At 38.0% G+C, this 72,089-nt stretch overlaps 2 protein-coding genes across 6 annotated transcripts; both read right to left on the bottom strand.

The window, feature by feature from the left end:
• Window positions 1-893: 893 nt before the first annotated feature.
• On the bottom strand, window positions 894-24,590 carry LOC148847902 (glyoxylate/hydroxypyruvate reductase HPR3-like). Of its 5 annotated transcripts, none has more exons than XM_088948338.1 (3): window positions 23,630-24,590; window positions 1,801-2,361; window positions 894-1,389 (listed from the first exon to the last, which is right to left on the bottom strand). In XM_088948338.1, exons 1-2 carry the CDS (start codon window positions 24,086-24,088, stop codon window positions 1,837-1,839), a joined length of 984 nt encoding a protein of 327 aa, XP_088804464.1. In that variant the 5' UTR covers window positions 24,089-24,590; the 3' UTR covers window positions 894-1,389; window positions 1,801-1,836. The 5 variants fall into 5 exon arrangements, with proteins under 5 accessions (XP_088804464.1, XP_088804462.1, XP_088804463.1 ...); XM_088948336.1 differs by lacking the exon at window positions 23,630-24,590 and adding an exon at window positions 22,624-23,379; XM_088948337.1 differs by lacking the exon at window positions 894-1,389 and adding an exon at window positions 1,478-1,515.
• A 4,310-nt stretch (window positions 24,591-28,900) lies between these two features.
• Window positions 28,901-60,132, bottom strand: LOC148847901 (Nucleotidyltransferase family protein). The gene is made up of 6 exons (XM_088950641.1): window positions 58,506-60,132; window positions 36,781-37,152; window positions 32,985-33,208; window positions 32,809-32,872; window positions 29,942-30,138; window positions 28,901-29,292 (listed from the first exon to the last, which is right to left on the bottom strand). Exons 1-6 carry the CDS (start codon window positions 59,823-59,825, stop codon window positions 29,079-29,081), a joined length of 2,391 nt encoding a protein of 796 aa, XP_088806767.1. The 5' UTR covers window positions 59,826-60,132; the 3' UTR covers window positions 28,901-29,078.
• Between the last annotated feature and the right edge of the window lie 11,957 nt (window positions 60,133-72,089).

Genomic DNA, 72,089 nt, shown 5'->3' with positions numbered 1-72,089 from the left:
AAGAAAAACAAAAAATACAAATATTTTTTCAACTAATTTCATCATATATATGGGAAAATCTATGATGCGGAAAAGATATGATATGAGAAGAGTTTTGACCAATCAAAACCCACCCATGAATTTTGATAAATAACACCTGATTGGCTACCACATTTATAGTCCCAGTTAACCAGTCATAAGTTTTTCAAATATTATATCTTTTCCATATCATAGTGGAACCCCATATATATACATGTTTCTTATAAAAAATTAAATAATATAAAAAATTTACAAAAATACAATAATATATTTCCTTTCAGATCATATAGGGGTGATCCTAATTCGATCAAATTTTTAATAAAATCCGATTATCCGATCAGATCCAAAAATCCAAAATTAAGATATCAAAATCCAACAAAATAGAATCCGATCCATTAGCAACCCTAAAAAAAATTCTGCACCCTAACCCCAATTCCAAGTCCAATACATCCATCCTATTGCCCAATGCCCATTCCCCAGGACACAAACAACTACCAAAATTGGGACATCTGGCACTTTGGGGGTTGGTTCAGCGCGCAGCCTACCTGAAAGCCCAGACTACAGAGATGAATTACTCAGACTTGTACATAGGGGGTTGGTTCCACCCAAGGTAGATCTTGTAAAAGGGTCCATGTTCACAAGCTTCACTTATTTTTGTTTATTCATGTTGACAAGATATAAGGTAGATCTAAATTTGATTTGTTTATTTTTATTTTGAATCAAATTTTATCTATTGAATTTACATCAGATTTGAATCAAATTCAAATTGCAATCGGATATCGAATAGCACTGATAAAGTAAACTAAAAAATTGTTCAAAATATTATACAATATTAATAAAATGAACTAAAAATGATTCTAACATTGAACAAAATATATTGAAAACAAATTTTATAAAACTTGGGTTGAAAGAATTACACAATATGGAGATAGTTCATCCTCCAATCCATAACCCCCCAATTCAGGTGCAAGCAGGATTTGATTTCAAGTCTCCGTTACGACTAACAGGAGACCTTACCAACCAGTTGACTGGCTTGAACCAATTCAAACCTACTTATATAGATAGAATACAAATTTTAATTATATAAAAACATATACATTATATAGGCATATACATTTAAATCTATTCAGATAGAGGTGGGTCCACATTTGATCCAAATATAAACAGATCAAATTTAGATCTCTTAACCGGATTGGATTCGATTTTCGACAAGTGGGTACCATTTGCGGCCCTATCCCCACTGAAGACCACCAGGAAAGAGCTGAACAGGAAGGCCAAAGTGGGGAGGAAGTCACTAGAGACCAACCGACCATCCAATGGAATACCAATCCTTGTGAATTTAACAAGTTGAATGTATGGAAGAGATGCCACCTGGCAAGAAAGGAGCAAGCAGTCACAAGCAATCACTGAAGGTTGTATATTAAAGCCGTGCCACCTGAAAATTTAGGTATGCTGTCGCTAAACTGTAAACATGTCCCGTAGTAATATAATTATGGCCTGCATAAATGTTCTTCCACCAAATTAGTTTAAAAAAAAAAAAATCCTTCAACCTAACAAGAACGAAGAACCAACCAAGAACAGTAGCGAGTTTCTGTTTTTCGGATGACTTGGGCATGATATTGAAAAATTTACTGGAAAGAAAAGGTGAACACACCATTAAAATGTGTCTGGCTCTGCCTAACTAGTTTAAAATGCTCCCAGTTCCACCTAACAAAGACCAAACTAAGAATGCTAGCCAGTTTTTGTGTTTTTGGATGACTTAGGCATGATATTGATGCCAACCTTAGAAACTTTTATTGGAAAGAAAAGATGAACACGTCATTCATCCTTGACTGGGGAGAGCAAGGGTTTATTAGAGAAAAAAGCCTCCAAGTTGCCTATAACCAGTTCTTGCAGGGCATCGAAGGACTGTGGTGTCAGCACAGCTCTATGAGGAGATAAAACAACATTATCCAATGTAAAAAGCTCCTTTGGCACATCGGGCTCCTTCTCAAAGACATCCAAACCAGCACCTCCTATCTCTCCTTGCACCAAACATCGAACCAGTTCCTTCTCATCAATAAGAGCCCCACGCCCGACGTTAATGATAATTCCTTCCTTTCCCAGTGCAGAAAGAACATCCTTGTTAACCATGTGATACGTTTCCTCAGTCAATGCGCAAGAAAGGATAAGCACATCACTGTCAGCTGCTAGATCATAGACATTTGAATAATAAGGAAATGAAACTGATGGCTTCTTCCTCCTTGAGTTGTAAGAGATACTGCAGCCAAAAGCCTCTAGTCTTTTTGCAATTTCAGAACCAATACTTCCCAGCCCAACAATCCCCACTCGCTTGCCTCCTAACTGCAACAATAACCACATCGTTAATAAAGGAAGATCAGTTGGAGAACCAGTAAATGAATCTATGCTTTGACATGTGGTTTAGAAGCATGCATGGATGGTAATATAGTAGGAAATGGAACCTAAGATTGATAATACTCAATCGACTTTACATCTAGTTCACCAAAATTTGAATTTCCTCAGAATCTTCAGATCTACCTGCCAGTGTCCCAATGCAATTGTCAAATATCAACATGAACAACAAAGATATTGTACAGAATACATTAATGTAGGGGTTGCCACGAGTCGAGCTTCTCACAAGCTATTTGAGCTCAGCTCGGCTCGGTTTAAACCGAGCTTTGAGACGAGCTCGAACCTGATATATAGGCTCATTTGTTAATCAAGCCGAGCTCGAGCCTAATGAAGCTCGGCTTGTGAGGCTCGCGAGCCTAGTATAATAAATAAATATTTTTTTTATTACATACATATATTTATTATATAAATATATATAATAAATAACTTTTATTTTATATAATAATATTTTTGTTTTTATGTATAATAGTAAATAAATTTTATAATTCTTATTTTTTTGTATGTAAAATAAAAACAATTTTTATATGTATATTTTTTATTTTTTATATGTATAATAATAAATAATTTTTATAATTCTTAATTTTTTGTATGTAAAATAAAAAATATTTTTATATGTATGTTTTTTATTTTTATTTTTTAAATTGGCTTGCAATTGAGCTCAAGCCGAGCCAAGCTCAAACTTGCGAGCTTTGAACCGAGTCGAGCTCAAACTCAAATTTCTAGCTCGAATTGATCTCGAGCTCGAGCCTAATACGGTTTCAGTGAGCCGAACTCAAATAGCCAGGTATTCGGCTCGGCTCAGCTCGAATCCACCCCTACATTTATGCCTGATTACATTTTTTCATGGATGCCGGTTCATCAACAGTATACAGGCTTGAACAGAGGGGAGTTACAAAGAAGTTAGCAGCAGATCCTGCTTACTTCTCCTACTCCTAACGCAGCAGCTCTACTTCCCCCCAGGAGGGAGTGTGAGTACTTGTTGCAGTTTGATGGCAGCTTATGAAGGTCGCTTGTTCCTCCCTCAGCATCTGGAATAGGGGACATTTTTAGGAATTCAAACGGGTACATATTGTGGGTATTTAGTGGCACGGTTCCAGCTGCAGATGGTTCAGAAGCAGAGACCTGCTCCTTCCTTGAAGGCTTAAGGACAGCTAAAAGGCTCAACTTCAGCCCTTTAGCTGTTGAAGGGGACTCAAGGATCACCATCAAGTGGGCTAAAGACTTGGATGAGGGGCCGTGGACGACAGCTCACCGCCTGTCAGAAATTCATGAGCTGTCATCATTGCTGAACTGCTCTTTTAGATGGATACCCCCGAGAATTTAGTCAAACAGCTGATGTTTTAGCAAAGTACGGCTTGGGAAGGGACTTTTTGTATAGTGTTGCCCCATTGCCTTGTTAACAGTTCCAGGCCTTTTTTGCATTTGTGGCCTCTCGTATATTCCTCCCCCTTTTTTCTGAATACAAGTTACCATTTTCAAAAAGATGTAAACCAGTCCTCAAAATAGGTGTAGACTTAAAAATTAGAGAGAAAAAGGAGGAAGAAAAGTAAGAGCAACAGTACGAGAGGAAGATGGAGAAAAGAGGAGGAAGAAGAAGAAAATGTTCGAATAATCCTTCCCTCCCTTATCTAATCCTTTTTACTAAAAATTAATGTTAAAATAATTACAAGTATGCCCTTGGACGGCCAGCTAGGCAACATAAAGAAATCAAACAAAAAGAAATAACAGGCCTATTACCTAATAGGAAAATAGAAAAAATATTACAAGAGAAGATACTAGGACCCATTCAGCCTAATCTCTTTACACTCCCCCTCAAGCTGAGCATAGATGTCAATCATGCCAAACTTGCTTATATATAGTTTCATTTTCCCTCTCGGAACTCCCTTGGTCAAGATATCAACCAATTGTTATTCTAATGTGATGAATGGCAAATAAGCTTCTCCTAAGGAAATTCTTTCCCTTATAAAATGTCTATCAACCTCAATGTGCTTAGTTCTGTCATGTTGAACAAGATTATGTGCAATATTGATAGTTGCTTGGTTGTCACAGTAGAGCAGCATTGGCTTCTCATAGTGAACCCCCAATTCTTCTAAAAGGGATCGTAGCCACAATAATTCTGACACACCATGTGCCATTGCCTTGTATTTTGCTTCAGTTGAGAATCTAGCAACTACAGATTGTTTCTTACTCCTCCATGACACAATGTTCCCAACGACCAGAGCACAATAACCTGAGGTGGATCTCCTATTATCAATACATCATGCCCAATCAGCATCAGTGAAAGTTTTCAACTTCTTCATATATCCATGTTTGGCAAATAGAATACATTTCCCTAGAGCACCTTTCAAGTAACTCAAAACCCTTGCTACAGGAGCAAATCAAAAGTAGCAGCTAGAGATAACAAAACCCGGGCTAAGGTCATCTTAGCTACAGGAGCAAATGTCTCAAAATAGTCAATACCCTACATTTGAGTGTAGCCTTCAGCAACTAGCCTAGTCTTAAACCTCTCAATAGATCCATCAGAGTGATATTTAATGGTAAACACCCATTGACAATCCACCGGTTCCTTCCCTTCAGGTAAGTCAACAATATCCCAGGTATGTTTCTTATGCAAAGCATCCAGTTCAGCCATCATAGCATCCCTCCATTCAGGTTTAGATAAAGCTTCCGGTATAGACTTAGGTATCACATGGGAAGAAACAGAAGCAAGAAAAGAGTAGTAGGAATGAAATAGAAGGCTGTAAGACAGGTGTTTGGAGATACAATGGGTTGTACACTTCCGCTTGCCCTTGCGGAGAGCAATAGGAAGGTCAAGGTCTAGGAAAGATGTAGATGGGTCAGAAGAAGGCTGACCTGTTACCTCAGTAATGATGGAAGGAGCAAGAGGCTCTTCTGTAGGAGTGGAAACAACTTGCCCATGCCTGAATCTGTGCCTTTGGTACCACCTTTGGAGAATAGGATGAGGAGGAATTACAGGACAATGAGGTGGAGGAGGAGGAACAGGAATATTAGAGGTAGGTCAAGTGGGAGAAGTGGAGACCTAATGAGAGGACTTAAGAAGAATGGGAAGAGGAACAACACATAGCAAAGGGTTCTTCAGATTTCTCCCCCTCAGGAGAAATACTAAAGAAATGAGTTAACTCAGCAAATGTGACATCCCGAGATACAAAGTGGGTGCCACTAACTGGATCAAAACAGCAATATCCCTTCTGTGTGAAGGCATATCCTAGAAAAACACATTTGCGAGCCTTAGGTTCAAATTTGTGCCTTTGATGGCTGTGAACATGCACATAGCAAGTGCACCCAAAAACACAGAGAGGAAGAGAAAACAGATCCTCATCCGGGAAGAGAAGGCTAAAGGGGGTTTTGAAGTTAAGAACCCGGGAGGGCATACGGTTGATCAAAAAGGTAGCACTAAGAACAATATCTCCCCAAAATTTTATAGGAACATGGGATGCAAACAGGAGGGATCTGGCAACTTCAACCACATGTCGATTCTTCCTTTCCGCCACTCCGTTCTGTTGTGGAGTGTAGGAACAAGAACTTTGATGAATAACCCCAAAAGTTTCAAGATAAGCGGAGAGGGTTTTCTCAAAATACTCCTTAGCAATATCAGAATGGAATATTTTGATCCGAGTATTAAACTAGGTGATGATGAATTCATGAAATTCTTGCACAATAGCTGGTATTTCATCCCTGGATTTCATGAGATAAATTCAAGTGTAACGAGAGTAGTCATCAATAAAAAGGATAAAGTACCTGTAACCCCCCATAGTTGGCAAATGATATGGCCCCCACACATTAGAGCGAACAATATGAAAAGGAGAAAGAGATCTTTTAGTGCTTACTGAATAAGAATGTCTATAATGCTTTGCCAGTTCACACGACTCACAATGAAGACTCGATAAAAACACTCCCTTAAACATATCTGGAAACAAATGACTCAAAGCAGAAAAAGACAAATGACCAAACTGAAAGTGATATAACAAGACTTTGTCAATGGACTCTAACAAGACTGACTCTAAGGCAACTTCATGAGGTGATCCAAAAGCTCTATCCAGTGTATCCAGCAAGTATATTCAGTTCGCCTCATGGCCACTCCTAATCATCATCTGAGATTGTAGGTCCTGAAAAACACAATGAGTGGAAAAAAAGGTTATGCTACAATTCATGGATTTAGTTAAGCTGCTAACAGATAAAAGGTTTGTATTAAGTTTAGGGACATGAAGGACAGGGGATAAATAAAGGGTGTTAGAGGTCTTTATATCCCCTTTACCAGAAATGAGAGCAAGAGACCCATCAGTAAGGGATATTTTCTCTTTACCAGAGAGAATGTGGTATGAGCATAAGAGATTAGGCAGGCTGGTCATATGGTCTGATGCACCGGAATCAATAATCCAAGGGATTTTATGATTACTTGAATCTGAAGCATGGTTTGCAGAAGCATAAATACCTTAGTGAAAAAAAGCCGATGATGATGATGATGTGTTGCTGGAAGAGTGAGATGAAGAAACAGTAGCTTCCAAGTGATTTAGCAGCCTCCCATTGTTTTCAAAATCTGCCTTCATTACTGCCAACTGCTCAATGGTTGATTTTTCTTCACTCTCCTTATTTCCTCCTTCAGGTACTGTAGCAACATTAGTTGTCTTAAGTTTTCTTGCCTGACTGCCCTTCTTAGAACTGTTGTTATACTTAAACATGTCAGGAAGAAGCTCAGGATGAAGTTTCTAGCAAGTATCCTTTGTATGCCTCGGTTTCTTGCAATATTCACATATCTGATCCTTTTTCTCAGTAGGACCCTTTGGCTTTATTCCAACATGTGCATAGTGTTCTATAGGTGGACTCTATAACTAAATCCGCCACATACTCTCCTCACTGCTTATCATAGCATATGCTTTGGAAAGAGTAACCTCATCTTTGGCCAGGATATTTTGCCTAATGATGTCAAACTCAGGGTTGAGTCCAATAAGAAATTCAAACACCCTATTTCTCTCCACCAACTTCCTATGCATTTCAGCATCATTCTTACTCTCCCATACAACTGTCTCCATAACATCAATTTCTTGCCATAGGGATTTCAATATAGAATAGTAGATTGCTACACTCTTCTCCCCCTATCTTAGGTTTTTCACGTCACTTTTCAACTTGTAGACTCTGGCTATATTCAACTTCTGTGAATATGTCTCAGTAACACTGTCCCATATCTCCTTGGCCGAAGACATCCAGAGATAATGCTGACTTATATGAGGTTGCATAGAGTTGACCAACCATACAATGACTGTATAGTTCTCTTGCATCCATTCTCAAATTCAAGGTCTGTCTCTTCGGGTTTTACTTTACTACCTGTGAGATACCCGAGTTTTCCTCTACTATAGACATAAGCTCTTATGGACTGTGCCCAAGCAAGATAATTTGTCCCATTTGGCTTGATTGTGGTCACACCAGTCAAAACTGAATCTACTGAGCCGAGGCCGAAAACCGAGACTTGCTTGAACTCACTTTCGTATGGCTCCATTAATCAAATGAAAATAAAAAACCAGAAATTTGGTCTATATAAACTTACTTGAAGTCAAACCAGAACCCAGATGCTTGAAAACTAGGGTTTTACTCCGTCCAACTATTAGGGGGGGAAGAGAGAAGATGCAACCGCTCCCAGCTTCCCAATCTCTTCCAAACCTGAACTGCCCTCTTTTAGGAGTCAAAAGACACCTCCCGAGCACAGAGCATCACACCCAAAGCTTCACTTTTACCTATACTTTCGAAAATATCTAGTCGGCTAGGGTTTTGGGCAGCAACAGAACAACACCACTTGGCAATATCCAGCCAGATCTAAACTCTCCAAACCCTCTACCAACTAGGCCAGAGGTCCTCTGAGCTATAGAGAACCTATCTCTCCATACACTCTCTTAATCGAATGGTGTATGGGAAAAGAGGAAGAAGAAAAGAAGGAAGGAAGAAACCTGCTCTGATACCAAGATGTAAACCAGTCATCAAGATAGATGTAAACTTAAAAATTAGAGAGAAAAAGGAGGAAGAAAAGTAAGAGCTACAAGAGAAGAAGATGGAGAAAAGAGGAGTAAGAAGAAGAAAAATGTTCAAATAATCCTTCCCTCCCTTCTCTAATCCTTTTTACTAAAAATTAATGTTAAAATAATTATAAGTATGCCCTTAAGTGGGCGGCCAGCTAGGCAGTAGCATAAAGAGATCAAACAAAAAGAAATAACAAGCCCATTAGCTAACAAGAAAATAAAAATAATATTACAAGAAAAGATACTAGGACCCATTCGGCCCAATCTCTTTACAAGTAAAAAAAAACAAAAAGTTATGCCTGGTTCGAGTAATAATATGAATTTCATTTACAGCTACCTACAAGGGTCCACAATACCTGCTAAAGCTCTACCAGCGTACAGATAAGCTGGAAGCATGCTAGAATACCAAGAAAATTTGTGGTTAAGATTGTTTCCTGAAGTCTGTTATATTTATACTTAAAAATCGAAATTTGAATATGATAGATCATACATGATTGTACACATTTCATTTTACAAGTAAATAACTAGACAAGTAAAACGGCCCATCCAATACTAGATTTATGATCTTCTTATTGTTAGCATAGCGGTCAAACCAATTAACTTGATTAGATTTTCTATGTTTTGTTATTGTTCATTTTATTTTATTCATTTATTTTTTTGAGAGAGAAAAGGTAAGGTATTGGTCACATTTATTTACTGCAATTCTTTACAAACATCTATATGCATGTACAGTGAATCACTATACAAAAAAGTATAAGCAGGTCATATCCAACCTGCACTGAGAAGCAAAAAGTCAAAATAGTTTTGATGGGGAATACTACACAACAAATCTGATACACTTTAACCACGAACTAGCCCCATTCACCCATCTAATCACCTCATCTGCTGAATGGCTGGAAGACTCAAAAATTTTAGTTTTTTCAATGCATCTTCCAAGTTTTTTCCCATGAAAGTTGTAATGCTTAGTTCTATTCTTTCTAAATTTTCCATCCATGCATCTCTTATTTCTTTTTTATCATTTTGTTTAAATAATGTCTTGCCTGAGCTAAGTCTGCACCTCGCTTTGCATGCAGCAAGAAGCCCTATTGCCTTGGCCATTCTTTTGCTTTAACCACACTGGATGAAATATCAACTTACAACTTTTCCTTCGTTTACGTACACTCTCACTCTTAAAATATCCGAGGCCAGGAACTCTCCCTTTCCCTTCTTATTTTCTGTCAAACCAAACATAGCCTAAATCTAAATCCCTTCCAAGTATCTCTCCTACAAATTAGGAGAAAAACTTCTCACTTCCCTTCTCTTAAGCTATCAGTTATCAATTAGGTAAAGACCCAGCCCCATGTCTCTCCATATCCTTTCCAAATGGAAATTGAAGCATCCAATTGAATCCTTCTAAGTCATTCACAAATGCTTTCCCAAATTTTACTCCCATTTGCATTATTCTTTTCCCTTCTGTGATATCTGTCTCTAATTTTTTTTTATCCTTCTCTTTTGTTGTAATAGATAAATGCTTTCATGTAGTTCTTGCAAGCCAGCACAGAGATTTAAACAGCCCATGTCATTCAGATCTTCACCATAGATTACAAATTGGAATGATAAAATGTTCTAGCTCATTTTTTCCCTCCCTTTCTAAATATGAGGTATTTCTAGTACCAGCCCATGCATTGCACAGGTATTTGATAGTAGCATAGCTAAATTTTGGTTGTTCTTGTGACAACTTACCCACTGTAATGATCTGTTTGGTTTAGCTCCACATAATTTATTGAAGGAAGACTTCGTAAAAAAAATGTTACTCAAGGTAGTGTTTTCAATTGACCATTGACCCAGCCGGTCAGACCTGTGACCTGGTCAAAATCCCAGTCGAGTAAACCTCTAACTTGCTATGTTACAAAAACCCATTGACTGGATAGTTCAACTGTTGACCACCCGACTCATTCAGTGGGTTACCAGTTTTCTTTCTTTTTTTTGGGTAAATTACAAAGACCCCCCCTGTACTATGGGGTCTGTGACAAAGACCCCCCTGTACTTTGTTTTGCGACAAAGACCCTCCCTGTACTATGACCGTGAGACAAAGACCCCCTTCCGTTAGCTTTCCGTTGAAATCCACTGTTAAAGTATTTTTTAATCCCCATACTACCCTTGTAATAACTATTAAATTGGAGAAAACACTGTTCATCTTCCCTAACCTTAGGATACATGAACAGCAGCGGTGGTAGCTGTTGCAGCGGTGACGAACTTCTGTTGAAGTCCTCCCAGTCTCTCTCTCCCTCTCTCTTTCTCTCTCCCCCGATCTCTCTTCTTCCCCTTCCCCTTTCTCTCCTCCCCTTTCTTCTTTCCGATTTTCTCTGTTTTCCGTTCCTTGCAGATGAAGAACAGACAGCTTACAATTTGATTATTGACTAATTGCCTAGACCACCCTACTATATATGTATTCTGCTTGCTTTTCCTTGTTTTGGATTTCAGGGTCCGGACATGGCAGCCATATTGAAAAGGCTTTCACATTCCAGAAACCAATACCCCTGAAACCTGGGACCAACCACATACAATTGTTAGGAATGACAGTCGGATTCCCGGTAATATACATATTCTGCAATGTTCAATTTCCTTTCTTTCTTATCTTAAACAAGGAACTTAAGTAAGGATCTCTCTCTCTCTCTCTGATTGAAGGATAGTGGAGCCTACTTGAACATTAGGGTTGCTTGTGTTCATCGTGTAGCTGTCCCAAGGTTTGAACACCGGAACACTTATCTATCGGCCAATGGATGGGGACATCAGGTAATCATGCATCAACTTTCTAAGCTTAAACTGCACCGTATATCTCAGTCCATGAGCAGCAGCTACCCAATGGATTAAGCTTGGCGCATGCCACATGTTGGAGTGGATGGAGAAAAAAACCAAATCTTTGCTTCGGAGGGAACAGAGAAGGTATCGTGGAAAGAGGCTAAGCGGGGTGGACATGCTCTTACATGGTACAAGGTATCATTGTGGGAAACCACTACTACTGGAATCTGATCAGTGATCAGACCGAATTTGGTGTGGTGTTTTTGCTTTTTCTTTTATTACAACTTATATCTAGCTACGAATGGTAATAGATAAGATGAAAATTTCTCATTGCAGACTTACTTCGATGCTCCCGAAGGAAACAACCCAGTCGCTCTCAATCTAACAAGTAACAAGTATGGGCAAGGGAATGGTCTGGGTTAATGGCAAAAGCATTGGTCATTACTCGGTAAACTATAAGTCTCCTCTGGGAAGCCCACTCAGTCCGAGTATGTTTCCCATGATAGCAGCATCGTCGGCGACAGCTATAGAGGCGAGATTGAAGACGGAGAAGAGAAGAAAGGGAAGATGAGAAATGGGCTTCCTCCATCCTTTCATTTCAAAGAGTTGGGAAAGAGAAAGAATGAGAGGGGACGGTGAGGGAGGGGAAAGGAAGACAAGAAAGTGAAAACAATAGGTTAAATAGGTTTTAAGAGAAAAAGGGCAAAAAAAGAAAATAGAAAAAGTTTAGTGGGGTATTTTGGTAATTTAATGCATTCCGTCATCCGACTTAACAGTTGTTGAGTTGGGCCTAGTTGTTTTTTATTCTTATTTTAAGCTATTTAGTTAGGAAGTTGTTGGGCTTTAGGCCCATTAGTTTATGTTTTTAAGTTGTGGTTGTTCAGCTACATTAGTAGCCGCCCTACTAAGGGCAACCTTGTAATATCTCACCCTTTAAGTTAAGTACAAATATAATGAGGGTTTGGCAGCTAGGGTTAATTCAGGAATCCTGGTTGACTTCCCATTCTTTTCTCCCTTTCTTTTCTTCTCTACTACTGAAGTCTTTATCTTCCTCCCCTTTTTCTATCACAAGAAATTCAACTAAATCTACAATCAGTGATTGCCAAAGGTTCCTTGAGTTGTTTCCTCATGTAGCCCTAGATCGGTCGACTGCATGATGATTTAAGAGGCGGATCGAAGCTCTCAGGTAAGCCCAGTTCTGGATTTTTTGGTGGACCTGTGTGGCCTGTAGCTGGTCTAGGGTTTCTCATCAAAATCAGGAAAAACTGAAGAAAGGGGAAGAGTCTTGTTTCTATTGGACTCTTCAATTTTGACCTAGGAAGTGGTGCCCTAATTTTTTAGGGTTCCTTGGAGTTTTCTGTAAGGGGCGGTTCAAGTCCTGCTTGATTTGGAGGCTTCTAGAGAGAGCGGCTGCCTCTTCTCTCTCCTCTCATCCCACAGAAAAGGAATCTTTTGTGGAAAGACAGTCTAGGACACCAGAAAGGTGTTGTTGGTTCCAGAAGTGTTTCGTTTGATCTTGTTACAAATTTCAGTTATTTTCTTTACATTTTTTTCGAAGCATGGAGGGTCACAGAGTTGAAAATAAGCCCAGGAGTGAAATGGGACCAGTAGGAGGAGGTGCTAGAGACCTTTTCGGGACTAAGACCATTACTACAGTTAGATTGGATGGTGCAAATTACTTAGAATGGTCACAATCTGCAAAGATGGCCATTGGTGCTCGTGGGAAATTAGGGTATATCACTGGTGAGGAAGTGAAACCCGAAACTAGCAACTTCTGGTGGGTACAAGAGAATTATATGGTGATGACTTGGTTGTGTAATTCCATGTTGCTCCATATAGGTAAAAATTTTGATGGGTAAATACGACTAAGGAAATATGGGATGGGGTTGCAGAAACCTATTCACAGAGGGAGAATGTTGCTAGGGCTTATCAGTTGAGAAATCAGATTATTTCTACAAGGCAGGGAGATAGACCTGTTGTAGCCTATTTTTCAGCTCTTAAAACCTTGTGGCAGGAGATTGACCATTTAGAGACATTTGCTTGGGAAACCACTAAGGATGCAACTACCTATCAGAAACATCTAGAGAAGTATAGGGTGTTTGAATTTCTTGTTGGCCCTTAATCCTGAGTATGATATTGCAAGACAACATCTTCTTTCCAGGGACAGTGTTACCCTCTCCCAGGCATATGCCTTTGTGTCAGGGGAGGAAAGCAGGAGAGATGTAATGATGAAAAATCATGTCTCTGATCAGTCTGCCAGGGTGAGTACTGTGAAACCTAAACAAAGTGGAGATCGGGGTGGAAGTGAAATCAAGAAGGAAGATAAAAGAGATTTGATCTGTGACTACTGTAAAAAGCCTAAACACACAAGAGATGCTTGTTGGAAGCTTCACTAACATCTTGTGCCGACTAGACTGAAAAATAAGAAGGGAAATGCACACATGGCAATTACTGGTGACATTCCGGCCCCTCCTACTACAGCTGCTTTGGAGTCTGTTGCAGCTGTTGCAGTAAGGGTCAAACTTGAGAGGTATGGGCAACTTTTGAACCAACGAGACACAGTCAGTTCCAGTTCAGCAACAAGCGGACAACAAGGTACAGGTGGCACTGGTGGAGTCCACTCTACTGCCTTGCTCACACAGGTAGTTCACACGTCACTGCAAATTATGTTTCTACTTCAGGTAAGGAGGGACCTCCTTGGATTATAGATTCTGGAGCCTCAGAGCGCATGACCCATAGCTCTACTATTTTTTCTTCTTACCAGCTCTGTTTTGGCAGAAATAGGGTCTCCACAGCTGATGGATCCCATGTTCCTATTGCTGGGAAGGGATCTGTCAAGATTAGTGATTCTATTTCTCTACCCTCAGTCCTTCATGTTCCTAGATTGAACACTAATTTGTTATCTGTTAGTAGTTTTATTAAGAACCTAAACTGCTCAGTAATTTTTTCTCCTAGTCATTGTATTTTGCAGGATCTGGATTCAAAGAGGACAATTGGGAGTGGTCATGAAGTGAATGGGATCTACCTCCTGGATGTTCTTCCTCCTCATCAAAGTCATCATGTCAGCAGGGATAGTGAGTCAGGGTCTGTGGGTCAAATTATGCTTTGGAATAATCGTTTGGTCCATTTACCTTTTTCTTCTTTGAGCCTTTTGTTTCCAAAACTTTTTGAGTCTGTTAGTTTGTCGAGTCTGGAGTGTGAAGGTTGTCAACTTGGAAAGCATTGTAGGCATTCATTTAAACCTAGTAATAAAAGGTGTTCTTCTTTTGATGTTATTCATTCGGATGTGTGGGGACCTTACCATGTTCCTTCTATGGGAGGCTATCGATATTTTCTCTTATTTGTGGATGATTTCTCACGATACTCTTGGATTTACCTGATGAGATCCTATGATGAAGTACCATCATTGGTGAGGCAATTTCATCAGATGGTGTTAACACAGTTTGGAACAAGAATAAAGGTGTTCAGATCAGACAATGCCACGGAATATTTTGAAAAACACCTTGCTTCATATCTGTTAGAATATGGTGTTGTCCATCAGAGAAGTTGTCCCTACAGTCCACAACAGAATGGTGTTGCAGAAAGGAAGAACAAACACATTGTTGAGATTGCAAGAAGCATGATGAGCACATCTATAGTTCAAGTTCGGTTTTGGGGTGATGCAGTTCTCACAACAATATATCTGATTAACAGGGTGCCCTCTCGTATATTTGGATTCAACACCCCATTCAGTTTCCTTTTTCTTGAGGAGGAGATGTTTCATATTCCTCTCAGGGTGTTTAGGTGTGTCTACTTTGCACATGTCCTTGGTCCTCGGCGCTCAAAGCTTGATCCCAAGGCAAAGAAGTGTGTCTTCCTTGGATATGCAGAAAATCAAAAAGAGTACTACTATTATGATCTAGTCTCTGGGAGTCGATATGTTACCATGGATGTCACTTTTTTTGAATCCACATACTTCTTTTCAAAGAATCCTTCTCAGGGGGAGTGCTTTAGAGAAGTGAGTCAGCAATATATTCCTCTCCTAGTTCCAATCCCTATGTCTACTCCTATGCTTGACCATCCTGTGTCTACTCCTGTGCTTGACCATCCTGTGTCACCTACCTTATCACCTCCTTTGCGTCCTGCTTCTCAGCATTACTTACAACAGAGACTTCACAAGGAGGTTGATTCCACTACAGTAGAACTCACATCACTTCCTGTCGATTCCTTGGAAACTCCATATTCGGCTGACATGGATTCAGGTATTCCTCTTGGTCCCACTACTGTTTTAGTTCTCATTTATTCTACTAACCCTGTTACAGATAACCCTGATATTCCTATTGCTCTCAGAAAAGGGAATAGAAAGTGTATTACTCATTGTATTTCACAGTACTTATCCTACACTGGACTTTTTCCTTTCTACCGTGTTTTTCTTTCCTCCCTTGACTCAGTGTCTATACCCAAGGGTGTTAGTGAGGCTCTCTCCAAACTTGAGTGGAAGACAGTTATGCAGGAAGAGATGGCAGCTTTAATTAGGAATCAAACATGGGACATTGTGGATCTACCAGAAGGCAAGGTGATAGTTGGATGTAGATGGGTTTACATGGTAAAATATAAGGCAGATGGAAGTATAGAAAGGTACAAGGCAAGACTTGTTGCAAAAGGGTACACACAGACCTATGGTGTTGATTACTTAGAGACCTTTGCACCGGTTGCAAAGATGACCTCTGTTCGGATACTTCTTTCTCTTGCTACTTCATACTCTTGGCCCTTGTTTCAACTTGATGTGAAGAATGCTTTCCTAAATGGGGATCTGCAAGAGGAAGTATATATGAATCTTCCTGTTGGTTTTTACAGTGATACTGAAAAGGGAAAGGTATGCAGGCTTAAGAAGTCACTTTATGGGTTGAAACAATCTCCCAAAGCATGGTTTGACAGACTCAGAAAGGCCTTGATTGCTTTTGGATACACTCAGACTCAATCCGATCATACCTTGTTTGTGAAGAAAATGGGATCTTTGGTGTCAGTCCTAATTGTTTATGTGGATGATATTGTTGTCACGGGGAATGACCTAAGTGAGATTGATTGTCTGAAAATGAATCTACATAAATAATTTGAAATTAAGGATCTTGGAGAACTGAGATACTTCCTAGGCATTGAAGTTGCAAGATCAAAACATGGAATTTTTATCTCTCAAAGGAAGTATGTCTTGGATCTTCTTCGAGAGACAGGGAAGCTTGGAATGAAGGCAATCAGTACCCCTATTGATCAGAACCATAGAATCAATGCATCAGAAGGTGAACCAGTAAAGGACATTGGGAGATATCAGAGACTTGTGGGTCGGCTACTATACTTGTGTATGACAAGACCAAACATTTCCTATACAGTAAGTGTGGTAAGTCAATACATTCATGCTCCACGAGTCCAGCACTGGGAGGCAATTGACAGGATTCTTGCTTATCTGAAGGGACACCCGGGCAGAGGCATATTGTTTATTGATCATGAACAGTTGAAACTAGAGGCTTATACAGATGCAGATTGGGCAAGATGCCTTGATGACAGAAAATCAACTTTAGGAGTATGCACCCTTGTCGGGGATAACCTTGTCTCGTGGAAGAGTAAGAAACAAACAGTGGTGGCAAAATCAAGTGTTGAAGTTGAATATAGGGCCATGGCACATGGAGTTTCAGAACTTCTCTAGATCCATTCCCTATTAGAAGAAATTGGCGTACAGATAGAAGAACCTATGATGTTATACTGTGATAACTAGGCAGCAATTAACATTGCCCATAACCCAGTCCAACATGACCAAACTAAGCACATTGAAGTGGATAGACATTTTACCATAGAAAGAGTAACTTCTGGAGAAGTTTGTCTTCCATACATTGCTTCTGATCTACAGCTCGCGGATGTTCTCACAAAAGGTGTTGCAAAGAATAAGCTGTGATGACCAGGCAACAATTAGTTTTTTTTTGAATTTTTTTTAGTATTGATGACATCATGGGTAGTCCTACAGCCCACCGGGCTTGGCACACTACTTTGGGTTCGGGTCCATTCAAATATTGGCAAAACCTGGACCCGAGCCTAGCCCATGAACAGGTCTAATCATGGGTTGATCTGTTGACCTGGGTGGCTGAACCACTGACCCACAAGGGAAACAACTCAACCACTGGATCAGGTTTCCAAACACTGTTTAAGAGGTTGTCTGAAATAGGCAGTACCGCAAGGTTAGGAAGAACATGTGAGAATGCATATAAGCCACAAATTTAAAAGCTAAGAAACATAAGGTTGAAAGAACTATTGAGTGAGGTAACAACGATACCTTTTCTATAGGGGCCATATTAATGCAGCCTAGTAGTAAGAACCATCATACTTCAATGTTGAATCAAAGAAAACATGAAATCAGTTTATATGAACAGTAAAAATAGTTCGTGGGTTAAAACTAAAAGAAGACTTAACAGTAATTCCAGTCCAAGTCAAGCTTGTAAAGCAAGTTTCACTCTCCTTTTGACATCTAATTACTAGGAGCGCAACTTGGGTTGGGTTGAAGGTTGGGTTAGGGTTGAAAAATATGAACCCAACTTAACTTTGTCGGTTGGACTAGGGTTGAGGCCTTGGGAAACTCAATTCTACATGCCTTCATATGTATGTATCAGTAATCTTGAGGCAAAGATTTATTACTGTGACGTAAGTATACTAATAAAGCACCATAAGTTTGTCCCGGTACATATATTATTGCTAATGCTAGTTAACCATAACTGACTAGTACTAAAGTCTAAAAGTAAGAACAGTTTTATTTATTTATTTATTTTTCTAAAAACCAGAAAGTGAAGAAATTGGCCAACCCAACATCATCAGGTTGGTTTACGGTTAAGATTAGGGTTGTTGACCTCAACCTAACCTAACCTAGCCTCATAGTTTTCAAGGCGCCAAGGCAAGGCTAGGCGACAGGGGGGTGCCTTGTCGCCTAGTCACCTAGGTGATGGATTTTTTTAAGTAAAAACATGCATTCTAGGGTAGTTCCCTAGGTTCCATAATCATACTTCCTTAATAAATATTCATAATTTTCATAAGAAAAGTATAAACTTCATGTTTAAGTATAGGAAATCAACATATTTCAACATATTCGTGAAAAGAAAAAGAAGAAAGAAAAGAAAATTCAAAAAATATAGGGGCTGAACCCCTATTTCTGTTATAGGAATTAGGAAAAGAAGAAAAGAAAAGGGGTGGAAGAAGAAGAAGAAAAAATTAGTATATAAACACACAAAATTAATAAAGAAAAGGAAGAAAATGTGTTGCTTGGACAACATTTTTTATTCTTCCTTACTTATTGGTTCAGATTTTGAAGTCTTTGAGGGTTCAATACAGCATTTAGCAATGTTTGTGTTGATTAAACCCTAACAAATAAGAAAATAATAAAATGAAATTAGGATATAAACACACAAAATGAATGTTTTAGTTTAAAAATGTCTATTTTATAATTATAACCTCAAAAAATTAAGAATATAAAAGTTTTTTATAACACGCTGTAGAAAACTGCTTGGCAATTAGGCAAGGCGAACCTCCAAGGGCACCTTGTCGCCTTGACAACTATGCCTGGCCTGAGTTGCACCCTTACTAATTACAGCTAAACTTTAAAACAGAACAAATAACTATACAGGATCAACTGACTGCAAAAATGTTAAAATAATTCATAATATGCCTAAGGTATTTAGCTAAAGTAGAAAAATAGCAACAAATCAACACACACTTGACAACTTATAGAACTAATAAACTAAAAGGGGTAAAAATGGAACTCCCTATTCATTCCTAAACACCTAAAGTTCTTCTAAAAGACAACTTGTAAGTTCCGAAAAACAAGTACTATAGTAGCCACATTTTCTTCCTGCATCAATTTTCTGCTTGCATCCACAAGTACCCAAATGCTAAAGTATTGGTAGGAAGCCCATTGATACCAACTGGGAAAAAGCAGACCATTTATACATGATTTAAGAAGGTTTTGAAAAAAGAAAAAAAAAAAAAAACTAAGCAAACAATAGAAATTCATGGCAGTTTTTTCTCTAATATTTTGATCAGTAACAAGATCAAAGATGCATAAACAATTCTAATATCAAGAAAAATATACATGGAAAGATCATGTGCTACCTAGCTAGATGACAGGCCACCCCTCCCCCAACCAAATAGCCAATGCACCCAAAACAACTAACCTGGGAAAGGCTGAACCTCATACTAAGCCACTTTCTTTTCCCCTCCCCTAGCCAAGCTGTCAGCAAGCTTATTGATCAACCTTTAGATCCAGGAGAACAACAAAAGGGCCCTTGCCTCCATCTTTCAAGTTTCATCCACCCATTGACAACCTGAGAATCCCTACGCTCCCAATGTTCACCCAAGTAAAACCTGAGCATATCAGATGTAACTGATAGCAGGATTATGTATTTATAGAAATGGATTTATTTTGTGTTTAAAACAGTACTTCGTTTATAAATAAAGAACTTGGGTTTGGAGTAGTCAGCAAGCTGAGATGCAGGATAGGGAATAATTCTCCTTTCTATGTGCAGCTGATAGGCAGGCCTATATAAGCTTGACTGTCGCATATAATAAGAAAATCTTGAGCATAAACTGTATAATTCAGACACTTTAAGCTAGGATTCAATTTCATATTCCAAGAGTAGAAAACATAAGTAGGGTCAATGAGAAAGAAGATTAGAAAAAGAATAGAGATAACACAAGAATTAAGGTTTAAGAGAGAGAAAGATCGGGAGGGCAATGAACCAATCTTTCAGAAACACAAATCTATTCAATCTATTTCTTCACTAACTCAAAGAACAACATAACAGCTATAGTATGAGATGATAGAGGTCAGTAATACTGTCACTATCATTTTGAATTTACCCCTGCACCTAAGAAGATTGAAGAAAAACACAATGAATTGGCTCAACACCAGAACCAACTTAAAATACAAAATAAAATCTAAAGTAGTGACAATACTCATGGCATGACCAAATAGACTTGTAAAAGTAACTAAAATACCTCTAGCTCCCAAAAACTTAAAATGATAAAAGAATATACAAACTTCTAGCTTGTGGTCCGCCATGCAGCCAATGGTTTTATCTCACTAGGAATTTGCAAATGAGACTATCCATGGAATCCTTAACTCTTTTACATGGTGTAAATGGTCATTGTTTTGTTTCTCAAATTGGATGACTTCTCCATGTGCAGACTTTGAATCCCCACTAAGTTTCTGGTAACTCCAACAATTAGAATTGTACCAGTAGGTGAACTACATGAGGCTACAGTAAAACCTTGTTGCACCTGTAGATTAAGGCTTGGACAAAAATAAGAACTTTTTTCTAGGAAAATGGGACTATACAATGATGGCTAGTATTTATCATTACAGACTGTTTACTAAAGGAAGACAAACAAAAAGAAAGATAAACCAGGAGAGTGATGTAAAAGTATATAGACCTAAGAGAAGAAAATATGTATATTAAGAACAAAACAAATAATATGAAATAATGGTAAAAACATAACAATAAATAAATTTTAGGCAATGACAAACATTGGAACATCTTCTAGCATGAGTCTTCAACAAGGCTAGGTCTATGGAAAGCAAAATTGCTATCCCAGGTGGGCAGGACCACCATGATAAAGTCCACACTCCAAGCCATGCCTACATACATCATGTTCATACCATAGCATGGAATTTTCTGTGTAAACCAAAAAGTATGGGTGGCCTAGGTTTCAGAAGGATGAAAGAGTTCAACCAAGCTCTGTTTTCCAAGCAAACTTGGAGGTTGTTTACTGGAGAACATGGCTTATGGAGGAAAGCAATAAAAGAAATCTCTGTTCTCCTTAAAAAGAAAAAGGCAGGAAGACTCTAAATGGTGGAAACAATTATTATCTTTGTGGGACAAAATAAAAGCAAACACCATTTGGCAAATAAAAGATGGCTCTTCAATATATATATCTGATCCATGGGTTCCGTCTCTCCCTAATGGAACTCCTGAAGTTCAAATGGAAGCTCAGAGCTAGAATATTAGCATGACTGTGAATGACCTCATTTCTGATTTTGGTACATGGGAGGCACAGAAAATTGAATCCTTATTTACAGAAAACTGCAGACTGTACATTCTGCAAACATTGATTTCGCATCATCTCTCAACGGACAAGCTCCTATGGAAATCTTAGAAATCTGGGGAGTATGATGTAAAGTCAGGGTACAGATTCTTCACGGGTACACAAGCATCATCTTCTGGACATCAAAGAACTTGGAGTCTCATATGAAAATGCAAAGTCCCTATGAGATTTCAAATCTTTATGTGGAAAACTTGGTGGAATGGCATTAAGACTAAGGACAGACTACACTTCTTAAATGATGAAGAGAATAAATGTTCTCTGTGTCTTATGAATATAGAGACATGGTAACATGTTTTCTTTGAATGTGCTTATTCTCGTGCTATTTGGATCTCAGCTTCTTTGGGCATAAATCCAGATAGAGTTCAGAATAGAGCTCTTCATGAATTTATATTGGAGTGGATTGAATCTAAGCTGAACGTTTTAAATAAGGATGAAAAGCAGCTTTTTTGTGGCTAAGTTTTTTATCCTTTTTAGACTGATATGGGATATAAGGAATTCAGCTCTGCATAACAAGTCTGTACTGAACCCACTTCAGCTGCTAGAAGCTATGCACCACTTCTTACCTTTGAACATAACTGTTCAAGACTCTCACCCAAGCTTTATGCACTCACATATAAATGCTTCAACAAAATATAAATTGCTCATTGATGGTTCATTCATATCCACATCTGTATTAGCAGGAACAGGAGCTGCAATCTTCTCAGCAAATGATGATATCATGGTACAATATTCACAGGAAGTAACAGAGTTGCAGCAACAAACCCCCTCCAAGCGGAATGGTGAGCTCTCCTCCACAGCATACAATATGCTCACCGACTGAGACTAAAGTCTCTCTATATTTTCTGGCTCAGAAAGCTTAGTCAACAATTTCTACAAGAATGATGAAGATGTCTGCCTTATCCAGCCTACGAAGCAGCAAGCTTTACAGCTACTAGTATGTGTAAACCATGTAATAGAGATATGAATAGGGATGCACATGAACTGGCCTACAATGCATGTAAATATAGTATGGTAGTAGAAAACCCGTGAAACCCAAGACCCTTTTGTACTGATTTTTCTTGATCAATGATAGCTTTCTGAGTTTTCCTTTGGCAAAAAAAAAAAAAAAAAACAAGGCACTATTGCCACTTTGTGGCTCCACTATTGTTGGTCTCCTGAGTATATTCTATTGGAAACAATTTAAGACAACAGAAATAGAAAAAAAAATACAAACAGAAAAACATCCTTATTCGAAAGATAAAAGAAAAGGAGTCGTCAAGGATCCGACCTTGAAACCAAGAGGGTAGTCACCGTTGAGGGGCCAGAGTCCTCGTCGGACGTAACGGTCGGCAGAAGAGACCCGTCTTAATAAATCGAAAAAGAAACCAACGGCAAGATCGGCAGCGTCCTCGGAGAAGGCGGTGCCGGCATTAGTGACAGAAATTCCCCTCCGGCGGCATTCAGCCAGGTCGATGTGGTCGACGCCGGCGCTGGTGCCAACGATACACTGCAAAGAAGGGAGAGACCGGATGGTCTCAGAGTCAACAGGGAAGATGCCCACAGAGAGCAAGGCCCTTACGGACTGAGCGTGGGTGGTCAAGAATTCGTGGGTCGACATAGACTTGGCTTCCCATGGCATAAGAAACCGAAACTTCTTCAATAATTCACCCATTGTTAAAAATAATAGTGGGTGAAGAAGCAGAACAACTGGCCGTTCTTCTTCCTTCTGTTGCTCTGTTCCCATTTTTTCAACAGCTGAAGAAGCCATTGGTCATGATTCCCATTTCCCAACTCGTCTTTCGTTTTATATTTGTTGATCCTCTGTTCGACTGAGACGGACGTCACCAAGGAAAAAAACTCCCCTTTTATCCTTTTCTTTTATTGTTCAATCTAACAAACGATAATTCGGACGGACCAGATCAGTCTCCACCTGCCCACCATACTAAACAACCTAAATTCATGATCCATCCAAACCTGACGGTCTTAGCCGCCACCACCCACCAATTATCAGATAGTTGGAACTTGGAATCACGTGCCTTATTGCCTGCGGGACCAGACGCTAATTAGCCTAATACCAGTCTTACGGTAGAAATGGAGAGGATTAGAACTTCAATTGGGACTGCAGAATGCAAAATCAATCCGGGAGTGGGAGTTGATCCCATCTGATCTAAAACTGGTAAGTCAGCCCCAGTGGAAATTGAATTAATATGTATTTTCACCAAATTGCATAGAAATGGTAGACATCAAACCAAGAAGATAGCGAGAAAAGAGAAGGAAGGAGAAGACGGACCGACCTTGTGACCGAGAGGAAAGTCTCCCTGGACAGGCCAAAGCCCCCGACGGACATAGCTATCGGCAGCCGAGATCCTTCTAAGGACATCGAGCAACAGCCCAACAGCATAATCGGCGACGTCCACCGAGAAGGCGTTCCCGGCGTTGGCGACGGCTATACCCCTTCGACGGCACTCCCCCAAGTCGATGTGCTCCACGCCTGCACTGGTGGTGATGATGCACTGGAGAGAGGGAAGGCAGCGAAGCATATCGGAGGTGACGGGGGTGAATCCTGCACAGAGGAGGACCCTAGCCGATTGAGCGTGGGTGGACAAGAAGAGGCGAGCGGGCTCGGAAGACTCGAATACATTGAGAGGTTGGAACTGCTTAGAAAATCTTTCCTTGTGAGAAGGGAAGAAAGGGAAAGGGCGGAGCATCACAACTTGATGTAGGTGCTGCCGCACCTCTGCGTCTTCAGCCATGCGTCTGGTCTTTTAGCTACTTGAAATCTGAAGAATTCAACAAGTAAACAGCACAGCACAGCAGGAAGGGAACAACAAACGGGGCAATTTCAATTTTGCCTTGGTTGCATTACCCCTCTCAATTGAATTGCAAAAAAGTGAGAGAACAGTAAAATCAAAACTCAGGATCAGAGGCCACCATTTCTAATTTGAGAGCGGAAAAGGTGGTTGACAAGTCAATAACAAGACAACCAACTAGGCTCGAATACCGAAGAGAACAAAAAGCCAACCACCTCTGCCCCACTAGTCCACCACAACTCTTTTAATGGCAATGCAGTTAATGGCAATGCAGCATAGCCGATGAAGGATGCAAGACAGGGAACCAGTTCGATGGTGTTTTGGTAAAAAGGAATCTACCCAGTTCTAAGGTCATTTTGCTGAAAGTAAGCAGATGGATAGGCTTTACCTGTAATCAGAAGGAATCGACCTTGAATTGATCCGGGTTGGGTCTAATTTCAAATTTTTGGAATCGATTCCCTTAGGCCAGCTTCAGGGTCTATCTTATCCGCCGATTTGATGAATCAGTAAATCGAATTTGTCTTTAAATAAACTTCAAAATATTTTTAAGGGTTTGAAGATTTAATCAATGATAGTTACAAAAGCCGTGGGCCTGGTTGATACCGCGATTTCTAAACATGTGGCTAAAATAGATTGGGCCAAATTAAAACGATTGAGGAAAATTCTATTTACGGATAATCAAAACATGGGCTTATTTTTGAAATAAAACTAATATTAAAATCGGTAATCGAAATTAAATCGAAGCCAATCAATTAATCAGTTGGTTGGTTCAGCTTGTCAGTCTTTTATATTTATAATATATATTTATAAAAATATATATAAATATATAATTAAAAAAATAAAAATATATATAATATTATATTTTAAATAACAAATAATATGTTATATATTATAAATATATATATAATGCATATTTATTAATTTAAAATATTTAGAAAATATAAAATATATATAACATACATAAACATACATAAAATATATAAAAATATGTGTATACTGATCAATTCAGTTAACCACCGGTTTTCTATATTGATTAACCAAAACTGAACCGATACCTTCATTTTTTAAAATACACCGACAGATTTGGTTAACCGGATTTTTGTTTCAGTTTTGATTGCCTTTTCAGTTTTTCTTGCTCACCCCAATATTCTATGGTTATTGGATAGCATTTATATAAATACATTAATCCGACATAAATTAGAGTCAAATCGATTATTCATTATTTAGCTAGAATTTTCTATAGTAATATCATTAAATAATCTTTATAAAAAGTAAATATAAGAAGATTCTACAAGATGGAGATCCAAAACATTATAAATAGGGCCTCATACCCATATAGGAATCTTGATTAAATAAACCCATTAAGAGGGAAGGGAGACCCACTCTCTCTCTCCCCCCCTTAACCACCCACCTCTACACATCACCACCATCTTCCTCCGAACTTTTAAAGTTGCCAACACTTGGATTCAACATTGGATTTTTAGAGTCCATTAAATTCTAACCAAGGATTAAGGTATCGATACAATACTCTCGATACGGGGCGTATTGTACCCATATCCATTATAGATACAGGATACGTTACGACTGAATATGTATCCTACAAGTCATGCGTATCGGAGGCGTATCCGTGTCTAGTTCGACAAAATTGTACATTGGGTACTTTTGGATTGTTCTTCATCTTTAATACAAGTTAAAAAATAGTATTGTGAAAACTAAAATAAATAATTTAAGATTTAATTTTTCTAAAAAATTAATAAAAACTAAAAATTATAAAAATAATATATTTCATCTACCTTAGATGACTTATATATTTTATTTTACACATAATTATATGTTAAGAATGAAAACATAGTTATTATTTGAAAAAATAGTTATTATATAAAAATACTAAAGAAATAAAATTTTCCAACAAAAATAATGGAAAACAGAAAATTGTAATTATAAAAACTAAAATGAATAATTTAAGATTTAATTTTCCCAAAAGATATAAAAAAACTGAAAATTAAATATAATTTATTTATCTACCTTAAATGATTTATTTGTTTTATTCTACAATTATGTGTAAAATAAAAACACTATATGTTAAAAATGAAAACACATTTATTATTTAAAAAAAAAATAGTTGTTATTTAAATAAAATACTAAATTAATAAATACTCCCAAAAATTAATAAAATTTGAAAATTATAATTATAAAAATGAAAGAATGATAATTATTGTACAAATGTTCTAGAGTCCCGGTATTATTTATTGTAATATTTCTCTTCATTATAACCTATTGAAGTATGCATTTCTCATGTCTTTATATCTTATTCATAGATAATTCAGCTTTCGATTTAGTATTATTAATGTATTTATGTGATTTGTATGCATTTCACTAGCATATCCAAGAATTTCTATATCTTTTGTTTGTATCCATGAGTTGAAAACTTTGCCCATAGAAGTAGAACTTTTAGTTGGATTTGGGATCAAATCAAATTTGAATAGGGGTATATTAATTTGACAAATAATTGGATATCCACTTATGAATTTGTTTTTTTTTTTTTTAACTTCATGGAGTTACACAACAGAGGTAGCCCATCCCCCATCCCTTTAACTCTCAACCTTGGTTGCAGTAGGATATGCTCCTAGATCTTTGCAACAACAAGTTAGAGATCCTATCAACTGAGCCACCATCGGTTGGTCCAATAATGAACTTGATTTGATTCAATTAATTTGATAAATGAAAATTGAAAATAAAATTAGGGGAAAAATTAGAAAGATGACCTCTTGTTACCATCACCTAGAAAGGAAAATGGTTTCGTTTTTGGATTTTTTTTTTATTTTGTATTTCATTTACATCATTAACAAAAATAGGAGTTTAATTAGAGTGGGATGATCAGGTTTAAGGTCAACCAAGGAGCAACCCAAGTATTTGGGTTTAAGGCCCAAGCATGAGGTCAAGCCTGATCTATTCACCAGTTCACCCAAGAGTACTTGCATTGAAATTTGACATACTCGGGTTGGGCCTTGGCCCAAGCCAAGCTCAAGTTGACCAAATTGAGCTTATGCTGGCCTATTAGGCCAAATGTAGTAAAATGTTTCATTAACCTATTCATTATCAATAGTTTGTGCCTTTAAATCGGAAATTTATATATTTTGCTTGCATATATGCATGCATGCATGTATGTATGTAGCTGAGCCAGGCCAGGCTTAGGTTGGGCTTGCGCTTACGGAATCAAGGGCTAGGCATGAGCCCAACCTAAAAAGTAGGAAAAACCTAGATTTTAGCCTGAGGATTGAAAATCCAAGTTGAACCCATGCAAAATTATGGATTAAGTTGCTCCAATCAAGTTGAGCCCACCCCAAGTTACAACCTAAATAAAAACAATTCTTTGCATATTTTTGTTAAAAATTGTTATTATTTAATTATGACATCATGGACAACTATGTTTAATGGAGTGGAGTTTTGGGTAGTCAAGAAACATTATGTCCAACAAAAAAAAAAAAGATAAGATAAGAAGCATCAAGTCCAAAAAATGAGTCTAGACCCCTTCCTCCTCCAACTCCTTTTCTTGTGCTTCGTTTTTTGAGACATTAGTTCAACCTACTATTTCTCCTGGGTTGTCCTTCCCTATTAAAGAGATATGGAGCAATCTCATTCCTCCTCAAATTGGTAGTTTTTGTTGGAAAATTTTCTTCGAAAGAATTAAAACAAATGATTTGCTTCAAAGAAATAGGCCCAATTGTTGGAGACGACAGTTATTTGTGATGCTACAACAATGAAAAGAAAAAAATTAAATGGCTGAAGAAAAATATAGAGGTGAAATACAATTGGGCGAAGAGAAGTGCTAATTCAATGGCTGATGGGTTAGCTAAGCAAGGGGTGGCTAAGGAATCTCTGTTTTGGGATAATTTTTAGTTTGTTCTTTGTCCTTTTGTTGTTAGGGAGTTGAGATAGTTTACCTCCCCCTTTTCTATAATTAAAGTTTCACAAATATTATTCATTAATAAAGCTTTTTGTTATTGATAAAATACTAGAAAAGATGGGATTAAGAATGAAGTTATTTGTAGGAATCTAAGAATATCTCTAATAGGTGATAAAATGAAAGAGAGAGAGATGCTTTGAGTATGGGAATAGAAGACCACCAACAACGTTAATTAGAAGTGATTCTTACACAATAAAGGGGCTAGAAGAGCTAGGGATAGACAAAAAATGACATGGGTAAAAGTAGTAAGAGATGATTTAAGCATTAATAAATTTAATAGTGGAAATGACTTTAAATAAAACAAACTAACAAAACGGGATTCAAGTAACCAACACCATATAATTGGGAAAAGGCATGGATGATGATGACGAGTTATGATGGGTTGGCCCATTCAACCCCACCGTTTAAATTGTCATACCATATAGCGGATCCTGAAACATTTAAACATACTAAACCATAAAAATGTGTTCTCATACCGTGCATTAAGAATATCTTCCCTTAGAACATAAACATATAAGTACGGTGATATTCCCAATGCACGACTTCAAGGGCTGTGAGGACAAATTTCGAATTCCACCGAAGCAACAGCAGAATAGATGGGTTGATAGGGTTCACCTGAAAACACGCATCGTTGATGAAACAAGGTCTCAGACAAACAAATCAATAAATTTAATATTCCCAGTCTCTTGGATTGAGTAAATTTTGCAACCGCGGTTGCCTCAACTCAATATCACCAAAATAATTCACAAATTCAAATAAAAAAGATGGAACAGCATATGCCATAGACGTATAGAAAATCATTAACTTTCTTTACAGGGAGGATATCTAATGGCAGATCCACTGGTTCAATACAGATGAACAAAAAACAAAGGCAAATGATAAGAGCAAAATAACAGATAAGGAACTTTACAATTAGTGTAAAATGTAATTACAGCGAAGGCATGAACAACCAAATCAAGGATATGCTTAACTAGAAGGCACATAGGGCTCAAACAGTTTCACGCAAGGATCAGGATCAAATTGCATGATATGGGCAGCTCGCTCGAATTCCTCCCTCAAAGTTTTTATGCTATGCTTGTCCACAACTCGGCCCAAGTCATGAGACACTTCAAAAGGATCTTCTATGCATATTAAATGGCGGTCATTCCCAATACGCCTTGTCCAGTCCTTGGCGCGTTTGCTGTATGAACAAACATTACATGCAATTCATAATCACCTAGGAAGACAAAAAAATGGTGCAATAACTCTGGTTCTTATTTAGATCATACATCAGGTTCGCTAGTTGAGTTGTTTAGTGAACATTCTTAAATCACCCAGGAAGATTCCTCCCCTCCACATGGTTAAAATAAAGTTGGCCATGTAGGGGAAGCTTTTTATTTGGCCCATTTCTCCCACCGCAAACAACTATGAGGAAAAGGTGGCAAGTGTTATTAAGAACCTTGTGTAATCATGTGTGAACAGAACAACATTGAAAATAGGCCCTTTGCTAAATGCTGTGAAATCAACAGTGCAACGTTTTCTCTACAATTTAAGACTAAGGATGGTAAACATTTGAGAATGCAAAACATTTTGAGAATGTAGACATTTGAGCATTAATCAATCATCAAAAGAGAAAAGGCAAGTAAGAAAGAAAGACCACAGTTTCTGTAACTGAGGTCAATAGTTCAACAAACGCTAGCACATGCCCCATAAAGGACTTTTTAATGCTGTGATCTCTTAAGAATAAACAAATGTTATAATCTCAAAAGCTCCAGCAAAATCCAGACAAGCATAAAGTTTGCAGGTAGAGTGTATAGATAATGCAAGAAATACTGTACTGAAGTCCTTACCTGATAATGCTTCCAGTGCGGACAGATATAACAGCATTCGCATAATCATGACGATAAGCCCAATAATCAAAAAATGCCCATACCAGTTGGGTGATACTCTCTATATTGCGGGATCCAAAATCACGAAGGTCCTCAACACGATCAAAGTAAGCACATTCAATATCATCTACTGTTACAGTATAAGTTGCATGCATTTCCTGGCATGGAAGTAACAGCATGAATTAAGAGGGTTAATCCTCAAATAGGAGAGGATACAACAGCTCTTTAACAGTCAGAAACATGAGCAAGCCACAAGTACATTTAAGATGGCATTATTAGGCTATAACTTGGCAACCTATAAACAATGCTTTTAAAAGGGGATAGAAAAAGCTTTTGCCGATAAAGGAATATAAATATAACTGAAATAGTTCAGAACCAAACAAATTTTGCCTGCCCCTTCTATATTGAAAAAGAGCTACATAGCAGGAAAAGATATTTAAATGTGCCATGATAAACAATGGCAGATCAGTATACAATTAGGGTACTCAACCAATTATCCATTCTTTGTTCTATACCAACATCCAGTCAAGCAGCAGTAATTACTGAAGACAATTCACGAGAGAGTGAAACAATAAAATGCAGCTGATGGATGGAGAGTTTCCCAAAACATACACTGACTCAACAATTTCTTTATACAAATAGGGAAGGAGAGAAATTTTTAAGAATTTAGATTATTAGATTTCTTAAAAAAGGAGACCTCAGGAATAAAATGAATTTCCAATGTTCAGAGAACTGGAGCAGGCATAGAACTGGAAAAGGGAGCTCACAGTTCAGAGATTCAACCAGGGCCAAAACAAAGGTCGAACTGTGATGATGCTGCATATATGTATATATACTGTGGGTGGTATAAATAATATAATATATTTTGCAAATTATATTATATTGGAATGTGATGGATGGATGGCGAGTTCCTTACTTTTTAAAGCAAATGACCAAGGTTCAAAGCCTCTTAACTCACATATTCTTTAAAATACATGTGTAATAAAGTAGTATGTAGCTATACAATAGTCATTAATTAACACAAAGAAATGAATTAATGGTTATTGAGCAATACACATAAATAAGAGGTAATCGGTTCAAGTCTTGCCATAAGCATTTTGAAATTTCAACTATTTAGTGACCCAGGCAACCGGTTCATTGGTTCCCTCATTAAACCATCCAGTTAGCTGGTTTTGACCGTTTTTTGGAATTCTTGTTTTTAGGGTAAGACTGAACCGGCCAGGGACCCGTGGGCTCCACTGTTTCATATTTTCCCTTATTTTCTTCTTCAATGGAAAAATATGGTGCAGCAAAATAAATAAGCAAACTAGTAGATGGAAGGCTGGATTCAGCCCCAAATGAAAGATTTAGGAGGCATCTGATAACTGCTAAAATAGGTGTTGAAAGTGGAAATGTGGAATTAGCTTAAAATTGAGTTTCTTGTCACTTTATTAGTGAATAAGCAATTAAGTAAGGCACAAGCCCCCCTTAATTGCTGAAAGGCATTTTGAGGTAACCATTTTACCTATATATATTTCACTACATGACTACTTTATTCACTAAAAGACATCAAAAAGCAATTAATTCACTTATAAGACAGACTTGAAATGTTGAATCAAGCCTCTGTAAATTTGGAAGCTTTTCAGAACCTCTCTTTCAGCTCCTATTTCAGCAGTTATCAAATGCCTAACTTTGGAAGCTTTTTTTATCAATAACGGGAAAATTCCATTAATTATGGAAAAAAGATACAATAGTGTGGCCTTCTTTTGATGCAACCCACTAGGATTACAAGCTTGCAATGACACACTCCTTGAGGTTAGGTATGCTTGTGTCAAATTGCAAGCGTATAAATCGTTCCCAGAGTGGGGTCGGGGTCCCTGGCTGTGCAAAGGATTCCGGTATCTCAATCACTATCATAATGGTGGGCACATTTTTTTTACCTAAGTGAGAAGAAATTTGTAGAAATAGCTTTAATGCTTTCTGACTAGTTGTGGGAGAGACCAGAAAAAGGATTCTTCTTCCTTAAAAAAATGTCCACAATTGATTATAATGAATGAAACTCAACCCTAATGTACCAAAACCCTACTAGGAAAAAATTCAGAAGACTCATTTCTTGTAACATGAATCATCAAAGCATCACAGTGACTTGGTTGGATGGAACACCCATAAACTCGTATTGACTCTCAAGTCTTACATTCAAATGACTCAACAAATGACACAAATACCCCTGAAATAGAAGATGTTGCATCAGTTTATAAACAAAGTGAAAAAAATACAGTATGGTTATTTCATTCCTTCAGCTGTTTCCAATTCACTTTTTCTAGTTCTTCATTTATCCATGGTGATAAGATTGACACTAGGATTAGCTAGCTTTCCTAGTTCCTACACACACGCACAGACACAAATGAAAAATTCCTCCTATTTCTTTCATTCTTTAGTGATTCCATCTCCCATCCAATAAAAATGGAAAGAAAAATAAAGATATATTTAACCTGTTCAAGACATCCTATTGTTCTCTGTACAACTTGAACTGAATGCCAAGAACAACTTTAAGTGGTCCCATACTCCACTGATGGAATAAAATTTAGAGTGATTCAAGACCTGGTCAGTGGTCATATTAGCTTTTGAAGAGAGACAAAAGTTAGCATCCATAGCCATGGCAGATTGGCAGGAGGAGAAGGAAGTTAATCAGTTGTGTGGTTCTAGTTCTACAGCCCAAGGAACAACAAGATGGTCATGACATTGACTTAACAGCACCATTTATGTAGTTCACACATGAAGCACCAAAACTCAAGGTACAAAAGCATTGTATAATTTATAATAAAGAGAATAGATACAAAATCTACTACCTGTAAGCACGGAAGAATAGCAGGCTTGCGTGTTTGTAAAAAGTGAATGCACATCAAGACATACCTGAAAGCAATTAAAGATGCATAATCATTATCTCACATAAAGAAATATGTACACCTCCAAAGCATGTTAGCTTTGAGTATATAATGTACATGTGAGCTCGTGAGTAACTCACGCATAACTAGATAATGTTCCTTGATATGTTTCATTGACTCTTCGTTTTTTGGCCCAGTGTTTCACAATAAAAGCCAACTGTCTTAGTCTGGCATCTATTTGTGCATAATCTCGAAGGAGCTTCGTATTAACAACAGCCAAAACATTATTTATGCAAATGTCACATGAGATTCCAGTGTCAGGATCCATAAGTTTCACTATAGGGACCCTAGCACGTGTCAGTGCCTGTAGTCATTGATAAAAAAAGGATCAAATATAGAAATTTGCATCCAAACGTTTAAGCTATATTATCAGCATTACAGATGCAAAAGAGAAATTAAATAGTAAAAAACCAATTAAATAAACAACACTCCAAGCTCAAGCATAAATTGTAAATAGAAAGATACAAAAGAAGTAAGGTTTGGTTTGACGTAAATCTAAACTAACCATTAGGATGTTCAAAGATGAATAGATATAAAGAAGTTGCTTGATAATGTACCTGGTTATCTGTAAATTGGTACCATGTCATATCAGACACTTTTTAGTGTGAATTTCATTATTTCATTATCTGACACCTTGACCAGAAGCACTCATCATATAGGGATATTAATAAGCTATTTCTCTTAACTTCTAGTTTCTCTTATTTACTGTTTTTTTATGAATAAATGGTATTTTATTAAATAGAGATAGAAATAGTACAAGCATGAAGCACCCTAAGAGGAGGCACGAGGTGTTATCCCCCCCCCCCTAAAGGTGGTTCCAAACCCAACTCTTTTCAGATTAGCCAAAAACAGAGAATCCCTTGAAGCCCCCTGTTTAGCTAAAGAATCTGCCAAAGCATTTGCCGATCTACTAACCCACTGAAATCTAACTGACATGATTCTCATAAGCCATTTGACTTTTTTGATGATATCCCTATATCCCCAAACAACAGTTTCTGGGTCCGACATCCATCCCACACTATCACCTTACAGTCTCCTTCAACTATCAAATTAGTCACTCCAAGTTGGTTGGAAATCTGTAGTCCTTGTACCACAGCTAATATCTCATCCCTAGTAGAGTCTCCATAACCTACTGGACCTGAGAATTAGGATAGAATGTCGCCATCCTTATTCCTCAAGATCCCTCCTGTACCCGAAGGTCCTGGATTGCCTTGACTGCTCCTATACCTGAAGGTCCTGGTTTCTCTTATTTACTGCTTTTAGACACAAGTTATTTTTTGTCATGAAAACTACAAAAATAGGGAGCCAACATCAATGCAACAATCCACTTTCTTCCTCATTAGAAGGCCAATACTTGATAAATGAATACAAATGGCTTGGATGTATGTCAAAAGTTGTTTACAAATACAAGTTAACCACTTTGATCTTTGATGTTTATTTTACTCAAACCATTTTCTTTAAATTTTGCAAAATCAGCTCCATCTTACATGGCATCCTTCCCAATACAATCTTTACCAAATAAGACAGAAAAAATATCAATCCCCTGAGTAGAAAGAGAAGAAAAGGAACTAAAAAGTCACATCCAACTGTAATAAAAGAGTTATGCTTAATCAACAATTTTCATGTCAATATGCACAACTGAAAACTAAAAGCATAAGAATACAGAAAATCTAAGCTCCCAAGGGAGAGACAGAATATCATTGCTAACCAAGTTGCAGACACCAGTAGGATCCAAGAAACAAGGGGTTTAGTAGGCTGCCTCTAAAAGCTCTTCAACAATTCAAATGTGGGTGAACATATACTGAGCTGTGTGGACTACTGAGTCCTGTATTTAAAGAATTCAAAGAAATTAATCCCAGTTCCTTTTATAGGTTGGGAAAATCAATGTAACGCTGTATTATGATATATACAGCAGTCTGTAACAGGGCTTTCTGGCCTTGTAAAATTAACAAATATTTGGAAGTAAAACGAGAAAAGCTATAGCATTGTAGAATAGAATGCCTAGCATTCTAAAGTGAGTGGCACAAGACTCTTGTGAAACTCTAAAAGGGCTGAATTACAGCAAAAAAGCAAAAACACCAAAAAAGGAACTGGTGAAAATTATAAAAGTGATTCTATGATTCCATAGCAATAGGATACAGATAAGAACTTGGGAAGATAATAAAATACAGAAAAGAAGTCTAAGAAAGTAAATAAGACTAGTAAAAATGAGAAGAGCTTCTGATATTATGTTCAACATGTGGTGAAATGCCCATGAACTTCCAAAAACAAAGTGTAAAACCTAGAGAAAGAAAATGCTAGATATCTCAACCATGATGAACCAATCTTGGCAAAGTAGCCCTCTATGAAGCAAGTCCATGGGCATGCCTACACTACATGTTGAACATAATATTAGAAGCCCCTCTTTTTAACTAGTCTTGTTACTTTTTTTTATCAGTACTAGTCTTATTACTTTTCCTAGATTTCTTTGCTGTACTTTGTTATCTTTCCAAGTTCTTATCTGTATCCTATTACTATGGAATCATATAATTGCTTTTCTAATTCTCACCGGTCCCTTTTCTTGGTGTTTTCTCTTTTATGCTGTAATTCAGTCCTTTTGAAGTTTCACAAGAACCTTGTTGACACTCACTTTAGAGTGTTAAGCATTCTATTCTAGAATGCTACAGATTTTGGTATTTAACTTCCAAATATTTGTTAATTTTATAATCCCAGAAGCCCTGTTACAAAGTGCTGTACAACAAATATATCGTAGTACAACGTTACATGATAGGGACCATACTGCACAAAAGTCCTATAAGATGTAAGTTCAATGTTCACTAGGAAACACACACACATAGAGCTTAACATTCATGATCAAAAAGCCAAAGTGTATGTATCAAATATGGATATCCTTAGTACTAGTACTAGTACTAGTACTAGTACTACTACTACTACTACTACTACTACTAGGAGTAGTAGTAGTAGTAGGAGTAGTAGTAGTAGTAGGAGTAGGAGTAGGAGTAGGAGTAGGAGTAGGAGGAGTAGTAGTACTAATAAATAAATAAGAAAATAATAGTAGTAGTAGTAGTACTACTCATCCATGTATGGAAGAGGAAAATGTGCTGATTAGATAAAATTTTTAGTTCTTCCTTATTGGTTCAGGTTTTTAAGTCTTTGGGGATTCAATACAGCATTTAGCAATGTTTGTGTTGACTAAACCCTAATAAATAAAATAATAATAAAAAGAAATTAGTATATAAACACACAAAATGATTATTTTAGTTTAATAATGTTTATTTTATAATTATAGTCTCAAAAAAGAGTGAATAAAAAAGTATTTTATAGTAGGAAGTAGAAAACTGTTAGGCGATTAGGCGAGGCGAGCTCAAAGGGCGCCCTGTCGCCTAGGCTCCCGCCTAGGCATCGCCTTGACAACTGTGATCATTAAGAAGCAAGAAATTATGGTGAAGTTGCTGCATCATTATAGATAATATCCATTAAGGTTTCCAAGCATTGTCTATTAGGACAAATTGAGATTTTTAGGCTCAAATTTAAGGGTTAACAGCAGCCTAAAAATCCATATCAAATTTTCTTGAATTCAACCTCTAGAAATGATGAAACAACCAAAATAGTTGCCAGTTGGAATAAGGCACTAAATGATATGACAATTTGGTCATACATCCATGTATTAATGAGAAGATTAAATAAATAAATGATTGCTAGTGTATTTAACTTTGAATGATGGGTTTGAAGAACCATTAAATCTATGACTACCCACAGTGCTCCTTAAAGTGGTTAATAAACAAATTCAAAAGTTTACCCTTGTTTACAAAATAGAATTCTTTGATGTTTCGATATGGAAAAGCTGATGAGAGTCCATACTGATAACCAACTCACCTGCACATTCTGAAGGTTATCTGAATGCAACATATCTGCCAATTTCAACAAAATCTCAGACTTGCTAATATCCGAATCTTCAATTTCAAGGCAAACATCAATATCACTATTGGAAACCCCAAATGAGTTGGCACAAGATCCATAAAGGAACAATCGAGCACTAGGCCATTCTTTACTGACCAGTTTCTCCAATGATGTTAGTAGATGTTTCTGCTTTGCCTTCTCTTCTTCTGTTGGTATTAGAGATTCATAAATTGCAAGGAAAGGGGCATTGAGCCTTTCTATGTCACTGCGACATTCCAATACTCTTCTATTGTTTCTTATCCGCTGGCCAGGTACTCGGAGTCCTCTCAATATATCTGACCTGATATCCTGACCAGAGAGAGAGTGTGTGTGCGAGAGTGAGAAACAGAGTTCAGTTACAATAATTTAGCATAAGAAAGGGATTACAAACATCTAACCTTCCCAGATGGGTGAGGCACAAATAAATTTGAAAGCTTATCATCAAGTCTAACATTAAAGGGAGCAAAAGCATGGAATTAATATCATGCAGATGAAAGTAATATTAATAGTACAACTGCAGAGTCTCATGCAATACTGAAAAGTTATAATGTATAGCACCAACATGAGCCTTATAGACCAGAAACTAACCTAAGGAAATATTTCTCCAAAATATGGACTAACACAACCTTTTTTTTTTTTTTGCACTATTATCCTTCTACAACATTGAAATACATTTTTCTTCCTTTATATGCAATTTCAACAAAAGAAAAAGAAGAAAAAGAATCCTAGCTCTGGCAAAACAGAATATCCATGAAGAAGGTAAAAGTGGCATTTTACTCGAAACTATTCAGAGTAAATAAATGGGGATAGAGTAAGTGGATTTGACTGATGAGGATTAGAAGGGTAGCACATTCTACTATAAGAAATTTAGTAGTAAGAGTAGTAGAAATCACTAATTGCAGATTTAGTCGGCACAAGATATGGGTGAAGCTTCCAGCAAGTATCTCTTGTGTGTTTAGGCTTCTTATAGTAGTCACAGATCAAATCTCTTTAATCTTCCTTCTTGATTTCACAGCCACCCCGATCTCCATTTTGTTTAGGTTTCACAACACTTACCATGGCAGACTGATCAGAAATAAGATTTTTCATCATCACATCTCTCCTGCACTCCTCCCCTGACACAAAGGCATATGCCTGGGAGAGAGTAACATTGTCCCTAGAAAGATGCTGTCGTGCAATATCAGACTCAGGATTAAGGCCAACAAGAAATTCAAACACCCTATACTTATCTAGATGTTTCTGATAGGTAGTTGCATCCTTAGTGGTTTTCCAAGCAAATGTCTCTACATAGTCAATCTCCTACCACAGGGTTTTAAGGGTTGAAAAATAGGCTGCAACAGGTCTATCTCCCTGCCTTGTAGAAATAATCTAATTTCTCAACTGATAAGCCCTAACAACATTCTCCCTCTGTGAATAGGTTTCTGCAACCCCATCCCATATTTCTTTAGTTGTATTTGCCCATAAAAAATTTTTACTTATATAGGGCAACATGGAATTACACAACCAAGTCATCACCATATAATTCTCCTGTACCCACTAGGAGTTGCTAGTTTCGGGTTTCACCTCTTCACCAGTGATATACCCTAATTTCCCATGAGCACCAATGGCCATCTTTGTAGATTGTGACCATTCTAAGTAATTTGTACCATCCAACCTAACTGTAGTAATGGTCCCAGCCCCGAAAGGGTCTCCAGTACCTCCTCCCACTGGTCCCATTTCACTCCCGGGCTTATTTTCAACTCCATGGCCCTCCATGCTTCTCAAAAAAAGTAATGAAAATAACTGAAATTTGCAACAAGATCAAACAAAACACTTTTTGGCACCACCAACACCTTTCTGGTGTCCTAGACTTTCTTCCCACAAAATATTCATTTTCTATAGGATGAGAGAAGAGAGAGAAGAGGCAACCGCTCTCTCTAGAAGCCTCCAAATCAAGCAGGACTTGAATCGTCCCTTACAGAAAACTCCAAGGAACCCTAAAAAATTAAGGCGCACTTCCTAGGTCAAAATTGAAGAGTCCATCAGAAACAGGACTCTTCCCCTTTCTCCAGTTTTTCCTAATTTTGATGAGAAAACCTAGACCAGCTATAGGGCACACAGATCCACCAAAAAAATCCAAAAACTGGGCTTACCTGAGAGCTTGGATCAGCCTCTTAAATCACCATGCAATCGGTCGATCTAGGGCCGCATGAGAGAACAACCCAAGGAACCTTCGGCCTGCTCTGATACCAAGTAGAAATCACTAATTGCAGATTTAGTCGAGTTTCTTATGAAAGGAAAGAGGAGGAAGATGAAGATTTCAGCAATAGAGAAGAAAGGAGAAGAAGGAAAGAGTAGGAAGTCAACCAGGATCGTAAAAATTAACCCTAGCCACCAACCTCTCATTATATTTATACTTAACATAAAGGATGAGATATTACAAGGATGCCCTTAGTAGGGTGGCTACTAATATAGCTTAACGGTCACAACTTAAAAAAAAACATAAACTAATGGGCCTAAAGCCCAACAACTTCCTAACTAAATAAAAAAACAACTCGGACCAACTCAACAAGAGTTATAATGAAAGGTGAAATATATGACAGATGCTGAATTAAGATTTTTTATTGATAATGAGAAAAGATTTATTAGAACAATCAAAGAAAAAAGATACAAATAAAATAGACACTTCAAGGAGAGGGAAGACCTAAATCCAAGTATTAAAACAACAAGGGAAACAACAAAATGAAAAAACAATAATAATAATAATAAAGATAGAAGAAAACCTTTAGATAAAGAAACAAGATACAACAATTGTTGTGTTAGAGATACCAATAAAAAAATTTGTAACGCTTGATTAGATAATTAGAAGATAGATGACACAAACCTGCAGATATCACATCATGTACATCAAAACTAACTCTCATCCATTTGATCAACTAAAACAAGTCTAGTTATAGATTACACACAAGACATTCGATCTCCCTCTAATAGCTCAGATTGACACTCAGAAACAAATTGTAACTGAATAGAAACCTGGATAAACCCATGAAGGTGTGTGCCCCTACTAGGTTCATAGGAGAAGCACATTTTGTAGGGTGTGCCTCACCTTTCTTCACTATATTTTACAAATTGAGCTGTTGTTTTTAATCATTATAATGAATCTTAAAATCTGGTGTTGAATGGGTAATTTACTCTATCATAGGTTGCACAATTATACCTATGAAATTTAGAGTTTAAACCAATGTTTTAAAAGGTGTGGGAGGTGTATGCCTAGATGGGCACCTCCAGGCGAGGCGCCCCCAAAACACCCTGAGGCGTATGCCAGAGATGCTAACACCTTTGACGTGTATGCCTCATAGGCTCACATGCTTTTTTCATGAGGCATGCTAGAGGTGTACGCCTCATGCAAACCTCATGTAAAAAGATAGAAAAAAAAAGAAAAGAAAAAAGAGGAAAAAAGGGAAGGAAGGGAAAGGGAAAGAAAGAGCAGGGGAAGAAAAAGAAAGAAAGAGAAAAAAAAAAGAGAAAAAGAAAGAAAATGAAAGGGAAGGGAAGGGAAGATAAGGAAAAGGAAAAGACCCCTCTTTCAACTAGTGCTTTGCATCTTCATTTTTCTTAATATAAATTTTTTTTTAATAAAAATAAAGAAAATTGAGATTTTTCTTCCTCCTCTTAAGGAGGCTTACACCTCTTACATTCTGAACTACGCCTCATGCCTCTAGGTAGTGGAACGCCTCACATCACGCCTCCATGTTTTAAAACATTAGTTTAAACAGCTTACCCTACCTAGTGCTATGCATCTTCTAAACTAGTGCTATACATCTTCATTTTTCTTAATACTAAGTTTTTTCATGATGTGGCTAATGGGAGGAGGAGAAAGAATTTTGTGTCTAAGCTAAAGATTGGAGGAGAGGTGATAGGAGCACAGCTAGGCCCATTACCATTGTTCAGCCCAGTAGTATCATACCCATACAACCTTATCCGAAGACCTACGTGAGAGGACCACGTCAGCCAGTTAGTTACAACTGAATCATACCCATGTGATGTAATGGGGTATAAATAATAGAATAGGAATAAAGGGGATTACCTTTTTTGACCACCAAAACTGTCATCTCTTCTCTTCTCTTCTCTTCTGTAGGAGGACTGAGCTCCCTCGAAGAAGCTCCTAAGCTAGGCAGAAACCTACCAAGTGGTATCAGATCCCAATCTTGGGTCGACATCATGGTGGAAACAAGAGCGTCCATTAGCGATGACCGTATTGAGAAACTAGAAGGAGATATCACTGAGATCAAGGCGGCACTATCAGCGGTCTTGGCCAAGCTGGAGAAGGCATCAGTGAGAACACAAAAGGCAAAGGAGAAGGTAGCAGACAATGCAACAACCGATCTGGAGGAAACGAAGTGTTGCGGCAGACCAAAATCACCTTCCCGAACTTCTCAGGTGAGGACCCTGTACTGTGGATTATATGGCTGAGAGGTACTTTGAGTGCCATGAAATACCCAAAAATCAGAGGGTTTCAATCACCGCTATCCATCTGGAAGGAGAAGCAATTCTCTAGTTCTAGTGGTTTCGCCGGTCACATCCCCAAGTGACTTGGGCGGATTTTACCGATGCTCTATGTGTGCGGTTTGGACCCACTGGATTCAAAAACTACGATGAACAAATGACTAAGTTAAGACAGACTGGTACAGTGAGAATATCAGGTGGAATTTGAGCATTTATCTTCAAGGGTATAGGGGTGGCCAAAAAATGCCCTGTTGGGTAGTTTTATCGGAGGGTATTCGAGTGGAGGTGAAATCCATGCAAAACCCCTGACAATCATGGCTGTTGTAGGCCTAGCCAGGCTTTATGAAGAAAAAATTGGCAGACTCAGAAGACCACTGAGTCGCCTTCAGGGACCCCTCTTGAAGACACCTATGATGGGGCGTGGCCCTGAAAACAGAACCAGCCCAGACCCAATCACTAATGGGCCTGCTAAACTAGAGAATCAAGGCTTCAAGCCCAACGTCCCCTACAAAAGGCTGACATCCCGTAGGGACAAGGGCCTATGTTACAACTGTGACGAACGGTTCGGCCCAGGTCACTGATGTAAGGCCCAGCAGGCTTTCTTGCTACAGAAAGATGGGTCGAAAGAGAGAGCAGGCGATGGAGGGCCTTGAAGAAGACAACCCAACTAGCTTTGATATGATATTCGGGCTTGGCCCGCCCGAGTTTTCCCTACAAGCCCTCACAGGCCTCACGTCATCTCAAACCATGCGTGTCATGGGTAGATTGAAGGGTCAAGAGGTATCTATTCTGGTGGATAGTGGGAGTACCATGAATTTCATTTCAGATGACTTGGCCATCTAGATGGGGGTGACCATTAGACCTACCTCTAAGCTCAATGTCCAAGTTGCCAATGGAAGTTAGATACCATGTGAAGGGGTCTGTACAGACATAGAGCTAGTCATCCATGGGGAGGTCTTTTGTGTTGATCTGTACACATTGGCCTTCAGTAGGACCGACATCGTGCTTGGGGTACAGTGGTTGCAACAATTGGGTCAGGTGGTTTGTGATTGGTCCAAACTAACCATGGAATTCCAAAGGGGAGATCGCACCATAACTCTAGGCGGCTCCAAGTTGTTGGTTCCACAACCAGCTACCCTCAACTCTATAATCAAAACCAGTTGGGACCTAAACCGGCCCACCTTGATGCTCTTAGGGGCCTACACTCCTGGCCCACATCTAAAGCCCACGATCAATGAAGGTAGGATGGGCAATCCAGATCCACGGTTGCAAGCAATCTTAGCCAAATACCCCGACGTCTTTCAAGAACCACAAGGGCTTCCTCCTGAGAAGAGTTCATGACCATCGGATTCCCATTGTACCGGGGGCAGCACCAGCAAATGTACGGCCCTACCGGTACCCATACAATCAGTGCCAAGAAATCGAGCACCTAGTCCAAGACCACCTACAAAAGGGGTTCATACAACCTAGCAATAGCTCATATTCCTCCCTAGTTATACTAATGATGAAGAAGGATGGCTCTTAGCAATTTTGCGTGGATTATCGAGCATTGAATTCAATCACCGTTAAGGACCGGTTCCCAATTCCCTTGATCGATGAGCTACTAGATGAGCTACGAAAGGCCTGGGTTTTCTCAAAATTGGATCTCAGGTCCAGGTATCATCAGATCTGAGTCCATAGTGACAATGTGCATAAGACAGCTTTCAGGACTCACGATGGCCACTACGAATTCTTAGTCATGTCGTTTGGTTTGTCCAACGCACCGTCAACTTTCCAATCACTCATGAATGACATATTTAGGCCCTATCTTCGTAACTTCATTTTAGTATTTTTTTATGACATTCTTATCTATAGCTCTGATTGGGAGCAACATCTTCCACATTTGAAGCTAACCCTGGATATGCTAAGGTGAAATCAGCTTTCGGCCAAGCCCACCAAATATGTCTTTGGGCAGGGTCAAGTACATTATCTTGGTCGAGTATTGGAGGAAGGGGAGGTGAAACTCGATCCTGAGAAGGTAGCCAGTATAAGGCATTGGGCCAGGCCCACTACAGTTAGACAGTTGTGGGCCTTCCTAGGCCTAATTGGGTATTACAGACGATTTATCAAGGATTATGGGCTGATAGCAGCTCCTTTGACTCAACTCCTCCGAAAGGACGCCTTCCACTGGACGGGGGAGGCCCAACAAGCCTTCAGCTCCTTGAAGACAGATGTCTCCACTCCGCTGACATTGGTCCCACCAGATTTTGAGCAGCCCTTCGTGGTAGAATGCGATGCATCTGGCGCCGGCATCGGAGCTGTTTTGATTCAAGGGGTAAACCCCTGGCTTATTTCAGTAAAGTTCTCTCCCCTCGCGCCAAGGCCCAATGTACCTATGTTAAGGAGCTAATGGTTGACGTTCTATCAGTCATTAAATGGCGCCACTACCTCATGGGACAACACTTCATTCATCAGAACCGATCAACAGAGCCTCAAATATCTGTTGGAACAGCATCTCCTTACAGAACAGCAAAAATGGGTGTCCAAATTGTTGGGGTTTGATTATTCTAGAGTTATTTCATTCCTCTGTTGAAGGCGGTCACTCAGAGGTACTAAGGACTTATCAGCACATTGCAACACACTACTATTGGAGGGGAATTAGGAAGCATGTGCAGGCCTTTGTGGCCAGCTGCCCAACCTGTCAACAGCAGAAATATGATACCCAACAACCAGCTGGGGCCCTACAGCCCCTTAGGATACCAAATCAGGTCTGGGACAATGTCACCATGGATTTCATCACCGGCTTGCCACCCTCTCAAGGCAAGGCAAGACAGTGATCATGGTGGTGGTAGACAGACTTAGCAAATATGCCCACTTCTCAGCCTTATCACATCCATTCACAGCGGCACAGGTAGCAGATCTGTTCGTGAGAGACATCACAAAATTGCATGGAACACCATCCTCCATCATTTCTGACCAGAGTACTTTAAAATCCAAGGGACACACCTAGCTCATTCCATGAGCTATCACCCCAAGTCTAATGGGCAGACAGAGGTAGTTAATAGGTGCCTCGAGACCTATTTGAGGTGCTTTGCGGGGCAGAGGCCAAACAGTGGTTGAAGTGGTTATCTTGGGCAGAACTGTGGTATAATTACAAATACCATGTGACTACCGGTATGACACCTTTCAAGGCCTTGTATGGGAGAGACCCCCCCCGCCATTCTCCCCTACAAGACAGGCTCCACTACTGTGTAGCTGCAATAGACGAATACCTCACCAGCAGAGACTTAATCCTGCAGGAGCTTAAGAACAATTTGCAGTGGGCTCAGCAGGTAATGAAGGATACATATGACCGCAAGCACCGTCCCTTGGAATTTCAGCCTGAAGATATGGTCTACTTGAAGCTCCAACCCTACCGACAAACCACAGTAGCCAAGCGAGCATGGCAGAAACTGGCTCCCAGGATTTATCGACCCTTCAAAGTCTTGGAGAGAATCGGGTCAGTCGCCTACAAGCTAGAACTTCCACCATCCTCCAAACTCCACCCCATCTTTCATGTATCCCTACTCAAGAAACAAGTGGGTCAAGGGGACAAAACTCAGGCAACCCTCCCAGCCTTCACTGATGAGGGAGTCATGGTCATGGAGCCCCACAAGCTGATAGACTTCCGTTGGGTACGCAAGGGGAGGTACTACATAGAAGAATCCCTGGTAGTGTGGACCAGCCTGCCAAAAGAAGAAGCCACCAGGGAGGAATACTCTCGATTGAAGCATGAATTTCCCAAAGGCAATCTTGAGGCCAAGATTGATCTCAAGGTGGGGGGAGTTGATAGGAGCACAACTAGGACCATTACCACTATTCAGCCCAGCAGTACGATATCCATACAACCTTATCCGAAGACCTACGTGAGAGGACCACGTCAACCAGTTAGTTACAACTGAATCATACCAATGTGATGTAATGGGCTATAAATAATAGAATAGCAATAAAGGGGATTACCTTTTTTGACCACCAAAACCATCGTCTCTTCTCTTCTCTTCTGTAGGAGGCCTGAGCTCCCTCGAAGAAGCTCTTGAGGTAGGCAGAAACCTACCAAGAGGTGTTCACTAATCAGGAGGAGATTGCCAAGAAGTTTGTGGACCACTTTAAATCAATTTATAATAGACCCACGAATGAGAGGAGAGAAACGGAAGGGATAGACTGGCCAAGACTAGATGAAGCGAAAAAGAGGTGGCTGGAGAGGAACTTTGAGGAAGAAGAGATTAAACGCATGGTGTTCCTAATGGATAGATCAAAAGTTCCAAGCCCAAATGGATTCACCATAGCATTTTACCGAGATTGTTGGGAGGTCATTAAAGATGATTTATGTGAAGTCTTTAAGGAGTTTGCATATAAGCACTTAGTTAGCCAAGGCATTAATGCTTCTTTTTTGTGCTAATCCCAAAGAAATCCGATGCGATCCATCCTAAAGACTACAAACCCATTAGCTTGGTGACAAGTATTTATAAAATTCTGGCCAAGGTTCTTTCTTTGAGGATTAAAGAAGCCCTCCCCTCCATCATTAGTCAAGCACAAGGGGCCTTCATTCGAGGACGACAAATAGTTGATCAAATTTTGATGTGTGGAGGAGATGGATAGATCTAAGCAAAGAGGTGTTTTAAAAGGCGCCTCCAAGCGAGGCGCTCCCAAAACGCTCTGAAGCATATGCCAAAGGCGTTGACACCTCTGAGGCGTACGCCTCTTGTGCTTTTTTCATGAGGCATGCTAGAGGCGTACACCTCGTGCACCTCATGCACATCTGATATAAAAAACAGAAAAAAAAAGAAAAAAAAAAAGAGAAAAGGAAAGGAAAGGTAAGGGAAGAAAATATAAGGGGAAAGAAAGTGGTTTGCCCCTTGCCCCTTCGGTTGGGGGGCTTCGCCCCCCAGACCCCCCTGCCCCCTTTTAGGTGCAGCCCAAATTTTTTTTTTTTTTGAGTTAGGGGGGTCTTGCTCCGCCTCCGCTTCGACAAGACCCCCCCCCCTTTCAACTAATGTTATGCATCTTTATTCTTCTTAATACAAAAGGTTTTTATTAAAAATAAAGAAAAAATGAGATTCCCCTTTCCTCTTCATCCTCCTCCTAACCCCCCTCCTCTTAAGGAGAGTGCCTTGTGTACCGGAGGCTTATGCCTCTTGCATTTTGAACTATGCCTCACGCCTAGGTAGCGGAACACCTCCGCGTTTTAAAACATTCTAGACCTTGAGAAAGCTTATGATTTGGAGACTAGCAATTTCTAATGGAGGTTTTGATGAAGTGTGGGTTTGGGGAAAGGTGGTGTAGTTGGATGTGTTAGTAGTTGTCATTATTCCATCCTATTAAATGGGGTGGTAAAGGATTTTTTTCCAACCAATAGGGGTTTTAAGACAAGGGGATCCTCTGTCACCTTTCCTTTTTACCTTGGTAGCCAATGTTCTTAATCGTATTATCATTAGAGCTAATAGGGAAGAGATTATAAAGGGATGGAGAATAGGCAAAAACCAAATTCTGGTTATCCATCTTCAGTTTGCAGATGACTTGATGATTTTCTACAATGGAGGCTATAGTGAGGAGGGAAACCTAAAGGAGTTGATTAAAACTTTTGAAGAAATCTCCCTTTTGAAAATCAACTTAGAAAAGAGCTGCATAGCGGGGGTCAACTTGGAGACTAAGGAGATTGGCTATTGCAAGTTGTCTTGAGTGTACTGTATCCTCTTGGCCTATGTCCTATCTAGGGCTTCCATTAGGGGCAAATCCTAGGGATAGGTTCTAGACTCCAGTGATAGAGAAATTCGAAAAGAGGTTAGCTTTGTGGAAAAAAAGTTGTATCTCATTGGGTAGAAGGATCACCTTGATAAGAGCTACCCTCACAAATCTACCTACCAACTACCTCTGTCTTTAGGATACCACCTAGAGAAGAAAAGAAATTAGAAAAATTGATGAGAGACTTTCTTTGGCAACTGGGAGAGGGTAAAAAAGATCATTTTATAAAATGGAAGATTTGTGTGTAGAAGCAAAGAGGAAGGGGGATTAGGCCTAGGAAATGTGGTAAAAAAGAATCTGGCACTGCTAGGGAAGTGGTTGTGGAGGTGGCCTTTTTTTATTGGAAACAGTAACTTTCATTAAATCTTTAAGAAAACTTAATACAAACTGTCACCTTCAAAAACAAGGTGACCCCTCATCAAATTACAAACAGGCCCAAACTCCTTGCTTTGCTGAAGTATCAGCCATTGCATTGGCTGATCTCCTAGTCCATTTAAACCTGACTTCAAGCTCCCCTGTTAGTTGCATAATCTCCCTTACAGGTTGTCTAAGGGACCAGGCACCTAAGTTGTTTGTTTGCATCCAACCTATTACCAGTTTTGAATCTCCCTCCACTTCCAGCTACTGAAAACCCAGCTGTTTAGCCAGCTTGAGCCCCTGTAGGAGTGCCAAAACTTCTGCTCTAAGAGAGTCCCCCCAATCCTATCAGGCCAGAATAAAGGGCCAGGACTTTTCCTTCCCCATCTCTAAAAACACCCTCAATTCCAAAGAGCCTGGATTACCTACAGAACTGCCATCAAAATTTAGCTTAACAGCCTCAGATAATGGGGGCGACCAGTCCTCTTGGATAGCTAAAGAGGAGCAGGAAGAAGCTGCTACTGTGTTCCGCCCTCTAATTAAGTCATCTACAGAGAAGTCCTTGAACAGGTCCAGCGATTTCAGCCAGTATATAACCTTGATGGTGATCCCTTCTATGGCCTTCGGAGCGAGAGAGGCTTTGGCATGAAGTGGTGAAGAGTATTCATGGGTGCAAAGAAAACAGATGGGATGCTGGTGCATCAAGGAGGGCTAATCTGGCAACTCCACAGAAGGCAATTCACAAACTCCTCCCACAGTTCATCAGTTATGACAGGTATGATGTAAGCTCTGGTAATTCTGTTCAGTTTTGGGAAGACACTTGGGGCAGGGGATATTCCTCTTAAAGACCTCTTTCCATCCTTGTTCTCTGTTTCGTTGTATAAAAATGAGCTGATTTCAAAATTCCTTCCTTCTGTGTTAAACCCGTCAGCCTTGACTTGGGATTTTGGTTTCCATAAAGGCTTAAGGGATGAGGGAATCTAGTGTTTGTCTAATTTGCTTTGTCTCCTTGAGAAGATTTGGTTAGACCCCTCAAAGCCAGATAAGAGGATTTGGGCCCTTCATCCAAAAGGGTTTTTTTCCTGTGGTTCCTGTTACAAGTCACTTTGCAACTCGCCCTCTCAACAGGTTTTACCTTTCAAAGAAGTTTGGTGCAGGCCTGTTCCACCCTAAGGTTATGGCTTTATGTTGGGAAGCGTGCCATGGGAAAGTTAACACTATGGATAACCTACAAAAGAGAAGACCCTTTCTTTGTATCTCACCTAACTGGTGTAATCTTTGTAGATCACATGGTGAGGACTGTTACTATTTATTTTTATCTTGTAGTGTCACTGCAGAGATTTGGGTTTGGTTTTTCTCCTTGTTTGGGTGCAGGTGGGAGATGCCAGTAGAAGTAACCATGTTGTTTAACCCATAGTTTTCAAGGCGCCAAGGCAAGGCTAGGCGACAGGGGGGCGCCTTGTCATCTAGTCACCTAGGCAATGGTCTTTTTCATGTTGAAAACATAGATCCTAGTAGGGGTGGACAAGAACCGGGCTTTTCATGAGCTATTCGAGCTCGGCTCGGCTCGGATCAAGTTGAGCTTCGAGCCGAATTTGAGTTTTATACATGGCTCATATCTTATTCGAGCCGAACTCGAATAAGATACGGCTCATCTCGTTAAGCTCGCGAGCCTAGTCGAGCCTATATGTATTGAGAGTATATATATATATATATATATATATATATATAGATTTACGTGTATATAACACTTATTATGCATATTAATCTTCTGGAAAGAATCTTATTGGTGGGAATACACATGTTTGGTGGCCCCATTCACATTATAAAGAAATCAATTACCAAATACCAAACCAAAGGAAAAGAGGGAAAAAATCAATTAAACAAGCCAGAAACCCTTTTAGTTTCAATCCTCCCTCTCCCTACGAAGCTGCAACTCTGAGACTATGAGACTGTGAGCTGCGGCTTGCATGCAAGCCTGCGACCCTACCTCACCCTCAAGCTCTCTCACTCTCAGACTCTGTCAAATCGACACCCAACGCCGGCGGACCAGCATTACTCATAGCTCTCAACCTCTCAGTCTCTCATAACCGACACCCGACGAACGCCCGACAGTATTGTTACCTCTCACAGTCTCAATCTCTCAGATTTTGGGTTTTTCTTTATCCTTTCTATAGATCTGACAGTTCGGAGTTGGAAGGAATGATTGACTCCTAATCTCCCATCAACTACTCTGTAAGACTGTAACCAGCCACCCAACATTCAAAGGTAACAATCAATCCCAAAACCAGAAAGACCACCACACCATCCATTAGAGCTCAAGCTCAAATAGGCTTAGTTTATTATCGAGCTCGAATATATGGTTTTCCGAACTCGAGCCTATATTTCCAGTTCGAATCGAGCTCGAGCCTTGTAATGTTTTACCGAGCTGAGCTCGAATACCCAAGTATTCGGCTCGGCTCAGCTCAAATCCACCCCTAGATCCTAGGGTAGTTCCCTAGGTACCATAACCATATTTCCTTAATAATTATTCATAATTTTCATAAGAAAAGTATAAAGTTCATATTAAAGTATAGAAAATCGACATATTCATGAAAAGAAAAAGAAGGAAAATAAAATTCAAAAAATATAGGGGATGAACCCTTGTTTTTGTTATAGGAAAAGAAGAAAAGAAAAAGTAATGGTAGTAGAAGTAGAAGAATATATGGAAGAATAAAATGTGCTGACTAGATAAAATTTTAAGTTCTTCCTTACTTATTGGTTCAGGTTTTGACGTCTTTGAGGGTTCAATACAGCATTTAGCAATGCTTGTGTTGATTAAACCCTAATAAATAATGAAAACAATAAAAAGAAATTAGTATATCAACACACAAAATTATTATTTTAGTTTAATAACGTCTATTTTATAATTATAATATCAAAAAAGAATGAACAAAAAAGTATTTTATAGTAGGAAGTAAAAAACTACTTGGCGGTTAGGCAAGGCAAGCCTCAAAGGGCGCCTTGTCGCCTTGACAACTATGGTTTAACCCATTTATTCTTTCTTGGCCCCATAAAACAGGAAGAAGAATGTGGAGGTGTGCAAGAGCTACTTTGATATGGACAGCTTGGGAAAAAAGGAATGCAAGAAACTTCAAAGAGAAGGGGAGGAGCAGCCAGGCCCTAAAAGACTACATTTTGAATAGGGCAATACAATGGTTAAAAGACTACATTTTCCCAGCTGGTAGGGGTCTGAGACAAGGTGATCCCATGTCACCTTTCCTTTTCACTTTAGTCGCCGATGCTTTTAGTAGACTCCTCTCAGAAGTGGATAGAGCTAGATCTCTAGGAGGGTGGAGAATAGGTAGAGATAGAGTTACAGTAACCCATCTCCAATTTGAAAATGACATAATAATCTTTTGCAAAGGTTGTGATTTGATGGAGGTAAAGAATCTGAAGGATTTAATAATTTACTTTGAGAGGGCTTCAAACTTGAAGGTAAATTTTGAGAAGAGTTGTGTTGTGGGAGTTCATTTGAATAGAGAGGAGATAGAATCTATAGCAGCCTTGTTAGAATGCACTTGCTCTCAGTGGCCTCTATCCTACCTAGGACTTCCATTAGGTGCAAATTCAAAGGAAAGTAGGTTTTGGAACCCAGTGGTGGAAAATTCAAAAAAAGATTGGCAGCTTGGAAGAGAAACTATATTTCCATGGATGGTAGAGTTACTTTGATTAAAGCAACTTTAGCCAACTTGCCTTTATACTTCTTGTCAGTCTTTAGAATTCCTAAAAGGGAGGCAAAGAGGTTGGAAAACTTATGAGGGTCTTCTTATAGGAACCTGGAGAAGAGAAAAAATATCACTTGATTAGGTGGGACCGTGGGAGGTGGCAAGTCGAAGCAAAAAAAGAGGCCTAAGCTTAGGGAATGTGGTGAATAAGAATGAGGCTCTTTTAGGTAAGTGGCTTTGGAAGTGGCTCTGGAAGTGGCTCCTAGAGAGGGAGAAGTTGTGGCATGAAGTAGTGAAAAGTATCCATGGCTGTTCTGGATCAGGTTGGGATGCGGGGGTATCCCGAAGGGCTTTGCTCACAACACCTTGAAAGGCTATCTCTGGCATTCTCCCTAAATTCCTCAGTTTTGTAAGGTACGATGCTTGTTCTGGAAACTCCATTCTTTTTTGAGAAGATACTTGGGTGAGCACTCAACCCCTAAAAGACTGTTTCCCTTCTCTCTATTCCATCTCCCTCTTTAAAAAGAAACCCATTCCATGGTTCCTTCTTTGGTTGTAAAATAGGATTTTGGGTTTTGAAGAGGGTTAAGGGATGAAGAACTTCATTGTGTTTCAGAGCTTTTGTTGCTTCTGGATTCAATGTGTTTGGACCCCACTAACCCGGATAAAAGAGTCTGGGCCCTAACCCCGGTTGGCTCCTTCACTTGTGCATCTTTCTTTAAAGCCCTTTGCTCTAACCCTTCCTTTCAGGTCTTCCCTGTTAAAGAGGTTTGGTCTAGGCCAATACCCCCCAAAATAGCAGTGTTCTGTGGGAAGCTTATTATGGTAAGATCAAGACTGTGGAAAACTTGCAAAAGAATAAACCTTTTAGGTGTCTGTCCCCAAATTGGTGCCTTATGTGTAAAGTGCAGGGTGAGGACTGTAACCATTTTCTGATATCACTCCTCTGCTGCCAATATTTGGAACTGGGTTGTTTCCTTATTTGGGTGCAGGTGGAACTTGCCCTCTGAAGTAAAGCTACTGTTCACTCTGGCTGCTCTTGGGAGATTGACAAAAAGAGGGAAGCTAATGTGGAAAATCAGAGCCGCTACCTTGCAGATTTTATGGGAGGAGATAAATGCTAGAATATTTCAAGAAAAGGAAAGAAGTCTTGTTGAAATCAAGGAATGCATATTGACAAGGACAATCTCATGGTTGAAATCTTCACAATTGTTGGCAGATTTCTCCTTTGATGACTTAAGGAGAAAGTAGGAAGCAGTGGCTTCTACAGTCTCCACCAAGAACAAATCACAAGTTGAATAGAAACCCCCACAGGATGGAGTGGTAAAATTGAATTTTGATGGCAGCTGCCAAGGTAATTCAGGGCCATCCAGAATTGGTGGGATTCTGAGAGACAAAGACAGCAATATATAGTAGTGGGCTGACCGAATAGCCCAGATACAGCTTGTTGGGGCTACAGGGATCTGTTAAAGAAATTTAAATGGATAACAAGAAATATGACTGTCAGGTTTCAGTGGGTCAGCAGATCAGCAAATGCAATGGCTGATTCTCTAGCCAAGCAAGGGGTGTCAAGGGAAGATCTGTTTTGGGCTACTTTGTAATTTGTGTTTCAGGCTTGGGCGTGTTTAGTGTGTATATGATTCAGTCCTCAGGGGAAGTAACATCTCGTGCCTCTTCCTAGGCTGATTGTATTTCCATTATTTGAATTAATAAAATTACTTGCATTTATCAAAAAAAAATACAATGGTTAAAGACTATGGAACTGTTTCACCAAATTTCCTTTAATGATTTATGGAGGAACTGGTTAGCAGTAGTAAGCTGTTCATCATCAAAGGAAAGGGTCTCTACAAACTGCCCTCCCTCCCCCCTCCTCAAGGTTTTCTGAAGCAGAATTTTGACAGGAGTAGCCAGGGCAACCCAGGGCCCTCTGGGATGGGAGATGTCTTGAGAAACGAGCCTGGAGAGATTATCCTTCTCTACTCTGGCCCATTGAGCGTTGGGAATTCTGTTAGGGCAGAATTGCTAGCTGCTATGGCATGCAAAGGGTCCTCCTTGCAAAAGAATTGGGTGTGGAGCAGTTGCTGATTGAAGGGGGCTCTAAGGTAGTGATGGAGTGGTTAAATAATCCGGAGAACATTGCGTGGGGTTACAAGAATGAGCTAAAGAAATACAAATGGTTGACAAGGAATATGACTGTTACTGTACAGTGGATGAGGAGATCAGCTAATGCCATCACTGATAACTTGGCAAAACAGGGCACAACTTGGGAAACACTACTTTGGGCTGAGATGTAATTGTGTTTTAGTACACATGTACATTTTGCACTAGATTCTGTGTTATAAGATTTTATGTGCTTCATGTTTGGAGAGGCAGCATCTTGTGCCTTCCCAAGGGACTGATTATGTAATTTCTTTCTGATTTAATGGAAATATGATATTTTATCTATCAAAAAAACAGCTTACCCTATATTGGATTTGAATGTACAAGGCTACATCTTCAATGTTAATAACACGACAATTTATTTTATTTTATTGGAAATGTTAACTTCATTACTACAAAATTAAGATACAATTGTCAACCCCTAATATAGGTGTTGAGCCAAGCAATATGAATTACAAAACTGCCCAGAACACCTCACAGTCCCTTGTTTGGCTAAGGTACCAGCCAGACCATTAGTTGACCTTCTTGTCCACTTGAAGCGTACATCAATCTCCCATGTTATATTGAGAATTTCCCGTATGGGATGTCGATACATCCATGCTCCCAACTTGCCTGATTGCAGCCAATCCATTAACAATTAGAGTCTCCTTCTATCTCAACTTGGTGTAACCACAATTGTTTGGCATATCTTACGCCTTGAAGCAAAGCCATCACCTCCACTCTCAATGAGTCCCCCTTCCCTATTGGCCCAGAAAACATAGCAACAATTCTCCCCTCTCCATCTCTGAATACTCCCCCTATAACTAAAGGCCCCAGGTTACTTCTAGAGAGATCTTGTCAAAGTTCAACTTTATTCTTTATTGTGTTGGTGGGGACCATAGCTCCTACACAATAGGTTTTGTGTATGTTGTAGCTGCCACCACCACTAGGGGTGGCCACGAGCCAAGATTTTCACAAGCTATTCGAGCTCGGCTTGTGAAAAGTTTGGCCCAGCTCGGTTTAAATCAAGATTCGAACCAAGCTTGAGTCCGATATATAGGCTTGTTTGATAATCGAGACGAGCTCAAGCCCAGTGAAGCTTGGCTCGTGAGGCTCGCGAGCCTTGTATAATAAATAAATAATTTTATTATATATGTACATAATACACATACATATAAATATATATATACATATATATTGAATAATTATAATGTAATATTTTTACTGTTTATGTATAATAGTAAACAATTTTTATAATTCTTAATTTTTGTCTAGAAAATAAAAAATTAATTTTATACATATAATTTTTATTTTTCAAGAAAAAAAAACTTGGCTTATAGTCGAGCTCAAGCCAAGACGAGCTCAAACTTGTGAGCTATGAACTGAGCCAAGCTCGAGCTCAAGTCTCTAGCTTGAATCGAGCTCGAATAGCCAAGTATCCAGCTCGGCTCAGCTCGAATCCACCCCTAACCACTCCCCAATTCCTAAATATGTCCTCGACTAAGAAATCTTTAAACAAATCCAAAGTTTTCAACAAATGGATAGTCATAATGGTTATTCTTTCTACAGTTTCCTCCTTGGATTTCTCCACTCCTTTAAAGATCATATTGTTTCTTTCTTCCTAGAATGACTACAGTATAGCTACTCTTGTGGCTCTCCACATAATTCTACCACGCCTCTTTGGTTGCCTAAAAAAGCTTGGGTCAAAAAGGCTTACCACATCCGGGGGAGGTGTCCACCTGCAACCAAAGAGAGAGAGAACCAAGACCAAATAAAGTGCACAAAAGGACAAAATATTAATAAGTGTGTGGTCGTCTCACCAGAACCCAAGTATAGGCTACAAACATGGGGTGAAAGGCAAAAATTTGTCCTTTTTCTTTGCAACACCATTGTCATTTCTGACACCCTTATAGTCCTCACCTCAATCCCAAGTCCCAGGAATTATCAGTAGAAACAGAAGAGATCATTTTTCTCTTATTTTCTAACAGTGAATAAAATAGTAGGGAACCAATCACTAAGGGGAGTCTCTCCAACCCAAACATCTTCCCAAAATAACACTTTGTTTCCTGCATAGGCATCAAGTTTAAAGGATGGAAAGCAATATACCATAAATAGCTATTCATCAAAAAAATATATATACCATAAATAGCTTTCCAGAGAGTATATCAAGAAGCCCTAGGGTAGGGTCAACCCCCACAATCCAACCATTGTCTGCCAACCATCAACAGTTTAATTGATTGAGAATCTAAGATAATAGACTTTTGGAATATTCTTTTTCTTTAACCTGGATTGCATACTCTTGTATATTGAGTTTTCTTTTATATTTTCTTCAAAAGTGGTGCCTTGCTTTGTTTAAGGGAACACCTAACCTTGAAACTTAGGCTCTAGGAACTCGTTGTACTTCTCACTTTCAAAACACTAATCCTGCATAGCTCCACCCATTCAATTTTCTCATGTTTATTCTTCTACTTGTAAATTATTTCTTCAATCTATGCAACACAACCAAGGTCAACAAAACAATGCAAATTATTAAAACTTTGCATGTTTTATGCCCCAATGGCAACTATTATGGATTTCTAAGTTTCTAACCCAAAACCAATGCTTAGAGTTCATACTATGATACAGACACCTATACATACCTAGTGTTCTGGTATCATATCCAAATACTTGTAGATACAGTACTGGATACAGCAAGGATACTTCTGCATGTAGCCTATGGCATTAACACTTCCAAGATATGTAAACTTGTAAAGTGGTATGTCTTAATAAATTATACCATAGAAGTATATGCACATGTTAGAAATTTAATTAATTAAAGTTGGCAAGACATAAGTCTTGAAAAATAACATTTGACATCAAAAACTAGATTACCACATAGGATACCTATACCCATATCCATGTCCAGGATTTTCGGAAATGGAGAGTTGTATCCCCATATCCTGTATCAATAATTGTATCCTTATATGGGCATCATAGCTCATATACATTCTTTAGTTTTTTTTAATTTTTTTCGAAGGGCTTTGTTTTATTTTCCATCATTTGTGGGTAAAAGAATCATTAGGTGTGGTTCAACTGACTTCAAAATCAAACTTGATTGTATAACCTTAAACTTTAGTCTACAAGTAGTAAACTTTGTCATATTAATATACTTTTTTATCAGTAAAATGATTTCATTCTTTCATTTGGATTAAAGCACAATAACACATTACATAGTGATGTTGATACAAATAAGGTGTGCCATTTTACGAGGTAATAAAACCTATTTACAAGTCAGCCCAAAACAGTCGTTCCCTATACAGCCCTTGTTTAGCCAAGCACTCAGCCATCCCATTTGCTGTCCTTTTTACCCATCTAAAGGTTGCCCCCAACTCCTTTACTATGCTCTCTCTCTCTCTCTTAAGAGTGTGCCTGTATATCCACACCCCACACCCCAGGATTGCTGTCATTCATCCAAGATATCACCAACTTTGAGTCCCCTTCATTCTCCATCTGCTGGAAGCCACATTGCTTTACTATCCCCATTCCTTCAAGCAATGCAATCACTTTTGCTTTTAGAGAATCCGCCACTCAAAGTGGAACTGAATATATGGTTACCACTCTCTACCCCTTGAATCCCTGAAAACACCTCCAATTCCTGACATTCCTGGGTTACCCCAAGGAGCTTCCATCAAAGTTCAGCTTCATTCTATTATTTGGAGGAGGTTTCCACTCCATGACAATTTTGTCTTTTAGTGTGAAAAAGTGTACTACTTCATTCTATTATTTGGAGGAGGTTTCCCCCTTCTTTGTTTGCCTCAAAAAATTAGGGCTGAAGAAATTAGCTATATTATTTTCGTATTAGCTTACTTATAAAATGGATGAAAATGAAATAAAGTCTAATAGCTTATTAACTAATACAACGTACTCATTAGTTGTTTTATTAGCATCTTCATCTTAGCTACATTCATCTTATGGGCATGTTGCTAACCATCCAACATACTGTTCCATATAGCATTAAGAGCCTTATAATTGTCTTACAAAATTTACCTCTTAATTTGATTGGTACTCTCCAGTTGCAAAACAATGTAAATACAACTTCCTACTTAATCTACTGTGCTCTAATTCCATGGGAACACCCATGTTCAATATCTTCCTCTACAGTTTATCAAACAAAAGGGAAGTTGTCACTTTGAGGTATTTATTAGTCTCCTATCTTAATTGTACCCTTATTGTCACCTGTTATTGCTAGTTGCATTGCACATACCTATCTTATTTGTAATTCCTACTTGTCTTAAAGCCTTTTGATTCCACAGTCTACATTATCTTTGCATACTTCTAATTTTGCATGTAATCCACTCTAGTCTTGAAAACCAGAATGCATGTCATCAGAAAACACCATATACCATAGAACTTCCTCATGCACATCCTGAGTTGATTCATCCGGGACTAGTGTAAATGGGTAGATTATGGGCTTACCCTGATAAAGGCCCATTGTAACTAAAAATTCTAGAAGCTTTGCCTCAGGTTGTTCTAAAACTAGTTAGTGTACCATCTTACTTATTCCTAGTCCCTAATTAAATCCAAAATCTAAATACATATTCGAGACTCCTTTCTTTCCCAAAACTCATTATATAATCTTGTAGGGACTCTTTCATATTTTGTCTCTAAATCATGTGGAGATCTCTCCTCTTCTTCTTACGCTTTTCTATCAAGTGTTCAAACAAAAAAAGACAACTTCCATGGTTGATTTCCTTCAAGATAAAATGGGTTTCATGATACTTCTTTTAACAGATTTTCTGATACACCTGTTCCATACCATATTATTTCCAAGATGAAATCACCAATCATAATATACCTAATACACTCAATTAATTATTAGAACTAGTTTGAAGTTGGTATCATTCACGTCCAGACAGATTAAAGATAATAGAACCAAATTCCGCTACCATAGTTTCAGACAACTAAAATAGGGCATGGGCTGAAGTAGTGAGAAATGATTTAAGGGCCCATAGCTTAGCAATGGATATGGCATGGAACAGAGGAGAATGGAAGAACAGGATACATGTAGCCAACACCATACAGTTAAGACAAGCCTTAATAAATTGAGTTTAGTTTCAGATTACTAAATCCCTATTACCTAAGGATTATATGTTTAACAAACTACTACTTACCTAGAAAGAAAAGAATGCAGGAAATAGAAAAGAAAAGGTGGGGGGAGGGGGGAAAATCTTTTACCCTATCGCGAGGTTGCCTGACTCCATTATTGTTGTCCAATCCATCCCTAAGCATCAAAGAACCCATAAGCTCTTCAGCCAAAGCATCCTGTTCACGGCAACTAACCCTTCCATAAGCTCTATCGCCTTTCTCATTTTTATTCCTCTCTTCTCGACTCGGATATGGGGGCAAGCGTCCTTCTTCAGCATCCAATGCTGAAACAGTATGCAGGTTACTTCCCGACGGAGGACCGGGGTGATCAAGCTGACGATGGAGCCGTAATGTAGAGGATGCATCATCTTGAAGTCGAGTGTTTTCAGGTGTCTGTCTTCTTATCATCCCATCGTTATCAAAAGATGGAAAGACAGCATGGTTCATCTCACTCTGAGTAGCCGCTTCCTTATCCACGTTATGGTTAAAGTCTCGTCTCCCACTGAAAGAACCACGCTGCCCTGTCCCCTTTGGTTTGTTTGGAAAACCAGGCGGTGTTCGCTTGGGTTCCGGCAGAACAGACCTCTGGAACCCAGGACCAGGATGTTGCTCTCTCCCCAATGCGGTTCCTACTCTTCCTTGCTCATTTAGTACAGGGTTACGTTGCTGAGGACTATCAAATTGCCAATTTCGACTGGAATTAACAGAACTTGGAGAACAAAACTCCGAACCATACGAGGTTTTGCTCCCCAAGACCCCTTCTTGATCCTTCCGAATATTGAATTGCGCCTCTAAGTTCACACCATCAACCCCTAGCGCCGGGGGCTGCGAAGAATTCCCATTCGATAACCCCTCGTGGCTCCGAAGTTCGCACGCCAATGAACCAAACATTAACATGCTCTCCTGCTGCTGTTGCTGAAGCTGCAACGGATTTCCACCAGCGACAAGATTACCAAAAGGACCTAACCTTTGAAGCTCCTCGGCAACGAGCCTGTGATTTCCGGGATAACGAGAACTGCGATGGTAATCAAGCCCGTCGGTTCCTGGAGGTGGAAAGCCGGGGAAAGCCCAAGGGTTCTGAGGGAACGGAGGGAGATGGGCGTTAAGGGGGTGAGGAGTATTGGTGGCGTTAGACCAAGGAGGGTGGAGATCACGGCCGTTGGAGGGCCACGGCGGGGAGGGAAGGGTGGGGCCCATTGCTGCAACGGCGGGATCATTTAGATAGTCAAGAGGATGATGGGGATCGACGGGGAGAGATTGAGGTGGGGTTAAAGAAGAACTGGTGTTTGGTGGTGTTGATGGAGGTATCTGGGGTTGAGGGGATTTCTGAAGCAATTGAAGGAGGAATTCGCCGCCAGAGATGGGAGTAGGGGGAGGAGGCGGCGACGCTCCCCCGCCGCCGGCGGTCATTGGAGTCAGTGTGAGCTGAGAAGAATCTAAAGTAATGTCTTGCTTAAAGCATATTTACCATGAAGAAGATAAGAGAGAGTATAGACTCAACTCTCAAGCATGAAGTCTGCACTCTGAAGAGTCGCCAAATCCAAAAATTGAAAGAAAAACCCCTCTAACTCGAATTGACAGAACTGTCAGAACAGACTGCAGAGTCACAGCGGTACCGATTCTCAACGAGTTAGGTTCGACGATTCCGTTCTCCCTATAAAATCTAAAATCTCTTGGTTCTCTCTCCTTTTTCTTTTTTTTTTTTTTTTGATAAATTACAAAGACCCTGTATTATTGGATACTCTTTGTACTTTGTTTTGCTAATAAAGACCCTATTGTACTATGACCATGAAAGAAAACCTATTTCGTTAGCTTTTCGTTAAAATTTTTTGTTATAATATTTTTTAATCCCCACACTACCCTTGTAATGTGGGATCGCGCACTCATTAGTTGTTTAGAGCACTCATGGTTTACTCGTTCATGGTAAGTGCGCACTCCAGGGACCTCTCAGTAGTCGTATGGACACAAGAACAATCGAGACCCTTGATTAGGAATTCATCTTGATCCGCAAAATGGACACGTGAAAAGTTTCAGAAGTCAGAGCATGGATTAGACTGGCTCTCATGATTTTTTATATTTTAAGTTAATTATTAAACTACTGTTTTTTTCTCTGCAAAGTTTCATTAAACTGCTTAAATATGATATATGGTTTCTTAAATTATTTATATGCCTTGTTAATTCTAAGTAGGGGAGGACCCTGCAACATGATGGTAAGTGCGGAAAAAAATTTGTGAAAGGTAAATTTTTTAATTAAAAGTTCATTAGAAAGAATATCTATTTAAAATAAGTAAAAATTTATAGATAATAATATATTTAATTTAATAAAATAAAACAATAAATAAATCATGGTCATCCGGTAATAGAGTGAAAGAGGGACTGATAACTTTTGTCTTATTTTTTGTTATACAGTGGAAAATTTGTAAATAGTTAAATAAAAATTAATTTAATTTAATAAATAAATAAATTTATAAAACAGATGAGACAAATAGACAATCAAGTGAGAAAGTACATATATATAAATATATACGCAATTTTATGTCTTACTTTAATAGCAATAATAATTTGTTATATTATTAAATTATTAAATAATTAAATAATTTAGTAAAACAAGTATAAATAAATAAAACTTTATGTATTATCAACATAAGATTGTTAAAGACCATCTCAAATTATTTAATTAATTAATTTAGCACTGTTAATGGGTCGGGCTAAACTATTAGGTCCATGAACAGGCTTAACCTGTTTCGTGGTCTGGCATGGCCTAAGACTTAGCCCACGGACCAGCCTGGCCCATGGTACAACACGGTCTAAAATAAAATTTTAATAACTTCTTTATTTTTTGTATTTTCTTAATTTATGTTAAAATTTTCATTATTTTTTCAAACTTAAAAAAAATGGCTTAACCCGATTTATGGCCCAACCTGGCCTAAAGACTAGCCCATGGCATGGCATAGGTCCACGTGGGCTCGGGCTATATATTATACAATAATTATATAATATATTAATATATAATTTATTTCCAATTTTATTATATTGTTTCATTTTATTATTGCATATATAAACAATTGTACACATCAAAATTCATATAAACAAACTTTTAATATCATTTTTTAATTTTTTTATCTATTTTATAATTTATAAAAACATGGCTTAGCCCATTTTGTGGCCCGATATATATATATACATATATACACATATATATAATTTTATTTTTAGTTTTATATATCAAAATTCATATAAAATAAAATTTTAAGATCTTTTTTATTTTTTATTTTTTTGTCTTTTATTTAAGTTATGTTGCAGTTTTCATTATCTTTTCAAAATTAAAAAAAAATGGCTTAGCCCAATTTGTGGCTCAACTTTGCCCAACTTGACTCGTGCCACATCATGGGCTTGCACGGACTCAGGCCATATATTATATATAATAATTATATAATATATAATTTTATTTCAATTTTATTATATTATCGCATATATAAGCAATTATATACATCAAATTCATATAAAAAAATTTTAAGATCTTTTTTAAAAATTTAATCTATTTTTTAATTAAAGGTAACTTTTTCTTTTTTTTTTTTTCAAAATTTTTAAAAACATGGATTAGCTCAGTTCTTGGTCCAACCTAGGCCTGAGAACTAGCTTCGCTTGTAGCATGACATAGCCCTGTGCAGGCTCGGGCCAAGGGTTGTGCCAATTCAACCCCTTAAAGTATCTGAGAGGGAGGAAAGCATGTCCTACATGGCACAACCTAACACGGGCCGATTGTAAATAAAATGAGAGATAAAGACAATTTTTAACAAATATGCAAAAGGTAAAAGTTTAGTGGCATCATTGTAAATAATTAGTAGTGGTATCATTGTAAATAATTATATGTTTAATATCAAATATGAAAGAGAAAAAGGAGAAAGGATAAATTATGTTTTTTTTTTGTTTTATTCAATGGCATCATTGTAATTAATTAAAATTGTAATGGTAATAGCTAAAAGCATAAAAAGGGAAATATTATAAGATTATAAGATTTCATTTAGCAAATGCAGGATCGTATAGCCTTTATAAGATTGTAATGGTAATGATTAAAAGCATGAAACATTGCTCGGATACTTTAAACTGTTGATTTAGACGGTCAGATTGTTCAACCCATAAACTCATCAAGGTACTGGTTCCATTTTAGTGTTGAACTATTATTTTATTAAAAAATGTTGAATCAATCAATAAATCGTTGACTTAGATGGCCTGACCATTAAATTGTTCTACTTAAACAATGGTTTGCGATCTAATATACCTTGTTTAAAATTTTCAAAAAAATAATAATAATAACAGAAAAAAAGAGAAAAAATAGACGGAGATGAAATTGGCCTTAGATTTGAGATTTGAGAGAAAAAAAGAGAGGTCCGAGGGATATATCATACATGAGAGAGAGAGAGAGATCAGAGACAAGATGAAGGATTTGTGAGAGAAAGATCTGTTGCTATTGTAGGTCACCATCGTTGTTGCCATCGCCCTCACTAGTATAGGTTACCCACACCTCTACTTTTTCCTCCTTTCTTCTTCTTCTTCTTATTCTTCTTTCATTCTCTTTCTTTCTTTAAGCTTTTTGTTTTCTTTTCCTTCTCTAAGTCGTGGAGCTTTCTCCTCACTTTCATTCTCATCCCCATTCTTGTAACATCATTTATATTCATCCACTATGTTACCTTAATATTCCAATTCAAAAGGTAGGATGAAATATACTATTAAAATGTTTGAAACCGTTCAACCTAGACCGTCAAACACTAACCCTAAAACCGGCAGTTAAAACAGTTCTATTTTCTGTTTGGTTTTAAAAACCTTACTTTAAAATATAGTGAATGGTGGGTGGGTAAGTTACTTATTCACCCTCTACGAGAGTATCAATTATTTGGGTAATCAGTAGTCTCTAGAAAATTTAAATTCCATGGGCCTCATTTGTAGTGGCTAGTGAATGTGGTTTTTTCTGTAGGACCAACTAGCTTACCCGCTCGTCTTTACTAAAAAAGGAACAAGGCCTACGATAGACAAAAAGAAATAAAAGGAAATTATGTTCATGACTTTTCATTAAATTTTCAAAACATGTTCCTCCTCTTTTTCATCTTCTTTATAGAAGTTAGATATTCCTATTGGATTGATAATGGGAGAATGAAATTGAAATTTCCTTTGAATATAATGGTGGTGTTTGGGACTGATGTCGATTTTTCAAAAATCAGTGCCACATAAAAGTCATAGTGATGATTAAAAAATCACAAATTATTTTGCTGTTTGATTGGCCGATTTCTAAGGAATTGGTGAATCAATCAAAATTGATTATTAAAATCGGGTTGTTTTCAAGCTGATTCTATTTTTCTTCCTTTAGATAATGTGACATATGAAGTAGATAAGGGAGGCTTCGATAAAAGAAAAATCACTACTAATAATCACCACTAAAAAAGTTTGGCAGATTTTTGAGAAATCAGTTGATATAGCAGCAATGGTATCAAACAAACTATTTCTCTCATTCCTCATAAATCAATGGTTTATGAGAAATCTCATCAGAGGAATCATCATCAATCCCAAACACCTCCTTAATCGATTAGGAAATATTTCACCTTGAAAGAGGAACAACAAAAGAAACAAGTTGAAATATCCTAGCCCGACCCATAGCTATGTCTTCAATCAAACTAAATAAGTCATTAACTTCTACAATTAGAGATCTAAGTCATAGCCCCCGATGTCCGAATGCATCTTTGAACTAGCTACCTAGAACTTCAAGTCAAATGAAATTCTTAGCCATGGTGGATTTGGGATATAGTACAATATAGCTTTTGAAGAGATGTTGACTAGGTTACAAGACCACCCAAATTACGATTTTGACTCAGTTTGGGAAGAGTATAGATGTATTGGGTGGTCAAAGAGTACAACTTATCTAGAAAATGACTATAGTAGAAATACGAATGCTATTATATGAATATAACTAGAAAAGATAGGATTAAGAACGAAATCTTTCATAAGAACCTAGGAGTGGTCCATGAAGGTGAGAGAATGAGAGAAAGTAGACTAAGATGGGTTGGTCACATGCATAGAAGACCATCAATAGCAATAATCAGAAGTAGGGATGTCCAAATTCGGTTGATAAACCGAAAACCGAAACAAACCAAACTGAATAAGATAATTTGGTTCGGTTAATTTGGCTACTAGTTCGGTTCAGTTTTTGTTTTCTAAAAAAATCGGTTTTTGGTTTCGGTTTGGTTTGACTGAAATTTTCAACCAAACCGAACCGGAAACTGAATTAATTCAGTTACTTAGTTAAGTATATTAAACATTAATGTTTTATTTAATACGTTATGCTAATTAATTACTATATTTTCCAATGAACATTTAATAATAGTTAATAAAAACCTAGACTCATTATTAATTGTTTATTAGTCATTAATTGTTCATTAATCATTAATTATTCTTGAAAATGGCCAAATCTCCAATTCCCCATTCACATAGGGCTTTGGGCCTGTTTTAGCTTTTAATTAATGATAGCTAATTAATTAAAACCATTAGGCATTGGGGTCATTTTAACTTTTAATTAATAATAGTTAATAGTTAATTAGTTAAAACCATTGGGTTTTGGACCAATTTAATTTTTCATTAATAATAATTATTAAATGCTTGCCATTTATGTGGAAATAGGGTCCAACCGAACTAAATTCGGTTAGGGTCAATTCGGTTCGATTAGAGGAAATGGTAAAACCGAATAGTCGGTTATCTCTTTGGTTTGAATCAAACTGACCAATTGTACACACACCCCTAATCAAAGAAATGAATTGTTACAAGTTGAAATGACTAGAAGGGCTATTTTAAATTTTTATTTATTTTAAGTAAATTTATTTTTCAAAAAATACTATTAATTTAAAAATTTCTGGGATCTAGATCCCTACAGAGAACCCATTCCCATTGAGGATCGGGGATGGAGGACAACTTTTATCCTCGATGGGGATTGGGGTCAAGGATGGGAATTTATTCCAAAATCAGGGTTAGGGATGAGGACTATAATCCCCACCCCAACCCGCCCTATTGCCATTTCTATAGACACGCAAGATTTATAGTTTTGTATATACAGTTACGGGTTCAACACCAATGCTGGTGCATAGAGTTGTCACCGTTGCAACACTGCACTTGTATATGCTCCCATTGCTTCTTTATGTACTACAACTAATGACCCAGAACTATTTCTTGTTGTGTAAGACCACCTGTTCATTTGAGAAAATTGCTACCAAGTGGAATATTTCAGGTTTCAAAGTAAAATCAAGAAAGAGGAATTAAAGGAGGTAAATCTAGATTAATGAAAAATTTTAATGGGCATGTAAACTGCCCCAATGTTTCCATGATGGATGTTCCATTTGTGTTATGTTTTTTCACCCCGCTGGTATCCATCCTATTTGTGTTATGTGAGGCCATATCACAAGGCATATTCAAGTAGTTTTTTAAACCATAGGGTGTATTTAAATATATTAGTTAAACCACTAGTATATTTATGTATTTAATATGAAATTTTATTCAAATGACCAATCTCACCATCTATCTCTACTTTACTTTCAATTATTTTCATAAGCAAAAAAATTTAGGGTTAAATACTTAAGGCCATGTTTGGGAATGCTTAAATTAAAAATAAGTGCTTATTTGAAAAAAAACACTTATTTGCATTTGGCACCCAACTTTTTCAAGTGTTTCTTTTTTTTTTGTAAATAAACACTTATTTTATTTTGGGCATTTGGTAGCATTTTTCTCTAATAAGCACTTAAATAAGCATTTGTGACTATTTTGTCTTTCATTTTCTTTCAAATTTTCAAAATAAAACCTTTGAAAGCACTTTTATTAAATTACTTTTATAAAAATACTTTATGAAAGCACTTTTATAAAAGTACTTTTAAAAAAACAATATAAGAAAGTACCCTTACGAAAACACTTTTGTGAAAGCACTTTTACGAAAACACTTTTGTGAAAGATAAAAGTGATTTTATAAAAGTGTTTTTATAAAAGTGCTTTCATAAAAGTACTTTATTAAAAGTGCTTTTGTAAAAGTACAAAGTGCTTTCGTAAAAGTGATTTTATAAAAGTGTTTATATAAAAGTGCTTTCATAAAAGTACTTTATTAAAAGTGCTTTTATAAAAGTACTTTCTTAAAGTGCTTTCGTAAAAGTACTTTCACAAATGTGCTTTTGTAAAAGTATTTTCATAAAAGTACTTTTATAAAAGTGCTTTCCTAAAAGTACTTTTATAAAATTCAACTAGGGATAATTTTATAAGTGGTGTTTTAAAATTCAATTATGGATAATTTTTGGAAGAAAAATTTGGATTAAAAAAAGCTGGAAATTTGGGCTTAAAAAATGAGCCCTTATTTCCCAAATACCAATAAATGCTTAATGGCCCAAATAAGCACTCCCAAACATGGCCTAATTCCGTTATTTTAGTTTTCCTCTAAATCGATTTTGGTTCAGTTTTCATTTTTCTAATTTGTTTTTTAAAATTTTGGTTTATTCAGTTTGTTTTTTAACCGAATAAACTGAATGCTCACCCCTATTGCTCGGTGACGGTTTTGGTGCTTAGCTTACTTAGCCATTCTTTCTTTGTTGTTGCATCTGGTAGGTTCTTGTCTATTTTTGTTTTTAGTGTTGTTGTTGTTGAGTCTATTGGTTGTAGGTAGTGTGTTTGTTGAGTTTGTTGTTGAGTTGATCTTATCACAATCCACGCCCCAAAAGAGGAAGAGGAGTTCATCAAGCCTTTAATGACTAGGCTTGGGCCTAGAGGTGCAACTTGGGTTGGCTTGAGTTAACGTTTTACATTGTTTTGGGCTTAGCCTCTAGGATGACCTTATTGAAAATTTTGACAAAATCCCAATCCTAACCCACCCAAGTTGTACCTCTAGTTGGGCCTTGCTTTCCCTTGGGATCTTAATCCAACATAACGTTTACCTTTATGTTCTAAACTCCCTATCTAAAGGTCTATTTAGTTCCCTAAAATAGGTGCCTGGAATCAGAATAGGAATGGCCCATTCCAACTCCAACTATTTGTTTGGTTGGAATGGGATTTCGATTCCCATTCTCAGGGCAATGGGATTCCCATTCAAAAGTGTATCAAGAAGTAAAGAATTCGTGACAAAAAACCTTTGAAATCCTAATATTAATAAAATAATAAAATATTATCAAGTTGATAATAATAATAATAATAATAATAATAATAATAATACTAACATATTAATTACTAAATAATAATAAATTAACTTTAAAATAATAAACCAAAAATAATAGAATATTAATAAACTAATAAGAAAATAATAATAAAATATAATAGAATAATAAATTATTGATAAAAAAATAATAATAATATTAAAGTTGTAGGTACATGTTAACCAGACTGCAATGGCAATGAAGGTATTAAACCAACACTATGAGATCAAAGTCGCCACAAATTTGCAATGAACTTAAAGCCAACACAGACCTACGATGAAACCCAAAGCCACAATACTTATGATGAATTCGAGGTCGCCAAAGATCTGCGATGAGCTTAAAGCCATCGCAAGCCCACGATGAGCTTAGAGCCATCGCAAATTGACGATGAATGAAAAAGTAACGACTAGCCAAAAACGCTCATGACAAGTCTTGACATCATCCACACCACGTCAACCTAGGAGATCTGCAAAAGGAAATAGCACACGTATATTATGTGAATCCCCAAACAAAATGAAATTTTGTCCTACAGAGTTCTCATAAGATATGTAGTGAACTCTTAGTAGTGTCCCCCTGACAAATGACACCAAATCAAAGATTCTCTTTCCAAATGAAAATCAAATTCTTTTGGCTCATCCCTTTAAGGACCTCGAAATTTCTCTCTAAGTCCCTATATAAGGAGGCATGAATCACAACGAGCACATGACTGTTGATAGAACCCCTTAGCCTACCCTTGCTTCCAACATTCCTTCGTCCTTCAAGGAGACCACCACACCTAGCCTTACCACGCCAGTCACAAAAGTAATAATAAAATAATAATTATGTATTCATAAAATATTAATAAAATAATATTAAAATAACAAATAAACTAATACAAAAATGAAACTTTTTAGTTGATTCTAATTCTAACTTGAAATAAACCAAACATGATGCATTAGGAATATACGATTCTGATTCCAATTCCTGGGGATTTCAATTATGATCTTGTCCCCAAACCAAATGAACCTAAGAACAACGTGCCTTATGGTTGGAAGTGGATGTATCATGTATGGATTCATCAACTAATACATTGATTTGGCATGTTATGCACAAAGCTTTTCGCTCATTATAACCTTAGTTCTTTTACACCACTTTCCATGATGAAGCACAAGACACCATAGCAAGTCCTTAAAACAGCAAGACCACCAAGTAAGTTGTATTGTAAGGACTCTACTTGAATGATGGCACAAAGGCCTTTAGTATTAACGTTTTTCAGAATATAATTCCACATACTCTCATCAAATTAACTTGAACCTATTATAAACAACGAACATCAATTCCCCTAATTATTCTCCTCTTTTCATGAGAATGTTCTAGGTCTTGGTAGCTTAGATGATGACCTTAGTGTACATCCAAATGACATGAACCACCATGCCTAAGTACCCATCCTTAACAAGCTCTCTTTGAACTCCATCAAAGTAACACTTTTTTGCTAATCTTTTTGTAACCAAATATCCCAAATCAAGTAAATGGGTAACATTAGGTTCTTGACACATTGTGATGTCATATGTGGATAGGATGTGATGAAGAACCAACAGATGGGAGGTCTTTGTCCTATTGTCAAAAATCAAAAGGATACTCTAACTCATTTATTAAACTGGAGGGGTACTTTTAAGTATCTACCAAAAACCCAAGTGTAGTTTAAGTACTTACCGAAAAATTTATTAAGCCAAAGTCAAAATCAAGGGAGAGACATCAAAGCATAGTCAATAAGAGGGATCCTACTGAATAAGAGAAGATAGCTAAGATAGGCATAAAGATCCAAAAAGAAAAAGCAAGTGGTGAGCGTAGCAAGTGAGCACCTTAATTTATTGTGCAAGACACCCAAGACAGGGTGAAATCACACACCTGGAGGTGAGGATGTGAATGTCCTAGAGAAGTGATGAGAGATTGTAGTGAAGCTCATGCATAGGAGTGTGGAATAGATTGACAAGCTCCAAAGAATCAAGTTCAACCACAGTTTGGAAATCCCTCAAGAAAGGGTTTCGGCAATGCCCTTCCTAAGAGCGAGGCACTTCACAATGGATGTTGAAGAAGCAATAATTATTGGGCGGCCAGATGAGAGTGTCGAACATGGAGTACAAAATAAATCCCATAGGCTGCGTTTGGAAGCGATGTAAAAGTTTATGTCGTGTTTGTATGGAATGTAAATGAAGATTGATGTAAAACTCCACTCCAGTTTAGATTTTTTGACGTTTGGATGGAGTGGAGTTTTACATCGTGAATTGATGTAAAACCTCATCAAATGTAGAGTTTTACATCGATTGTCGATGTAAATACTATATCGATAAGTCAATGTAAAACTTTACACTTTTCTCATCATGCTTTTCAAAGTGTAACGGTCACTTCCTCACAATTCAGTGCAAAACGTCATTGATGTACTTTTACACCAATTCCAAACACAGCCATAGCAACAAGACTAGAGTCTCCCTTGAATGTACTTTTAACCGATCCTAGGGAGGGATTGCTTAAGAAGGTTCATGGGCAGCTCTACAAGGAGGGAAGATAGTAAATTGCCACAAAAGGTGAATTTGTTGAATGACTTTCATCCATGGTTTTGAAAACTAGACCAAATCAAAACAGTCAAACCGGTTGATTTGGTAACTACCAAGGCAACCAGTTCTATTTCACTTTAATCCGGTATTTGGCCAAAAATCGTTGATTTGATCAATGACTCAATGACATGGGTGGTATAATCGTCAATCTATTTGACCTGTTCAACAATTTTTGTTTATTTTTTATTTTTTATTTTTTATTTTTTAAGTTAGAATGGACCATCCATTTGAATTGAACAATCGAACCGGTGGCCATAATGGTTCCAGTTTCAATTCAGTTTTTAAAACCTTGCTTTCATCAAAGATTTATTTAAGTTGCGGAAGATGAAGACCTGAGGTCATTTCACTCCTTTTATAGGATTCAACAAACAAGAGAAAATTTACTTGGCAAAGAAAGCCCACCATTGTTCATCATCCATGAGAAGTAGGATTGAATCCAATATTGGAGGCATGTGGCACCAATTTTAAGACCTCGGAGAAGGCACTATTGGTCTAGGTTTTGAAGGTTGATTGACTAGAACAAAGAAGTAAAAGAGTTCCCATGAAACTTGAGTGGTTTTCTCTAAATGATATGGATTGACTGGAGGGAAGTGTTTTCAGGAAACTAGATATTTGGTATTTCTAGTCAATTGGAAACTTTCTAAACCTTGGAAAGTGCTTTTACCTTTATTACTGTTACTATGTTATTTATTTTGTCTTTTTTTTTTTTTTTAACTTCATGACATAAACCTTATTTGTTGCAAAAGGGATCAGGTAGGTCATGGTAAGCCTGGCCTTTCCCACACTTATGCATGTCCTACAAAGTGTTTATCCTCTTTTACGTTGCTAAATACAATATATAAACGTTCAAGTGGAAAGAGCTTTTGCATAGTATTTTACAGTGCTTTTGTGCTTAATATGAGCTTTTTGTATGTTTATGCTCTTATACCAATTGTTGGGAATTGGGGCCACAGAAACTTGGAGGAGAAGTTCTGAGGTGTATTTGAAGACATTGTCTTTAGAATGTTATTTACCCCCACTCAATTTTACTGAGTTTGTTGTTGAATTACAAGTAAATTTGTTCATACGATACAACAGAGCCTTGGGCGAGAATCTGCAACCAGCAAAGTTGAAGAGTCTTTAAAGAAACCTTCTGTGAGACAGTAGCAGATCAAACTCAGAGAGACAAGAGAGATTTTCTGAAAAGATTGTGCACTCATTTGCTTGATTCACACTCCTTAAATAATTTCTAAAGAGTTATAGAGCATAGGAAGGTGCTGGTTAAAAAAATGCTCCTTGAATAGTCATAATTTCAAACATTGTGACTATTAAAAAGTAGTTAACAGTTAATGACTGTTAACTTTGAATAATGCCTCTTGATCACACCCGATCAAATCATGAACATTGAAACATCAGCGATCAGCCTTGCAAAAAAAATTCAAAATTGCCTTACGTGGACCCTGCGTGTGCATGCAAAGCGTGCCTCTAAAGCACCTCATTGCGCCGCATACACATTGCACAATAGCAAACCGCCATACTCTCCTTTTATATTTCTAAGGAGTGTAAATAAGCTCCTATTTAAAAACTCAAAACAAATTTAATAATTTTCCAATGTGAGATAAGTGAAAATCTGGTTTTTGTAAGAGATAAAAACTATTTCCCAAAATATGTGTATAGGTGTATTTTTCATGTAATTGATCGATCAAACCCCATTGGATTTAATCTCTAATGACATTAAAATCTAATACCAATAGTTTCAAAGCATCTCATTGCGCCGCATACACATTGCACAATAGCAAACCGCCATACTCTCCTTTTATATTTCTAAGGAGTGTAAATAAGCTCCTATTTAAAAACTCAAAACAAATTTAATAATTTTCCAATGTGAGATAAGT

This window comes from Nelumbo lutea, chromosome 6, assembly GCF_056320005.1.
Source record: "Nelumbo lutea isolate HS-2025 chromosome 6, American lotus-T2T, whole genome shotgun sequence".
In the NCBI taxonomy this organism is placed as follows: Eukaryota; Viridiplantae; Streptophyta; class Magnoliopsida; order Proteales; family Nelumbonaceae; genus Nelumbo; species Nelumbo lutea.
The sequence above is the reverse complement of the archived record's forward strand: the minus strand, read 5'-3'. Positions and strand labels throughout refer to the sequence as shown.

What these genes read in the sequence shown, in the direction of transcription:
- LOC148847902 (XM_088948339.1), bottom strand. Translation starts at nt 24,088, where the DNA reads ATGGCTGAAGACGCAGAGGTGCGGCAGCACCTACATCAAGTTGTGATG. An exon ending in ACTTTCCTCTCGGTCACAAG is followed by an intron (nt 22,843 to 23,629) that starts GTCGGTCCGTCT and finishes CCTTCTTTGCAG; the next exon opens with TGTATCGTTGGCACCAGCGC. An exon ending in ACTACCCTCTTGGTTTCAAG is followed by an intron (nt 2,362 to 22,623) that starts GTCGGATCCTTG and finishes TTATTGTTGCAG; the next exon opens with TTAGGAGGCAAGCGAGTGGG.
- LOC148847901 (XM_088950641.1), bottom strand. Translation starts at nt 59,825, where the DNA reads ATGACCGCCGGCGGCGGGGGAGCGTCGCCGCCTCCTCCCCCTACTCCC. An exon ending in TCAGGCAACCTCGCGATAGG is followed by an intron (nt 37,153 to 58,505) that starts GTAAAAGATTTT and finishes CTCTCTGGTCAG; the next exon opens with GATATCAGGTCAGATATATT. An exon ending in CGCACTGGAAGCATTATCAG is followed by an intron (nt 29,293 to 29,941) that starts GTAAGGACTTCA and finishes TTGTTCATACAG; the next exon opens with CAAACGCGCCAAGGACTGGA.